At 40.1% G+C, this 72,089-nt stretch overlaps 1 protein-coding gene across 1 annotated transcript; it reads left to right on the top strand.

The window, feature by feature from the left end:
- Positions 1-18,078: 18,078 nt before the first annotated feature.
- LOC142436080 (DNA replication complex GINS protein PSF1-like) lies at positions 18,079-52,130 on the top strand (the record flags this gene model as incomplete). The annotated part of the gene is made up of 5 exons (XM_075540000.1): positions 18,079-18,177; positions 19,181-19,271; positions 27,810-27,926; positions 36,318-36,392; positions 51,681-52,130. Coding segments are annotated over 5 exons (451 nt in total), but the record flags the coding sequence as incomplete, so codon positions are not given.
- Between the last annotated feature and the right edge of the window lie 19,959 nt (positions 52,131-72,089).

The raw sequence follows: 72,089 nt of genomic DNA, 5'->3' as shown, positions 1-72,089 counted from the left end.
CCCTCCCCCTTCCCTAGCTCTCCCTTTCTATTATCCCCTGGAACCGTCGGTCCCATTTTCTTCTCAGGATTGTAGGATTTGAATTTTTCTAATATGGTTATAAAGTTCTTTCCTGTTGTTTTGTTTATATAGTGGATAACATTGATTGTTTTTCTAATATGTAACCATCATTGCACCCTTGTTATGAATTCATGTTGGTCATGATGATTTACTTTACTGAGATATTTATTGTTGGCTTTATTAGGTAGGGTTTTGTTGAGATATTTTTACATTTATGTTCATAAGGGATATTGCTGTATTATTTTCTTTCCTGGCTATGTTTCTGTCTGATTTGGGTATAATGATTTTACAAGTTTCATAAAATGAATTTGGGGACTTTCCATTTTTATTATGTCCTACAATGGTTTGAATAAAATTGGTGTCAACTCTTCTTTGAATGTATTGGGAGTTTTTAATTGCATGACTCGTTTCTCTTTTCAATATGTATGTTTACTTTTCCTGCTTCAGTGTGTTCGTGTATGATAGATGGTGGTGTTGTTGCTGTTATTGGAAGGTGCTGTGGAGTTATTCCAACTCAGTGTTCCTATGGACAATAGAGCAAAACCCTGCCCCATACTGTGCAGTCCTCACTATTGTTCTTATCTTTGAGCCCAGTGATGCAGCTACTGTGTCAATCCATCTTGTTGAAGGTTTTCCTCGGTTCTAAAACCCGGTACTTTTATCATGCGTGGGACACGTCTCCAAGGTCTGTCTCCCTGGACAACATGTCCAAAGTACATTAAACCAAGTCTCGTCATTTTCTGCTACAGAGCCTTCTGGATGCACTTTTTCTAAGACAATTTTTGTTTTCAGTTCCTCTTTTTAAGTAACTTATTTTTCCTCAATTGCTGTCAGGATTCCTGTCATTTGTAACTTTCATCATGATATGTCATGATTATTTTATTTCAGTCAGCCCTGCTTTTGGTTTGTTTAGCTTCATGAGTACATTTGTTACCATGTCATGATATATTAAGGAAGTTTCCTTCTCTCTGCTCTTTTGATTGTTTTGTTTGTTTCTTCCTGTTTTTTTGTCCAATCACACATAATGTACTTGATGTTGTCCCACAGAATTCTGTGATTTTCTCTAGATTTTCTTGTCTATTTTAAAAATTATTCCTTTACCAAATTAGGTTGAGAGATTTTCTTTAATCTCACTGATGAACTCTCTCTGATTCAATTCTAGTCCATTTGCTCTTTTTTAAAATTAAAAGATCATACTACTGGGGACTCAGTTAGTTTATTGTGCCAACCTGGCCGATAAACACATGTGGGGTTAATTGAAGGGCAGAGGGATAAATGGCTCAGTGAGCCTCACCTTTCTAGTTCTCGGGTCTCTTGCTTTGTGGTCACACCAGGGTGCAACTGCTTTCGCAGTTCCCTGCTTCAGCTTGCAAGACAGACTTCCTGCAAGACATCCCCAGGGAGAAGCCACATGAACGTACCCCGATGCAGCCCTGGGTGCGGGAGCACCCACGTGGAGACCCCTGCCAGCGCTGAGATGCTTACATATTCATTGACTCAGCTTTCCTCTGCAGTCGACATCATTGTGTCTGTTTTGTGAGATGGAGCAGGACTTTGTGGACTGTTATTGGACTAATGGGTTAATGTTGGACTTGTGGGCTTGGGCAGCACTGGGTTGGGATATTTTCTTGATGCGCACTTAACCTTTACATACAACTCTCTCTTATACACAAGTTGCTGTAGATTTACTTCTCCAAAGTACCTAGACTAATAAAGGGGCTCTTAGAGCTCTTATAACAATCAATACATCAATTGTATCAAGCATATTTGTACATATGTTGCCAAGATTATTTTCTAAACATTTACTTTCTATTTGAGCCCTTACTATTAGACGCCAGGGACTCTCAAGGGGCAGGATTGTACTAGGAGGCCAAGAGGTGCAGTCCTTATGCCCTTGTGATGATACTGGCCTTGCTGTGCCCCAGGGTCAGTTAGCCCCTAGGGCAAGGCAGGGCATGAAGTGAGACCAGTGTTAAGAGCTCCGCTGGTGTAGGCAGTCCCCAAAGGAGAGAGGGCCACCGTTGATCCCAAACCCTAGCGAGGTGATCTCCTGGCTGTCTTTTCAGGCAAGTGGGGGAGATATGTCAGTTACGTGGGCGCTGACAGAAAATGAACCAGCCATGTGATGGACATGGGGCTTAGAGGAGCCAGCAGAGAGCAGGCTGCCACGGTCAGGCCTTATCAGGGGTTTAGAGGCCAGGGTCAAAATATCAGTCCCTCTTTTTCCCCTCCCTCCCCACCCCACCTTGACCCCTTGATAAATTATAAATTATTATTATTTTCATATCTTAACCAACCACTCTCTCCCGTCACCCTTGGTTTCTGTTGATCGTCCCCCTGGGGTGGGGGTGTGGTTATGTGTCAATCATTGGAGTCACCTTTCTCCTGCCCTCCTGGTATCACTACTTCCATTGTTATTCCTTGATTCAGTGTGTGTCTCGAGCTCTTATCTGTATCTGTGTACATGTTCTGGTCTAGCCCGCAGTGAAAGGCAGGACTGGAGTCATGGTAGTGGGGGGTGAGGAACCTCAAGGAACCAGAGGAATATTGTATATTTCATTGGTGTTATACTGCATCCTAGTTGACTCATCCCTTGTGACCCTTTTGCAAGGAGATGTTCCATTATCTACAGATGGATTTGGGGGGGGGGTGTGGGGTGTGTGTGTGTGTGTGTTTTGGGTCTTCTGATGCCTGTTACCTGATCCCATCTCATGATCACACAGGCTGGTGTGCTTCTTCCATGTGGGTTTGTTTATCAGCTAGACAGCTGCTTGTTTAACCTCAAGCCTTTTAGATCCCAGATGCTATATCTTTTGATAGAAGAGGTACCATCAGCTTTCATTTTTTTTTTTATTATTAGCATGGTGTGTTTTATTTTTGCAGTACTTTCACATATCCTGCTCCAATTAGTGATACTTATTTTCCCCAGAGATAAAGAAAACAAGGGAATGGGTTATTAAGCTAAACTGAAATAAGGTATGAATAGCAAACTAGTAAATGTACAAGTAATTTTCTCACATAACACTTGATCACTAGAGTATGAATAGCAGCTTCTCCAACTCTGACACCAAGCGATTACATTTAACGCGATGGAAAGTTAATGTCCAAGCCTGGGTGAGCAGCATCTGACACTTGTCAGAGCCAGTCTTAGTTTTCTGTTGTTGTTGTGGTCGGGTGCTGTCGAACCAGCTCCACCTCACAGTGACCCTCTAGACAAGAGAGCACACCCCATCCAGTCCTGAACCATCCCCAGTATCGCTCTATTTTTGCATCATTGTTGCAGGCAATCCATCAGCTTTCTTTACCACATTTGCTTGTGCACCCATTTTGTCTTCACCGATCATGCCAGGAGGGTGAGCATCACAACATGCCAGGTTCTTAGAACAAAGTATTCTTGTATTGAAGGCAGGCCCTGAGCAGAGACCTAACGTCCATCTACTACACCAATGTCTTGCCATATATGATGTACATAGACCAATACCTCTATTTTTATGAATTAATGTATTTACATAGGTACACACTTATGCTTATACCTCTATCTATAGCTTTGCTTCCTAGATCTTTCCTGTTTCTTTTTACCTTTCTTCTACCTCACCATCACACTCACCCTTCTTCCACCTTAGTAGTTCTTCTCAGCTAAATTGCTGTTACCCCAACACCACCAGGATCTCTATGTCCTCCTCATTGTTGATTTTAATTCCTTAGTTATTCCCGTCTTTGGCGTTGTTTGCTTACCACTCCCTTCCCCTGCCTCCTTCTACTCGCAAAGTCCTTTGCTCTTCTAATGCGTTATCTGTTTCTCTCATCTTAGTATTAATCTTCTGAATTTCTCTTTGCTGTGGTGTACGGTTTCTAGTTTCAATTGATGTGTTATTTTAGTGCTTTCCTGAATTACTCTAGTGTGTGTGTGTGTGTTCAGTTTTTCTTTAGCTTCGCAATCTTTCCTTTCTCCCGGTTCATTGATAGTATAAAAGTATAATTTTTAATAGTTTATCAGGTAATTTCAATGCCTTTTCTTCCTGAAAAAAGGTCTTCTAGCTCTATATTGGTCATGTGCTTCAGCTGTTCTGTCTTGTTTCTTCATATAAACTTAAATTGTCTTTGCCACTGAGATGTTGTAGTATTAGTGTTTTTGTGTTTAATTGATCTTAGTATCTTGAGACTGCAGACACTCCACCTATCTACTGGTTGTTGTAAAGGATAATTTGAGAATGTGTGTAGTACTGTTTGTTGTTATTATAGCACAGTTAGCAATGGTTTGTTTGGTGGTCTCACTTACGTAAAGATGATCAGGTGGTACAGGAGTATGTAGTGTCTGTCACTGTATAGGTATGACTACAGTCATAGAGGTGGCTAGGCCTGCGATTGCTGTCCACTGTCAGGTAGAACAGGAAGGGACAAAAAAAATTGCCAACGAAGAAATAATTTTTGAAAAAGAAACCAGCAAGAGACAGCGGACAAACAAGAGCAAGTGAAAGGAATTTAATAACTAGAAGTGTGTGTGTGTGTGTGTGTGTGTGTGTCAAAAACCAAGGTAGAGAAAAATAAAAGAGAAGCTAATCAAAACATAAAAAAGGAAAGGAAGGGAACTGGAAAAGTAAATTAAAATGGAAAGAATAGAAGTAGAAGCAGAAATAAAGAAGAAAGCAGAGTGCAGACGTGATTAAAATAAATAAAAGGAAGTGAAGGAAAAGGAAAAACAAAGAGAAAACTTGGGGTGAGGACCTTTTTGTATAGGTCACAGCCTCTAGGGGGTTGAATATTGATTCCAGATGGAGCTTGGCAGGCCTATCTGTTTTCTGTGGTCCACGCACCTGATCCAGTAGGGCGTTTTTACAGCTTAGGTGATAGCTGAGGGGATTCTTTCTGGTAGAGAAGCAGCTGGGTCAGAATGGCTAATCATGGGGGAACTTTCCACGTGTCCAAGAGCAGCGAGGGATCCAGCAGTGTATTTTTTGCTAGTGCTTTGAGGAGAATCTCAAGCATTTCTGGGCATGGGGGTGATAATCCATCTCTAGGCATGGGGATGTTAAACCATGAGGGCATAGCTTTGTCTTCAAGCAGAAATGGACTTACAAGGATATCTCTGTCTGGTGTATGGGTGAAGGTAGGGGCTGGCAATTGTGATATCAGGAGGGTGTGGGAAACAAGTGAGGATCCTTTCTTAGTGCCAGCTACCAATGTGCCAGGCTTCTGTCTGGATGGAATGCGTCAGGCTAGCTGACAATTCACCTGTCTGTTCTTGCACCACTTTTGTTTCCCTTCATCTTCTAGTTAGTTTTTAGTCCACTTTTCTATAATTTCTTCTGAAGCTCAAGGTTCCAAGATTACCTAGTTTTACTAGATCTCTTGTATCTTTGTTGTAAGTTGTCTGTATAGTTATTCATTATACCTGATGTCCTTAATTCATAAGGTGAGCATCACGGCATGCCAGTTCAATAGAACAAAGTGTTCTTGCAATTGAGGGAGAAAAGAAGTGGAGGTCCAATGTCCATCTGCTACCTTAATTCTAAACCTATCAATATTAACAAGGGTTTAGGAGGGAGGGGGTAGGGAGGGAGATAGAAAAACGAGGAGCTGATACCAAGGGCTCAATTAGAAAGGAAATGTGTTGAGAATGATGAGGTCAACAAATGCACAAATGTCCTAAACACAATGGAATGATGTATTGATTGTGATAAGGGTTGTACAAGCCCCCAATAAAATGATTTAAAAAAAAGGGGGGCGACTGATTACAAGGATTTACATATAACCCCCTCCATGGAGTTGCACAACAGAAAAGTGGATGAAGGGAGATGTGGGCACTGTAAGACATGACAAAATAATTGATAAATGATCAAGGTTCCATGAAGCAGGGGAAAAAGTGAGGAGCTGATATAAAGGGAGTAAGGAGAAAGCAAATGTTTTGAGAATGATGGCAAAAATGTACAAATGAGCGTGACACAATGTATGTACATATGGATAGTTATATGAGCCCTCAATAGAATGATTTTTATTTTTAAAAAAGGGAAAAGAGGAAGTTTCGGGGGGTGTGGGTGGTACATCTATTCCAAGCTATGCTGCTCCCTAAACTATGTGCTCAGATTAGTATTGGAAAATTCGTCTCACCTCATGGATAAAGTCAAATGGAACCCCAAGGACTCTTTCCAGAGGGCCGCGTTCCACCGGAAGAAGGCACCGGTCACCGCCTCCCCACTTCCGGTCATATTTCTCTACCGCGTATGGAATTGTCCCTTTGCAACCACCGTAGCCACGCAACCTGCGTCCTTGCCTTCCCATTGGTTGGGGATTTTTTCGCCAAAGCGCAGGCGATTTCCTAGACCTGCGCTAATAAGCGCGGCGCGAACTAGGCTGCAGGGAACCCGCAGACTCTTCGGTCAAGTGGGCGGCCGACAAGGCGGTCCCGGTACCAGGTCTACCCGCCATGTTCTGTGAAAAGGCGACGGAGGTGGTCCGCGAACTGCACCACACGCCAGAAGGGCAGCTGCCCGCCTTTAATATGACGGGCTGGACGGCAGAGGGCGGGATGGAGGTCCGGGGAGCTTGGCTGAAAGGGGCTGGAGGGTGAGCGGGATCTCCCCTGGGCTGCTCTTTTCGCGGTTTGCTTCAGATTCCCCTGAGGGTGTGAGCCAAGTTCCGGAAGGGAAAGTAACAGCATAACAAAAGGTTACTGTGGGAGAAAGAAGGAAGTTACTGTACAACTCAGCAATTGCGCTTCCTCAAAGTCTACTTCCTTCCGTTTTGCTTGATTTTTAGCTTTGTTGCTTTTCCTTTGCTTAGCCAATACGAACTAAAGTAAATTTGAATCCACCTCCATTCTGCCGAAGAAAGCTGGAAGCTTTCTGTTCTTTTAAAGATTGACAGCCTCAGAAACCCACAGAACCAGTCGTTTTTATTGGATCTAGCGTTTTATGCGCGTTAGTGTGCGCGCACGCACTCAGTGAGCAAAATGTGATGATGAAGTAGGCCTCTGGTGCCAGACTGAGATTCATACTCTGTTCGATCACTGTGGACTCAGGCTTTCTGTGCGTCCAGTGTTCTCACCAACAAAAATGGGCATGATGATGGTACAGAGCTCTTGGTGTAGTGAGGAACTGTACCTGACACACCCAGGGCTGAGTCCCTGTATGCTGTTTCTACAAGAAATAATAATAGTGCTAACAGTCGTATTGTTACTATTATGATTATTTGTCCACTACAATACCATGGAAGTAGGAATGATGTTCAGCACTTAGCTTGCAATTGTCTCTCCTCATCATTGTGTGAGATCTGAGCTGTCTCCCCCCACCTCAAACATGTGAGTGGAGAATTGAAGTTAGGAGATTTGTCAGTGGTGATATAGCCAGTAAAGAGCAGAGCTAGAGCTTGAACCCTGGAAGTCTGGCTCAAGAGCCTGTACGTTTAAGCATCGTAGTAAACAATCATAGGGCAGCAACTAGATAGATGTCAGTGAGAGGACCAAGAAACACAAGTGAATAGAATGCAATGTGGTAAGTGAAACTGGTGTTGCGTAGATGGGAGCATAAAGAGAAATGCTACTGGGGGGTTGGGAGTGGGTGTTCGAGCCTTGTATGAAGTATTAGCCCTCACACAGGCAGGTGATAAACAATGGCTTAAGACTCATGATCACAACTGGAAAGATTATGTATGGAGATGTCAATGGTGGGTTCTAGGATTAGAAAAACTTCGGCATTATTCCACAGGCATTTGGAATCAGGTAGAGGTTTTCAGGTAGGGGTGTGGCGCGATGTTTTTATATTTTGGAGTACTTATTGGCAGTAAAATGAGGCCTGGAGTTATGCATTGGGCTGCTAGCCTAATGGTCAGCAATTCAAACACACCAGCCATTCTAAGGGAGAAAGATAGCCGCTTCTGTAAAGATTTACAGCTGTGTAAACCATAGGGAGCAATTTTCTCCGTCCTATAGGGTCATTTAATCAAAATGTACTTAATGGAAGTGGTTTTGGTTATTGGCAATATGGAAAATGCATCAGAAGAGAAGAACTAATGGAGGCAGAGAGATGAGCTAGTGGTGAGAAATGTGGATGATTGAAACTCAATTCTACAGATATTGATAAATGAGTTTTTTAAGTGATTGAAGACTAGCAGGACTTGTAACTTTTAGAATTGTGGAGATGAAATGGGTAATAAATGACATCAAGAGTAAACAAGGCTATTCATCATCATCAAATATTTTCAACATATAATTGGCTACAGGGTTGGTTGAACCCAAGACTGTATTTTGGCTGAAAGAATATGTGATGTCACTTCTTTTCAAATGGTCAACTATCTTATTAATATTTATGAATTTTAGAATTAAAACATTTTATTTGTCTAAGTGAAAAATTTCTATCTTAAGGTAGATGGTAGGAAAAATTCCTTTGGCCTTTCTTTTCTTGCAGTACAAACCAAAACTGTGTCTTTGGGGGAAAAAATTGGGAGAAATATTTTAAAACTTGTATTTGTTGTTTTTGCAGTGAAAATGTGTACTTTCATGCTCGATTAAGCCTTTATTTTTGATATAGGTACATAAATAGCCAGAATTTATGCAATGGCTATGGATTTTAAATAAATTATATATATAAATTGAGGATAAATGTAGTACAGATAGACTTAGGGGATTAATTGAATGCATTGGGGAATCCATGGATATATATCAAAAGCAGTTTATATATTCCAGGAGGATGGATTCAGACAAATTCTGGAGGAGATGAAGGCTTTATATGAACAAAACCAATCCGATGTGTAAGTTTTCATAAGATTTTTTTTAAGTTATCAGAGTTAAGAATTAATTAGAAATAATATTAGCTAGTTGATTTTGCATCATATTTGGGTTTTTTTTAATCTCTGTGCACCTGATTATATTCTAACTATATAATTTAGCCCAGCTCTAAAGGACTTAATATTGCTTATTGTTATATCTGCATTTTGGGTGCTTTAATGCATATTTGTTGGTTGATTGATATGACGGAATTAGGATAGACCCAAATTGAGATACAAGTGAATAAAAGCACTAACAAAGTGGAATACATACATTTTACTTTTTAAAAAAATTAATAGATGTTTTAATGCATTGAGTAAAGAGAGTAGACAATATATAGTAGGCAGTATAGACAATAGACAACATGATAGCTACATGTTGGGCTGCTGACTGCAAGATCAGCTGTTTGGAACCATCAGCTACTCTGAGGAGGAAAGATGAAGCTTTCTACTCCTATAAAGTGACAGTCTTAAAAATCCAGAGGGGCAGTTCTACCCTGTCCTATGGGCAGAACTGCTTTGGGTGGAAATCAACTCACTGGCAGAGTTTGGTTTGAGTATCGGCGCAGTAGAGATTATTCATAGTTGGAGTGGAGTTTATACAGAACTAGTGCTGCAGAAAGCTCAAAAGGTTTCTAGATTTACAGATAGTAAAAGTTCAGCCTGGGATTTGGCACAGTGACGAATTTGAGCTGTAAGACAAAGTAATAGTGCCCTGTGATTTGGTCAAAAAACAAACCAAGCTCACTGCCATTGAGTCAATGCCGACTCATAGTGACTCTATGGGACAGGATAGACTGCCTGTGTGGGTTTCTGAGCCTTTTTTAAAACAGTTTTATTGGTACTTAATCCACATATATCACACAATTCAATAGTTCAGTCATATCAAGAAGACTTACATAATCATTAACACAATCAATTCTTTAGAGATAAAATTACAAATAATGAGTAAGAAAGAAAAGACCACCTTGTCTTAGAACAAGCAAGAAATGCTCTCACCTAAACAGCAGTTGTCAACCTGTTGGTTACGACCCGTTGGCGGTCAAACAACCCTTTCACAGGAGTCACCTAAGACCTGAAAACACATTTCCAATGGTCTTAGGAACCAAGACACTGTTCCTCTAGCTGTCTCTAGGCAGGGCTGCCCATATGCAGATATGCCCACATACGAGTAACTGGCGTGAAAACTGTTACCCATGCTACACTATGCTTTACAACAAAATTAATTTCATTTGTAGTTAGAAATTAGTCTTTCACAATAGAAAATGTTTTTGTGATTAATCACTCTGCTTTAATTGTGTTCAAATTGTAACAATGAAAATACTTCCTGCTTATCAGGTTTTACATGACGATTCATAACAGTAGCAAAATTACAGTTATGAAGTAGCAACAAAAATAATTTTATGGTTGGGGGGGTCACCACAATATGAGGGACTGTAGTAAATGTATATTAGGAAGGTTGAAAACCACTGACCAAGAACAAGTTCAGGTTAGAAGGGAGGTCATCTGACCATGTATCCAGTTCATTCCAGCATAATCACACTTACAATGATCTCTATCTGATAGAAAAGCTGTTCGAGACACTTTCCTGTGACTAGAGGGGATCTGCTGGTGGCTTAATCTGACTAGATACTCTGCAGATGGGTTTGGGGCCCCCCTATCTTCTATAGCATTCTATAAATTGGGTCTTCGAAATTTGGGCTCTGATACTTTTCCCTTTGTCATTTTTGAATTTTGTTTTGCGTGCCTTTGGGTCACGCAAGCTGGTGTGCTTCTTCTTTGTGGACATAGTTCACTCCTCGTTTAGATGACTACTTGTTTGAATTTAAGACTCCACACACTATTCCGATTGATAGTGAGCACCATTTGTTTTCTTCACCACACTTAGCTATAGCACCCTTATCTTCAGTGATCATTACATGAGGTGGGCAAGGCCATGTTATCCAAACTAACTGTCTTTGGATTGGGACTAAAGTTAAATTGGGGCCAGAATCCATCTGCTTGTCCCTGGGATATGCATAGCTCGGGTTTACTTTGACAGCCATACTATGACAAATTAATACCCTGTAAGACCAACTACCCCACCAACAGCAGCAAAACAACTAGCAGACAACTAAAGAGAAACACAAACAAAACAAGCAAATGAAAGGCAGGGAAAAAACCCATAGAAACAGAAAAGTAACACATTGTCAATCATTGCCCCTGGAGTATAAGATGATTGCACTGGCAACACCATCAAGTTTTCCGATGACACATCATTCTGCTGTAGGTTTGAGGAGTCTGCAAGTACAGTTCTAACTTGAGCCGAAACCCATGAGTTGTTGCTCCACACAGTTAGATCTCATATTCAGTTGAATTCTGTTTACCCTAAGCAGGGGGGATCGATGCCAGGGGAAACATCCTGGATCAATTCTTCCAAGTTTAAATCCCTGCCCAACAGATCAAAGCCAGTCATATCACTGAGAGGGGAGCATCAAGGTACTAAATATATGGTGATTCTGAGTCCCTTTTGATGGACTCCAACCAAATGGGGTTCCCCCCAAGGTCCAATGACCATCACTTCCACAGGTCCAGGGCAGCCACTCTGCTTCCTCTTCTATCTAAGCACCCCAGTCCTCAGTCCAAGGGTACAGGCACCTTTGAGGCCAGGCTCAGTTCATTCTGCTGGGCCTCTGTGTTAAGCGCTTGTGTAGCCCGAGTGATGCCATGCTGACCACAAGGTTTACCGTACCACAAGGTCAGCATCCAGTGACATCTTGGTGTTTAGTCCATGGCATGTTTTATTGAGCTTTGGCTAGAGACATATTTGTAGTGTTTACCCAGGAACATAAAATCTGTCCCTATAGGTTCCCTACAATCATTGTTTAGCACACCTTCCCAATGTGAGGATATTTCTCCCCAATCACCTACCATGCTCGCCAACAGAACTATCAGTGATGTTCCTCTCCCCTGGCCTAAACTTGATTTCCTGGCAAGGTTCTTTCATTTCTGTGGGGATTTGCCCCAGCCTTGTCTTGGTGTAGACCCTCAGGTGGATGGTCTTATCCCATATCCCACCTCTTTGTGGAGTGACCCACTTTGCAGGATATTTTTGGTTTAAGGATTATTTTAGGACTTGGGTTTTTCCAGTTTACGTGGCTCTAGAAAGTCTAGAGTTCTTGGTAATTTGAAATTCAATTTTGAATTTTTCCCTTTTGATCAGCATTCGTTTATAGATTCTTTAATCAAAAAGTTCACACTATCAATAGAATTGCCATGTGCCCCTGGGGGTGATTGATAATGTTCTCTAATATAAAATTACAATGATGTCTCTTAAGATTAACCAGAGATGTACGTAAACCATAGATAACATGAATGGGATTTAGACTTGCATTTAATTCTAGCCCAATATGAGAATTAGTTCTTGTGACTTGGCCCTTTTTGATGCTCACTGAAGATATGGATGCTATAGCAAAGTGTAGTAAAGAAATTTAGATGGTATGATTTTTAGAAAGAATGGCGCATGGGGGTCTTATTTTTCAACAAGCAGCCTTCTGAGTGAAATATCACCTAAGTCCACATGGAAGAAGCACATCAGCCTTTGTGACCAGAGGAGTGTGAATAATTAAAACTCAAATATGAAGGAGGGAATAGTATTAGAGCTTAAATTGTGAACACCTGATTTGCAGAAGGATATGGATGACAGTGGAAATCCAAAATCATTTGCAAGTTCCACACAAGTGGTTTAAGATTCCGGTGAATCCTCTCTGACTCAGTTGAAGGATGTCAGTAGTCTTGCTATCAGACAGAGAGTGTTATAGAGATGATTACAATAAAGCATGATATCATTTGACCTCTGTTTTGACCCATTTTACTTCAGTAAAAACAAAGTGCAGGGGAAATATGTATGGATAAAGCTCTGTGAGTCCTCTCTGAGCATAGACAAGTGTTGTGGTTAGCCTTGCTGTTATGCAGAGTGCATTGGAAAGTGGATTATTGCAGATGCAATTCCTTTAAAATTTAGCACCATAGCCATTGATCTCCTTTTTGACCCATTTTAAATTGATTTTAGTTTTTTATATTTTCTATCTTTTCAGTTGGGATACTTTTGTTTTACTTTGTTATTTTTAGTAGGTTTTTTGCTGTTTTTAAATGTTTTAGTGTATATGAAATCTAGGGTAGGTATATCTATTGAGACAATATCTAGATTAATGGTTCCTGAGTTGTGGCCGGGGCGGTTTGAAGGAAGTGAGTACAATAATAACAGTGAGTACAAGAAGGAAGAAAATGTTCTAAATTCGATTGTGGTAATGATTGTACAACTCTTCTTAATATGATTGAACCATTTAATTATATAATTTGCGATGGACTTTTTAACAGTTTATTGGTATATAATTCACATATCGTTGTAGAATCATCACCATAATCAGGTTTAGATATTTTCTTCATTCTTGGACTCATTGTTATTAGCTCCCCATTTCCTCCCCACCTCCCCTGCCCTGCCCCAAGGAACCATGAATCCAGTTACTGCCTCTGATTCACCTATCTTGGATTTTATATACAGAAAAACAGTGAAAACAATAAAAACAACACTAACAAGACTATGAAAGTAAAACAAAAACCTCAGTCAAAAGAAAGCTACAAGTATCTTAAGAACTAGAACACATTTAGATGGCTCATAAGGGAGAGCAAATGGTGGGGTGCTGAGTTTGAACCTAACCGCATCCGCAGGAATCCACTGCGCTCTGCATGCTAGCGAGGCCCTCCACCCCTCGTCCATGGTCACAGTGAGGCTCCAAGGGTTTGCTTCATGAGTGTTTTCCCTTCACTTTTTTTTTTAATTGAAACAGCTTTAAAATGGGTCCAAAGGAAAATCAAATAAGATATACTGCATTTTGATCTATGTCTGACATATTGATTTACAGTGTCTGATAATAGAGCTCTTCACATCCCTCAGCTATAACGAGAGGGAATTCACAAGAGGCTTGATCTCTTTGTGGACCCTCTAAATGGATTTTGGGCTTCCACTGACAACCATAGCCTTCTACAAACCAATTGTTCACAATTTAAGCTTTGATATCATTCCAGCCTTTAGATTTGGATTATGTTCACACAGGCTGATGGGCTCCTTCCATGTGACACCCCACTTAGATGGCTGCTTGTTTGAAAACAAACCTTTAAAATCCCCAATACTATTTTTTCTAATAGCTGGGCACCATCTAGGTTCTTCACCACATTTTGCTGTAGACTCATATCTTCAGTGATTTCTTCATGAGGGCAACCACCAAGCAGGACCATGTCATAAGAACTAGCTGTTCTTAGATTGGGACTAGAATTAAGTACAAGCCTAAAATCCACTCATGGTTTATAAATGACTCTGGTTCACCTAAGAGACATCATTGTCATTTTATGTTACAGAACAATATCAATTATCATCCCCTTGCTGACTCATGACAACTTCATAGGGCAGGGTAGAACTGTCCTGTGAGTCTCCCAGCCTGCACATCATCACAGGAGTAAAAAGCCTCATCCTTCCCCCACAGACTTGGCTGGTGACTTTAAACTGCTGATGTTTCACTTAGGAGTCTAATGTGTAGCCGGTACACTTTGATGGTGTCATTAGTTTAGCCAATGTTACAGAATTTAGAACATTGTCGAGAAAGGGAAATTATACAAGTATGGGCCAGCTGTGAACTGCAATACATGAATTGTTGACTTGTGTAAATTAAACCTTTAAGTGACTGAGCACTATTTACAGAAACAACAGGAGTTGGTGATAGGGCAAACGTTCCAATAATATTTACAACAGCAGAGCCACACCTGCCATAAAAAGCAAAGAAGCATTAAAACAGACTGGTAGTTCTGGGCCACTGTTCTTGGTGGCAAGAGATTGAAACCAAGTCCCGTGCTGTGGTTGACTTCTTTCACTAGTTTAATGACATCGAGTCCCATCCATATTGTAGATTGTGCCAATTCTTCATTTCTACGATTGGCTGAGTAACAACATCAGCAGCAGCAGTAGTGTGTACACGTATATATCACATTTTCCTATTCATGGGCATTAGGTGGTTCTTATCTTCACCCATTGCAAATAGTATAGCAAGGAATGTTGGTGTACAAGTCTGTTTGCATGTCTTTTCAAATCTGGGTGTAGTAGATCAGATTTTTGTTGAGCTGCGACACTACTACCTACATTAGCGATACCATTTTACATTCCTACCAGCAATGGATACAGGAAATTTTTTTTTTTTTTGGTAGTGAGTTTGGTTAGGTTTATTTATTTTATTAAATCATTTTATTGGGGGCTTGTATAACTAACTCTTTGCACAATCCATAAATCCATCTATTATGTCAAGCACATTTGTTGCCATCATCATTCTCAAAACATTTTCTTTCTTCTTGAGTCTTTGGTATCCGCTCATTTTTTACCCTTCTTCTCCCTCCCTCCCTACCTCACAAAACTTTGATAATTTATAAAAATTTTTTTCATGTCTTACACTGTCCAATATCTCCCTTCACCCACTTTTCTGTTTTCCACCCCCAGGGAGGGGGTTATATGTGGATCATTGGTTCCTCTTTTCTCCCCCACCTTCCCCTTACCCTCCTGGTATTGCTGCACTCATTGATCCTGAAGGGTTTATCTGCCCTGGATTCCCTGTGTTTCCGGCTCTTATCTGTATCAGTGTACAGCCTCTGGTCTACCCGGATTTGTAAGGTAGAATTGAGATCATGATAATTGGGGGAGGAAGCATTAAAGAACTAGAGGAAAGTTGCGTGTTTCATCAGTGTTATACTGCACACTGACTGGCTCGTCTCCTCCCTGTGACCCTGCTGTAAAGGGATGTCTACTTGCCTACAGATGGACTTTGAGTCTCCACTCCGCACTCCCCCTCATTCACAATGATGATTTTTTTTGTTCTTTGATGACTGGTACCTGTTCCTATAGATACCTCGTGATCACACAGGTTAGTGTGCTTCATCCATGTGGGTCTCTATCTTCAAGCCTTTAAGATCCCAGAGGCCATATCTTTTGATAGCTGGTACCATCAGCTTTCTTTTTCACATTTGCTTATGCACCTGTTTTGTCTTCAGCAATCATGTAGGGAAGGTGAGCATCATGGAATGCCAATTTAATAGAACAAAGTGTTCTTGCATTGAGGGAGTATTTGAGTAGAGTCCCAATGTCCTTTAATACTAAACCTATAAATACATGCACATTAGATCTACTTCTCCATCATCATATATAAATATTGGCATGTACACACCTGTATTTAGACCTTTAAATACTCTTTGACTCCTAATTCTTTCCTCTATTTCCTTTTGCTTTCTTCTTGTCCCACTATCATGCTCAGTCTTCATTTGGATTTCAGTAATTCCTCTAGGTTATACTGCTCTTGATCAAGCCCTACCAGGCCTCCTGCACCCTCCTGGCCATTGATTTTGAATCACTTATTGTTCCCTTGTCCCTAGGTTTGTTAACACCCACTTCCTTTCCCCCCACCCCCGCCTCCCCTGCTCCCATATCTCCCCAGAACCAGCAGTCCGTTGTTTTCTCCTTCAGATTGTTTATCCCGCCTATTTTTTCTAGATAGAATTGCAGAGATAATAATATGCACAAAAAACAAGACAGAGCAAAACGAAGCAACAAAAGAAAACCAAAAAAAGACAAAAAAAAAAAAAAAAAGAAAAGCCTGTAAATAGTTCAAGGTCTGTTTGTTGACCTTTAGGAGTGTTTTCCAGTTGAGTCTGATGGGGTGGCACACTCTGGCCCCAAAGTCTATTTTTTGTACTCCCTCAAGACTTCTTTGCTCTGCTTCCTTTGCTGTTCTGTTGCATGGCTCTTAGTGTTTTGCCTCAGTGTGATGGGGTCAGATTGGGCACAGTTCCCACACTGTGTTTCCAGTGTTGTCCCCTGGTAGCACTATGGGTCAGTGAGGTACATCGTGTCTCATAGTGGACTGGCCATATGGTCCTCTCTGTGCTTTGACTTCTCTGAGTAGAAATATCGTCCTCAGGGCTTGGTGGGCCAGGATGTGTTCCACTTTGAACTACTTTCTTGTATTCATAACACTTGTAAATTCTTGTTTTAAAAATTTGTCCCCCATCTTCCTGATGTCCTTCTGAGAAAACAATCACTGTAAGCAATGTCTGGTTAAATTATATATCAAAAGAAATCTTTTTATTTACCCACCTATAAATGTGATTTTTGTTTAGGACATTTGATGTATGTTTTTAAGTACTTGGTATTAGGTGTATTTGTGCTTAGTTTGTACAATGTAGACCATAATCTGGTACCCATAGAGTGACAGCAGATAGAAAAACCTAACAGCACAGGGTGTGCATTTTTCCTGTTTTCAGGGCCTAGTGCATTATGTGGAACAAAGCATGGTGGACCCTTTTTATATTCATCTAATTGCTTTAAAATGCTAAAGTAGATACTTACTCCTTTTGTTCTTCTGGTTTTAAAATGTGATCCATATCAAGTGTCTAAGAAGATGTGCATTTTATAGGGTGAAACTACTTCCTCTGTATATGAAAAAACCCTAAAGTATAGTAAAAAATATAGATGGGGAAATAGCAAATATTTGTTGAATGAATAAACTGCTGACTCCATGTCCAGCTACAGTAGTGTGGTGAGGATTCGGAAGTGCTCCTAGAAGCGGAGTGCTCATACAATAGAAACATCATGTAAGACCACCTTCTTCGGGCCATGATGTCAGGTTTTCTCTTACCTCAGTGAACAAATAGGACACTTGTCTTTTGAAATAATAGAAAGCAATCAGTGTGCAAAACTGTACAATACCAAATGGTTAAAGGAGATTAAATTAGTATAGTATCATTGCATTGACAAGTTAGTTAACTTGGCTTTTTCTTACTTTAATCTTGTAATGTGTAAATAAAAGTTCTGAAGTAGAAGCAGCACAATTTGCTTAGGTAAACTGTTACGTACAAATAGGTAAAAATGTGTACGTGTATCAGTCCTTTGAAAAATATCATGGAAAAATTAATTTTTTTGGTTCTGTAGTGCCAGGAACTGGATTTAATGGTTTCTTGTGGGGATTGTAGGGGTGGTTGGTGGGAAACAGGAAGCTAATAACAATGAGTACAAGAAATAAGAAAATGTTCTAAAATTGATTGTAGTGGTAATTGTACAGTTTTTTGTACAATTCTTAATAACTATTGAATTGTTTGATGTGAATTGTTACATGTCAATAAAACTTAAAAATTTTTGTTGTTCTGCAGTGTATTTATCCATTTTCTCTTTAATTCTCTTCCTAGTAATGAAGCAAAATCAGACGGAAGAAGCAATTTGATACCAACCATCAAATTTCGGCACTGTTCTTTGTTAAGAAATCGACGCTGCACTATTGCGTACTTGTAAGCTGCTGTGATTTTACTTGTAGTAGCAGGAAACAAAGAAGAGTTTTCCATGGGGTTTCTCAATTAAGTTTCTGGTTGATAGCAACAGATCTCAGATTTATTTATCTCTGTGGTTATGCATGGAGCCCTGGTAGCATGGTTACTTGTTGGGCTGTGATCTACATGGTCCACAGTTCAAAACCACTAGTAGTTCCGAGGGGAAAAGGCCGTGTTTCTATTCCTGTAAATAATTACAATCTTGGAAACCCACAGGGGTTTGCTATGAGTCAGCATTGGCTTGATGGAAGTGAGAGTGTTTTCAGTGTTTATGCGCTGGACTGTTAACCAGAAACAGCATTTCAAAACCACCAGCTGTTCTGCGGGGAAAAGATGAGGCTTTCTACTCTTAAAAAAGAGTTACAATCTCGGAAACTCACTGGTGCGCTTCTATCCTGTCCTTACAGTGTCAGTATGAGTCAAACAACTCCATGTGGCAGTGAGTTATTTCTTTTAAGTTTGATTTAATGTAAGCATTTTAATTTCGTTTTTCCAGTTTAAAATTTGTATTGTAAAAGATTGCACTATTCTTGAAAGCAGAGAGAATAATATAGTGAAGCTCCTGGAGTTGTCTTATAAATTTAACAATACATTTTCCATAATTTATGACATATGTATGTTAGGCTACTTAAAACTAAGTACTAAACATCAGATAACATTTTACCACTATATACTTTAGGATACATCTCTAAGAAATAAGGGCCTTTCTGATCTTTTTCCACATTACTGCTGTGTCACCATCACAGTTACGACAATGAACAGTGCTAGGGGCATCAGCCCAGTTCCTATTCCCGATTTCTGGTAGTCCCAAAGATGTCTTCTTAGAGTAGATCTATTTGCATCAGAATCTTAAAAAAAAAAAATCCACAAATGACAGTTTAGTTGATAAGATCCTTGAGTCCTTACTGATAGAACAGTGTCTGATTTCCTGCTTGTTTCTATGCTAATACTCTCAATGTCCTAGGTATGACCGGTTACTGCGGATTCGTGCACTTAGGTGGGAATATGGCAGTGTGTTGCCTAATCCTTTACGATTTCACATGTCTGCTGAAGAAGTAAGTTAGCACTTTTTCAAGTTAATGATTTTGGGAAAATACTGAGATCCTGGCTTTTTTTTTCTACAATGATGTTTACTAGTATTTCTCTGTTTTATGTAAATTTTCTATATTTTGTTTGTGAGAATGTGTAGAGGTAAATATAAACTACTAACTCAGCAGTTTGTATATATAATTTATTGACACATACTTTTTGAATTAAGCAACCATTCTTACCATACTTTTCTGAGTTATTCCTCACTAGCATAAGCTTACTACTCCAAGATTCCTAGCTAATCTTTTGAGTTGCTATCATTTGATCCATGATTTGATCACCTTTTCAGCAATAAGTTTTCAGCGTTTTTTAAGCAGTTAGTACTTACTGCGATAGGCATGGGAAGTATAAAACCAAACTCATTACTCTCAAGTCGATTGTGACTAAAACTGCCTCAGAGGTTTATAAGGCTATACATTATTTTTGTTTTGAACTGTCTTATTTGGCACATAATCCATATACACTATCAATCTTTATGGAAACCAACTGCCATATTTTTCTCTTACAGAGTAGCTAAGTGGATTCAAATTGCCAACCTTTCCATTAATAGTGACAAATGTGGCAACTGCCACTGGGGTACCCTCCTGGAAGGGAGTAGTAGTAAGTAATTCTAGTGCTACAGGGAAAACTGACAAACAATAAAAAAAGGAGTTTCTTTTATTTATTAGTGATTCATCAGTGGAGTTGAAAAGCCAACATTATTCTTAGGAGATATGTAGTTTTCTAGTCAGCATGAATAAATATTCAGAATAAGATGAGTATTTGTCACTGAAGGTAGGGTGCTAGACCAGTATTTCAAGATAGAACATTAGAGTCAGAACACTTGGTTTCAACTCCTGACACTGCTTTCTAATCTTGGGCAAGTAACCTCATTGCTCTGTGTTCACTCCTTTATTTACAAAATGGGGTCATAGTGTGTCCTACTACAGCCTTGGTTCTCAACCTTCCTAATGCCACGACCCTTGAATAGAGTTCCTCATGTTGTGGTGATCCCCAATCTTAAAATCATTTTTGTTGCTACTTCATAACTGTAATTTTGCTACTGTTGTGAATTATAATGTAAACATCTGATATGTAGGATATATTTTTAGTTTACAAATTGAACATATTTAAAGCATAGTGATTAATCACAAAAATAGGTAATTATATCTTGTGAAATACTGATTTCTAATTATAAATAAATGAAATTTTGTCTTGAAGCATGGTGTAGCATGAGTAACAGTCTTAATATAACAATAGTGAACTACATTGCTACATTTTGCGACAGTGTGCGTAAAAAGCCAGAAGGTTGAGATAGTTTCTTTCTCACTAGATCAGAAATTCTCCAGACAGTCTTTGCAAGAGCACAAGATCATCTTCCACAACAAATCTACTTCTTTATTTAGACTTGATAACAAACAAGCTGGAAAATCCTGTTTCACAAAGATAAGTTGTTGGAAATGGAAGAAAAAGGTACAACACAGTCTCCGACAGAACAGGACCTGACTGCAAACACTTGATCCAGAATTTTGTAACTGGCATTGTAGAGAAATCAGTTCTCGCTGCATCGCTGTTAGTTCAATAAACGTCTCTTGTGCTATCTCAGGAACATCTTCAACTTTGACTGCAAATGGGCTTCTGGCAAGTGCAAATGAGGTGTCGGGTAGATTTGGAAAGTACGATGAAATTTCATCTGCAAGCATATGCAAGTGTTCTTTCACAGAAATTGTAATCCTTTTGTCTGGTTCAGTGTCATGTTCTTCAAAGAAAACAGATAGGGTAGGCATGTAAATTTTATTTTCTTTTTATTATTTTTTTGGTAAATTTTATTTTCATCCAATTTTTTCCCCCAAAGCTGATGTTTCCTTTGGAATGATCAGATATTTTCAGATAAATCAAGGCATGTTGCATTTTGTCCTTGCAGTAATAAATTGTAACTCATTCAAGATGGCAATCAAACTATTTTCTGTATCTCACTTTTATCGCTGCAAAATGCTTTGAACTGCGGTCATGTTTTCTGATAAAAAACGTTTTGAGTTCATCACCATGCTCAAAAACACCTTTTAAAACTTTTCCTCTGGACAACCGTCTCACTTCAGTTGCGAAAGCAGTAGACTGTTTAAAGTGCTCGCCTTTACAAAATTGACAGAATTTATGATGCTTCTCATTACTTCTTGTAACTCTTTTGGCCGTGTATTTGTTGCTAATATTTTCTGATGAGTTATACAGTGAGTTCCGGTGACTTTCGGTGACTCAGTACCAAACGTTGAAATTCAGATTGACATCCTAGCATAGTGGAGCATCATCTGCAAACACCACAAACCTTTTCCCAAGAGATCTTATGCTCTTTCAGAATGAACCAACTATCAAATACATCACGTGTAGTAGTTGCCATTTTAAGAGGTTTGCAAAAAAAGAAACTCATATTTAAAGTCGCCATCATTAATATGCCTCAGGTAAACAGTAACTGTGAACAGTTTGCAACGTCTGTAGATTCATCACGCTGGATGCTAAATATTGGAAGTGGAGCAGATTTACTTTCCTGGATTATCTGATCAAGAATATCAGCAGCCTTGTCTGCTATTCTTCTGCAGGCAGTGTCATTTGATAAGAAAATTGCGCTCAATTTTGTAACAAATTCATCTCTGATCATAACTCGAACAATTTACTGGCCCCTGGCAACAGTGAATCCTCAGCAATGGTGTAGGGTTTCATAGCGCTGGTGATTCTGAGTGCCACCAAATATGAAACTTCAATGACTACTACGTTTTGTTTGTGGTACTTGCCACCAGTGTCAAGTCTGGCTTTCTTGAGTTTATCATCAGCTTTGCTTTTAAAATAGTTGGTATCCTTGCCAGCAAAGCTCGGATATTTGCTATCAAAATGGCATATTAGTTTGTTCAGCTTCATAGATTCAACTAATAGAACTTCACAACAAGTAAGACATTGTAGTTTCTCAGTTCCTGCTGTCATTGAAGTAAAACCATACCATAAAAAATCCTCACTATCTTTTCTTAACGTTCTTCTACATGATCCATTGTCATGGGATGGTTGGCTAATGAAAATAATATATAACCATAGCTTTAATAATACAAAAGATGGCTCTCCCTCCTCCACCACTGCCACCTCCTCCTGCTGTTCCTGCAGCTGCCTGTGTGCTCGTTTGGTGCGGACCTGGTACCTCTTTTGAGAAGACTTCAGCATTCACCCTGGCCAACAAAAAACTCAAGGGAGGAGTCAAGACTGAGAACAATGATCAGATTAACTTGAAGGTGGTAGGGCAGGATGGTTCTGTGGTGCAGTTTAAGATTCAGAGGCACACCCACTTAGTAAGCTAATGGAAGCCTATTGTGAACAGGGTTTGTCAATGAGTCAGATCTGATTTGATTCGACAGACAGCCAATCAATGAAACAGACACACCTGCACAGTTGGAAATGGAGGATGAAGATACAATTGATGTGTTCCAGCAGCAGACAGGAGGCATCTTCTAAGGGAGCCTGCTCCTTTCCTCCAGAACTCTCTTCCAGCCGACCAAGAATCCATTCTCGATTAGAAAACCACAGTTTGATTCCACCACCTCCTGACAACTACAGTATAGTTTTCTCTTTATTTCATTTCCCCTTCCTCATTCCTTTATTGTACACAAAGTAACTGGTGCATGTACACAAGCATATTAAATTTTTCCCTTTGTTTATTTATTCGTTTACTAAATCACCAATGGTATGTTTTGATCAACATCAGGTGGAGATGGGATGGGGAAAACACTGGTTCTGTGAAAGCTCCCCTTCTCCATCAGTGGCTTGCTCATTCAGCTTCTCTCTTTGTATTTCAGTAGGTTATTTTGCTCTCACTGTTTAACAAAAACAAAAAAATTGACATGAAAAAAATCCTTGCATGCCTTGTTCGATTGAAGAATTTTTATGTTTTTCATTTATCATTGTAAAACCAAGGACAGTTTTATAACATTTTTGTATGTAGCTATTACATGTAGGGCAATCTGTCTTTAAGTAGGCGTAAATTACACTCAATGAAGCCTAGATAGTTTTCCCTTCAAGTCAAGCGTCTTTTTTAAATTTCTTATTTAAAAAAAAATAGTACTAAAGATGATACATGGCACAATTTAGTCAATACAGTTTATTAAAATTTCCTATGATTTAACATTCTCTATGTTGTGTTTTTACATACCTGTTACTATCACAAGGAGCAGTATTCACATCAACCACAGCTGAATATAAAAAGACCAATCAGCATCCAGATAAAGTTCCCATGGTACAGATATCGATATTTTGCAGTAGTTTATGATTTTACCCAGAAATAATAATTCATGAAGTGTCATTTACCACCAATACTGCTGCTTTTAACACAGCAGCTGCTCTCTACGCATGTGTGACTTGTCCACATAAACACATTGTGGTGCCAACCCTGTCACATCCACCTTTATTTGTACAAGTTGAATGTGATGGGGTTGTCTGATTATGTCATTACACTGCGTACTCGTATGTGGGCAGACCCTCCTGGAGATGGATAGAGGAGCAGTGACTTGGTTCCTAAGACCATTGGAAATACATGTTTTCCAATGGTCTTAAGTGACTCCTGTGAAAGGGTCCTTTGACCCCAAAAGAGGTCGTAACCCACAGGTTGAGAACTGCTGTATTAACAGGGTTGTTACAGGATGATTAAGGCTGCCCATTTGGAACATAGCATAGAACGGAATGTGATCAATGCTGTTATTGTGTGAGTTTGGTATAGTATATCACTTATGAAAGAAAGTGTTAGTCTGGGTTGACTAGAGGAACAGTCATACACTCATGTGTATAAGAACTTTATATAAAAGAGCAATTATATATTGAGAAAACATCTCAGCCCAGTTCAGATCAAGTTCCTAAGTCCGATATTAGCCTATATGTTCGGTACTAGTCGATAAATTCCTCTTTAGATTCACAGTATATGTAATGATGCCAAATGCAGGAATATCGCAGGCCAGTGGGTAGAAGGTCTTGTGGATCCAGTGGCAGTGTATGCATTTCAGTGTTGGCACGGGTCTCCTCCAGCTCTCTGACTGTCTCAGCGCAGAAAAGGAAGGTAGAGAGACTGGGTTTGATCTCCATTGAGCTACTTATTTCTGTCATGCCTCAAAATGAGGTCATCAAGCTGCAATTATATTGACAGGCTGACAGGATATAATGTAATTGCCACGGCATGTATTCAGTAAATTTGCCATGAGTTTTATAAACAATTTACTTGCTAACTGCATTTAAAAAATTTAACTTGAGTTTAATTGACATAATTCATATACCACACAACCCAGTGGTTTAAATATATTAAAAAGAGCTGTGCAGTTATGATCTCCATCAATTTTAGAACATTTTCTTCAGTCTTAAACTCACCATTTGCCCCAGCCTGCCCTGTCCTAACCCAAAGAAACTTAATCCATTTATAGTCTTCACAGTAACTAAGTCCTATCCTAGATTTTACTTAAAGAAAATCATATGCGTATGGATTGTGATAAGAGTTGTATGAGCCCCTAATAAAATGTAAAACACAAAATTAAAAAAAACACCTAACTATCCTAAGTCATCATGGCAAAATATTGAATGCTCAATAAACCACTGAAAACTCCAAAAAAAAAGAAAGAAAATCATATGCAAAAAAAACAGCCCTCAATCCAAAAGAAAATATAAAAACTAGAACAAATTTAAAAGGGACCAAAAGAGAGAAAAACAATAACGTTAAAAATTATCTGTGTTAACCTACTTTCCAATGCACTCAGTGTATAACAAGACTATTTCCATTCTTTGTTCATGGTCTAAGGAGATTCACTGGAGGCTTAATCTGTGTGGGAACTGTGCAAATGGAGTTTTTGGGCTTCCACTGTCATCCGCAGTCTGCTCAGGTTTTAATCTCTAATACCATTGCCTCCTCTGATCTTGGATTGCTAAGTACATTTCCATGCTTTATTTTTATTCTGTTCATGTTCTGGAGAAAGAAACAAAGTACCTCAGCTTCTTGAGGGAACTACTAAATAATTACGTTACCAGTTAATTTTTCAGGTTCTTTTTCCATGGTCTTTGTGCCGGAATCTTACATTAAGTGGACTTGAGGGGTGCCTCTTTATTATGGTGAAATGAACAGAACATGTTCTTTCTCTAATAACAATAGCTATAGTATTTTTTTAAAAACATAGAGTGTTTAAGAGTAATAGTTCTTGTAGGATTTTATCTTAAAATTTAAGTAACCAATAGATGAGGATTTTATTTTAAACATAAATACATGAACTTGTCGTGCATAAACTTTTTTAGTTTAGTACAAGGTAGTCATGACAAGGCACACAAGTAAGACTTCAAGATGCTGATTTTAGAACCAGAAAATTATAATTAAGAATTATAATGTTAGTCTTGAGATTAGATTTCCATATTTTAGACTTCATTTTGACCTTGAGTTCAATGGAAATCCCTTATAGCTGGGGTCCAAATTCGGTGTTAATAGAGTCTCTACAAGGTCTAGTCTATGGAGAGAATCACTGCCTCTGCCTTTTCCTTCTCACAGCATAAACCGAAATTCAGTTTCTATATGTGAACATTTCACTTTGAACTCACCGATAAGGGATAGGTGATGCCATCTTTAACAAAGATTAGTGTATTATTTTTTTCCATGAAGGTAGACAAATAGTAGTTTACAAGTTAGAGACTCCAAGACACTTTAGAGAGAGATAATCTTATGTCATAATTTCTTTTTTAAAAATCATTTTATTGGGGCTCATACAACTATTATCACAATCCATACATACATACATTAATTGTGTAAAACACCCACTGCCATTGACTTTTAACAATCCTTAAGGATGAGCAAAGTAGAACTGGCTCTTTAGGTTTCTGAAGCTGTATTTCTTTATAGGAGCAGAAATCCCCTTTCTCCCTAGGTGTAACTGGTTGAGTCAAACTGTTGACCTTGGCTTTAGCCAACACATAACCCAATACTAACCAACATAGTAGTGGTGGGTGCCTTCTCGTCAGTTCCGCCTCATAGTGGCCCTGTCTAGATCAGCATGAAGTACTACTGGACTCTGCATCCTCACAATTGTTATGTTTGAACCCATTGTTGAGTTACCGTATCAATTCATCTCCTTGAGTTGTTTTTGATTTTCCCACTGACTTTGCACTGTACCAAGTATTGTGTCGTTTTCTAAGGACTGGTCTCCTGAAAACGTGCCCAAAACTTGTGAGACAAGTCTTGCCATACTCATCTCTAAGGATCAGTCTGGCTGTGATCTTCCGAGACAGATTTGTTTGTTCAGTTAGCAGTCCATGGTACTTTCGGTGTTCTTTGCCAACATGCTAATTCAAAGGCATCTATTCTTTGGTCTTTATTAATTGTTGTCCAACTTTCATATGCTTATGAGGCAATGGAAAATCCCATGGCTAAGGTCAATGGAAAATCCCATGGCATTGCTCAGTCCTCAAAGTGTGACATCCTTGCTCTTCATCACTTTAAAGTAGAATTTCAGAAATCCAAAATATGTTTAGTGAAAGAAATTTGTCACAAAATAATAAATACTGTGTGGATCTATTTAAAGTACAAATAATGAACAGCACTAAACTAGTGTTTTAGGGATGCATTCTTGGGTGATAATGTAAAATTTTCAGAATGGAACAAAATGATAAGTCTCCATTTTGGGGCTGAGGATGTGTTACTCCTTGACCAGGCTGTTTCTTAATAATGTCATTAACCTGTACATCTTTGTTTTGCCTACCTTTCTGTAATTATACATAAATAAGATTCTGAGGAGATTGCAACTAATGTCACAAAACAAAATATATATAAATTATTGTATAAAACATGAGTTTTCTCTGTAAACTTTCACCCTAACCATAATAGACTTTAAAAAATAACAAATGCCTTTTATTATTATTTCCTTCCCCCAGCCCTTTGGCAACTCTTAATCTACTTTTTTACATTTATAGAATTCCGATGACTGACTTTCCTACAAATGCAGTCGTAAAATAATGTGACCTCTTGCGCCACTTTACATGTGATAAAGGTTTACCCTTGTCAGATACAACTTAGAACTGAATTCCAAAGTAAGCCTCACTATCTTCTATTGTGTGCACTCCTCATTTTGCTTGTCCTTCCTTCTCTTTGGGGACATTTGCATTGTCTGCTCAAGCATGTTGTTCCATTCTTATAAAAAGAGTCCGTGCAGTATTTAAAGCGACCATAACTGAATCATGTGTTTTTCGTAGTGTTGTTTCTGGTTGAATGGTTTTTTTAGATCTGTGCTTAGGTCTACTGGTTTGTAAGCTATGTGATAACAAGAATTTTGTCTGTTTTGGTTGAATGCTCCATCCTAAGTGCACAGACAGTTCCTGACTCGTAGAAGACAACCATTAATGTTCGCTATATAAATACAGGAATGCCACACTCATGATCTACATGGGCGTATGTGCTGTTTGAAGTCACGATTACACAATGTTGGCAAGCTTGTTTTCTTTGTCACTTGGTAAAAAGACCATTTTTCTGTTTTCAGATAGAATGGTTCAATTGTTATAAGAAGTCCCTTGCTACTTACATGAGGTCATTGGGAGGAAATGAAGGTTTGGACATAACACAGGATATGAAGCCTCCCCAAAGCTTATATATTGAAGTAAGTTTTACCTCTTGAGAATGGATTTTATTGAATGTGTGGATTATGCTCCTATTATGTAAGAAGGAGATATGAATATAGTTTTGTTAGGTGCCACCAAGTCCTATTCATAGTAACTAGATGTACAACAGAATGAAACACTGCCTTGCCCCGCACCCTCTTCTCAAACATTGCTGTTTGAGCCCATTATTGCAGTCATGGTGTCAATGTGTACCACTGAGAGGCTTCCTCTTTTTGACCATCCAGGGACTTGCCATCCAGATGACATATACACGGAGTCGGCCTCTTTAAGGGGCACTCCCGCTGTAGCTCTTCCAGCATAGCTTTGTTTGCTCTTCTGGCTGTTGATGTTTTGTCAGTGCTTTTCTGCGATATCATAATTCATAGTTATCAATTCACCTCTGTCTTATTCATTGTTCACCTTTCATATACATATTAGGTGATTAAAAAATAGCATGGCTGGGGTCAGATAAACCGAGGACTAGTTTTCATAGTTTTACTGAGATAAAAGGACCCCTGGTGGTACAGTGGTTACACATTGGGTTGCGATCAGCATGGTCCGCAGTTCAAAACCCACAAAAACTCTGTCCCTTGACTCCACCCCTTGAGGGATAAGATGGGGTTCCTGCCAGGTCTAGGGCCAGGTGTGTGGATTTCTCACCCAATGGGGGGGTTAAATTAAACCTCTCAAGTCTACTTTGAGATTGGTGCGGGAAGTGCTAGGCTTCTCTTTCCCCCTTGCCCCCTAATTGTGTTGTTTTGCTAACACATTTCCTGCTTGGGGGTGGCAAGGTGAGGAATGTTGAGCAAGGGCTGGTGGAACTGTAGAACAAAGCAAAAGTTAAGCTTGGCTAGTGACTGTCTGCACCAAGCTGACTCTGCAAAGCTGTTCTTCACCAGAGGACAGCAAGCCAAGAGGCTTGGTCAGCTGGGTTAGCTCAGGGACCAGAAAAAATTGGCTATGCCAGGCAGGAGGGACGCTTCCCCAGCGTGTGGACAGCCTATAACAAAGAGGGGAATCTGTTAGTAGTTGCTACTGCTCTCTCAGTTTAAGAAGCTTGGATGTACTTCATATTGAGATTCTCTTCCATGAAGTTTAGGATATCGCTCCTAGTGGACCTTCTCTATAATTGCTGAGAGTTGTCCGAGTTTGTTGTCTGACAGTCATTTTGCTGACTCTGCTGCTCTTTAACACTTTAAAGAAGTCTTTTGCAGCATTTATCTCATGGCTTGATTTCTTCACTAATTCCATGAATGTTGATTATGCATTGAAATAAATGAAATCCGTGTCAATTTATTTTTTTCTCTTTTTATCATTGTGTTTATTGGCCCGAGCATGAGGCTTTTTTTTTCCATTGAGCCATAATCCCTACAGAAAGCTTTAGTCTCAGTTCTTCATTAATGTGTTGAATCCTCTTAGCTTTCCATAAGCAAAGTTGTATCATATGCATATCACAAGGTCTCTGCTTTTACACTGGACATTTTAATACTTTCATATTGAAAGTTACTACCACTAAGGAAGTACTTACCAAGGAGCTTCAAATGTTTCTGGGACTTTTTTCAGTTTTTAAATTCCATATTTGCACACACTTGAAGTCCCTGTCATATAGTTGTCATTTTGTTACTTGTTAAGTGGGTTATCCTCTCTTTGCTCCTCATTTCTTCCAGTAGTACCACGTACTTTGGCGCTTAGTTAATTTTTGGATTTTGAACCATCTTTATTATCCTCTTTTGTATACTTTTGAATATTGAATAAAGTAGACCAAAGAAAAATGTTTGCATTCAACTTAGGTGTTGGCTAAATATGTTAGGTAGCCAGAATAGGGGCCATAAAGGGGGAGTGTTAGTCTGGGTAGACAAGAGAAACAAATTCATAGAAACTCATGTTTATAAGAAAGAGGTTTATATAGAAGAACAACTGAATATTGCGAAAACGTCCCAGCCCAGTCCAGGTCAAGTCCGTGAGCCCAATATTAGCCCATATGTCTGATACCAATCTGTAAAGGCCTCGTCAGACTCACGAAACATGCAATGACTCCGGTTGCAGGACGATCTTGAACCAGCGAGTAGAAAGTTTTTGGATCCAGTAGCATTGTAAACATCTCAGCGCTGGCAGGGTTCTTCTCTATGTAGCTTCTCTGGCTCCAGAGGTCTGTTGCATCAGGGTAGGTCCGTGTGGCTTTCCCAGCTACCAGGACGTAGTGCCATGTGTCTTGCCAGTAGAGCATCTCCAAGGAAGTGAGCTGAGAGAGAGAAGCGTCTCCTGTTTAAGGAGGAAATACTGGAGTTCCCAGAATTCTCAGGCGAAGGCAATGCCCACACAGAGGCCTCACTGGCTATCCTGATTGACCAACTAGACTCCACCACTTCACTCTTAATCCTCTCAAGTCCCAAATTGACATCAGATTACATAAGCACCACAAGGGGGTTGTCTCCGCAGTAACTGCATAAGGCTAAAGCAAAAGGATTGGAAGAAATCAGGCATCCATTAAATTTTGGAACAATCAAACTGAGCATGCTCAGACAAGAGCTCCCTCCGCCCCGAGGGGAGGTCCACCAGGGCACACAGGTTAGGCTCAGTTACATTACCTCACACAGGTGGGCCTAAACTCAAGCCAGTGGAACCAACCAATACCTTCAACCATGCTTCCCCCAGCCGTTGTGGAGAGGAGGGAATAAAGACCCTGCCTTGACTTCCTTCCATTCCAGCATTCTCCACAAGTGGGGGGTGGGAGCCCTTTTGGCCCCTGGGATTTCCTGGTTCCACGTGCTGGGTTATGTGTTCCTGTTCTTTCTATGTGTTTTTTTCCCATTCAGCAGTGAACCCATGTGCAGTTCTGCGGATCCTTGTATGCTTTCTTAAAACAATGTGTATTTTTTGAGGCTGTAATACCTGAAACTTCCCTTTTCCCCATAAAATCACTTGGATTACAAACCTGCTTCTGCTGTGTGAATTCTTTCAGGTACCTGAATCCAGGAACCTAACACCTTTTTCTCTATATTGCTTCATCTTGCAATCTACTCTCCTTGTATTTCAATCTAAAGGAATGTCTCAACATTCCCTCAGGTTTTATTTGTTTTCTTGAATTTTATCCTCATTTATAAAGGAAAGTTTTGCTGGCTATAGGAATCTTGGATGGCTGTTCATTTCTTTCATTATTTTAAATATGTGACTCTATTACCTCCTGGTTTCCAGGGTTTCTATATATGTAAATTGGTACTTCATTTTATTTGATATTGTCAAGATTTTATCTTTTTTTTAAAGAGTTTGATGATAAGATATTTTGGTGTGGATCTCTCAGGCTTTCTTCTGATTTGGAAATTCTTAAGTGTCATTGATATGTACATTCTTGTCCTTTGTCAAGTTTTGGTAATGTTCTGCTGTTGTCTATTAAGTTTTATTTAGTTACCCTTTGCCCTCTTCTGGGACTTCCATAATATTTGCATTGATTTGCTTGATGGTGTTCCTTGGGATCATGTTTCTTTACTTTTGTTCCTCAGACTCAATAAGCTGTTCTGTTCTTCTGCCAACTCAAATATCCTGTTGAGTTATCCAGTAACGTTGTTTCTCTTATTTGTTAGTGCTAGTAATTGGATTGGCTTCTTTAAATGTAGGAAGACATATCAGAGGGCCGTATTTGACTTTCTCTGGCTTCACTGTTTCCATGAGGCAGAGTTCAGACATGCCTCCATCCTTCATCCTTCAATATCTATTCTGACACCACCCACTCCTCCCTCACACACTGCCTTTCTGTCGGGTTCAATTATCGGTCCCAGTTGGCCTCACAGAACTCACAGACAATATTCACAATTTAGTGGGCTTATTAAGGAAGGTAACTAGTTACCACAAGTCAGCATCAGGAAACAGTAAGTGTACCTCTCCTGTCATCCAGCAGTCATGTCAGTCTTTAGTCCTTAGCCTCTCAGTCACATAGTCCCTTTGCCTCTTTGGGCCAGAAAGGCAGCCCACTGCTCTGCCTCAAAGTATCATAGTCTCAGTATTGCTCCTCTGTTTTATGTCATGGACGCCTTGCCTCAGCTCTGGTCTTGGCCTAGTCCCTCTGTTCTGTCCCATGGTCTCTGTGATGCAGCCTTTGATGCCTCCATCTCAGTCTCTACCACTTCAGACAAAGATCTCAAGTATGTCCCACTAGGGCCTCTTACACCTTGATGGTCCAGCATTTCTCTGTGTTCCTGCTTCTGAGATGGCTTTTCCACATAACCATCCCTCCAAAATGGGATTTTAACCATAGCCATATAGGCTAGAATTGATAATACAATGCATAAGAGATGATGGCTAGATGGGCCTTATTCATTGACTACATCTCTTCATCTCTTTCTTAGGATCCCTGCTGGCATTGTAGGATAGGCATTGATTGGACTGCTAACCATAAGGTTCCAGAACCAAACTCTCTGGTATGGAGTCAATGCTGATTCCTAGGGATCCCCTATGGGTTTCTGAGTAGAAAGCCCAGGCTTTCTCCTACTGGTACTGGTAGTTTTGAACTGTCGACCATGCAGATTGCAACCCAGTGATTAACTGCTGTACCACCAGGGTTCTGAAGTTCTTACGGTTCAAATTTACCAACTGTTGCTCAGGGGAAAGATGAGACTCTTAGTTTCTGTAAGGATTTACAGCCTTGGAAAACCAATATAGGGTCATTGTGAGTTAGAATCAACTAGAGGGCGGTGATAGAATCTCTTTATAGATATTTTAATTTATGTATATATATATTGCTAACCCAGTTTTCTTTTGTTCTTTGGGCCTGTTTTTTTTCCTAATTGTTTTATTAGGGGCTCATAGAACTCTTATCACAATCCATATATATACGTACATCAATTGTATAAAGCACATCTGTACATTCTTTGCCCTAATCATTTTTTTTACATTTTATTAGGGGCTCATACAATTATTATCACAATCCACACATATACATACATCAATTGTGTAAAGCACATTCCTACATTCTTTGCCCTAATCATTTTGAAAGCATTTCCTCTCCACTTAAGCCCTTTGCATTAGGTCCTCTTTTTTTCCCCCCTCCCTCCCTTGCCCCCCCTCCCTCATGAGCCCTTGATAATTTATAGATTGTTATTTTGTCATATCTTTCCCTATCCGGAGTCTCCCTTACCCCCCGCCCCCCCACCCTTCTCTGCCGTCCGTCTCCCAGAGAGGAGGTCACATGTCGATCCTTGTAATCAGTTCCCCCTTTCCAACCCACTCACCCTCCACTCTCCCAGCATTGCCCCTCATACCATTGGTCCTGAAGTTATCATCCACCCTGGATTCCCTGTGCTTTCAGCTCCCATATGCACCAGTGTAGAATTAGGATCATGGTAGTTGGGGGGAGGAAGCATCCCGGATCCGGGGGAAAGCTGTGTTCTTTTTTTTTTTCTTTCTTTTTTTACATTTCATTAGTGGCTCATACAACTCTTATCACAATCCACACATATACATACATCAATTGTATAAAGCACATCCCTACATTCTTTGCCCTAATCACTCTCAAAGCATTTGCTCTTCACTTTACCTTTGCATCAGGTCCTCTTTTTTTTCTCCCCTCCCTCATGTGCCCTTGGTAATTTATACATTGTTATTTTGTCATATCTTTCACTATCCGGAGTCTCCTTTACCCCCCCCCCCACCCTTCTCTGCCGTCTGTCTCCCAGAGAGGAGGTCACATGTGGATCCTTGTAATCAGTTCCCCCTTTCCAACCCACTCACCCTCCACTCTCCCAGCATTGCCCCTCATACCAATGGTCCTGAAGTTATCATCCACCCTGGATTCCCTGTGCCTCCAGCTCCCATATGCACCAGTGTACAACCTCTGCCCTATCCAGTCCTGCAAGGTAGAATTCGGATCATGGTAGTTGGGGGAGGAAGCATCCAGGATCTGGGGGAAAGCTGTGTTCTTCATCGGTACTGCATCACACCCTGACTGACCCATCTCCTCTCCTAAACCCCTCTATGAGGGGATCTCCAGTGGCCGACAAATGGGCTTTGAGTCTCCACGCTGCACTTACCCCTTCATTCACTATGGTGTGTGTGTGTGTGTGTGTGTGTGTGTGTGTGTGTGTGTGTGTGTGTGTGTAAAATTAAAAACTTTTATACAATAGCCTATACTCCAGGATAAAGTGTAGCTATCTGCTTTATACTCCTCCTGGATCATTGCAGTATCCCCACTTTGGGAAACACTGCTATAGAGGGACAGGAGTATAGAAATACTTATAGTGCCCTCTCTGCAACAAACTTTGATTCACAGTTTTAAGGTAATAGTGTTGTGTGAGCTGAACTATATTAAGCTTATATTTTATAGGTCAAAAATGATTGGATGTTGGCACTTTAATTTCAAGCATCTTAATGTAATCTAACATTCCATCTTCCATAAATTTTGTTTTATTTTTAAAATACTAAATGAAAATTAATTGATTGCTAAGTTACTGTGTAAGCAAAATGAAAGAGCATGAAACTGAATCTTTTAAATGTATTTTTAAGTATTCCTGAGAAACAAGAGATTGGAAGACTTGATTTCCTTTGAAAAACAGTTTGTTCACTCCCTCAATGCATGAATATCTCCTTTTATTAAATTGGAACTCTATGATGCTCACTCTCCCGACACAACGTCTGGAGCCAAAGTGGGTGAACAAGTAAATATGGTGAAGAAAGCTGATGGTGCCCGGCTATCAAAAGAGATAGTGACTGGGGTCTTAAAGGCTTGAAGATAAACAAGCGGCCATCTAGCTCAGAAGCAACAAAGTCCACATGGAAGAACACACCAGCCTGTGTGATCGAGTGGTCCCGAAGGGATCAGTTACCAGGCATCAAAGAACAAAATATCATATCATTGACTGCACACCTCCATGATAGGATCGCTGAAGACAAATGGGTGCATAAGCAAATGTGGTGAAGAAAGCTGATGGTGCCTGGCTATCAAAAGAGATAGTGTCTGGGGTCTTAAAGGCTTGAAGGTGAAAAAGCGGCCATCTAGCTCAGAAGCAAAAAAGCCCACATGGAATAAGCACACCGGCCAGTGCGATCGCGAGGTGCCAAGGGACCAGGTATAAGGCATCATGCAAAAAAAAAAAGATATGTGTGTATGTATGTGTACATGTGTGTATATGTATATATGTATATGTATATATGTATATATATACCATATTAAATGAAGGGGGAAGTGCAGAGTGGAGACCCAAGGCCCAAGTGTCGGCCAATGGAGATCCCCTCATAGAGGGGTTTAGGAGAGGAGATGGGTTAATTAGGGTGCGAGGTAGTACCGATGAAGAACACAACTTTCCTCCAGATCCTGGATGCTTCCTCCCCCCAACTACCATGATACGAATTCTACCTTGCAGGGCTGGATAGGGCAGAGGCTGTACACTGGTACATATGAGGGCTGGAGGTACAGGGAATCCAAGGTGGATGATACCTTCAGGACCAAGGGTGTGAGGGATGATGCTGGGAGAGTGGAGGGTGAGTGGGTTGGAAAGGGGGTACTGATTACAAGGATCCACATGTGACCTCTTCCCTGGGAGAGGGACAGCAGCGAAGGGGGGTAAGGGAGACTCCGGATAGGGCAAGATATGACAAAATAACGATGTATAAATTTCCAAGTGCACACGAGGGAGGGGGGAAAGGGGAGGGAGGGGGAAAAAATAAAAAAGAGGACCTGATGCAAGGGGCTTAAGTGGAGAGCAAATGCCTTGAGAATGATTGGGGCAGGGAATGTATGGATGTGCTTTATACAATTGATGTATGTATATGTATGGATTGTGATAAGAGTTGTATGAGTCCCTAATAAAATGTAAAAAAGGAAAAGAGAAAAATATGATTAGGGCAAAGACTGTACAGATGTGCTTTATACAATTGATGTATGTATATGTATGAACTGTGATAAGAATTGTATGAGCCCCAGTAAATTGTTAAAAAGAAAAACAGTTTGTTTTTAGATGTATGTTCTTTTATCCTGATGGATTATGGGAAGGATCTGGTCAATCTAGTTGAGGTAAAATGCTCTTTTCTTTCTTGTTTGCCACTGTTATGTCCCTCATTTTTATTCCTTCTGATTAATATAGTGCATTGTTTGAGAGGAAAACGTCCAACTATGTAGTCTCCTTTTATCTAAATCCCTGGTTTCCTTATTGGTAATACCATCCATGTATACATTTGCAAAGCTTATTTTTCCCTTCCCGGTGACGTAGGAAATTGAGATCTTTAGGTTTAGGACCACAGTAAATATCTGGGAATTGTAAGGGTCCTAAGTACACAGAGGAGGACAGACACATAAAATACAGTACTTTTACTGTTCGGGCATTTATATAATCCCACTTCATGTTATGATCACTGCATATTTTAAAAGGTAATTTGGATAAAATATCTGATTTTCTTTTCAGGTACGGTGTCTAAGAGACTATGGAGAATTTGAAGTTGATGATGGTACCTCTGTGATACTAAGAAAAAACAGCCAGGTATTTATTGTCTTAAGAATGTATACTTTGAACTTCAATAAAAGTATTGAATGAAGAAAATGTTCGAATCAATAGTAAAATAATTACCTTGTGATGACAATTTATAGCACAGGCATTATGTTTAATATAGATCACCTTGTTTTGTACTTTTTGTAAATGTTAAGACTTACAAATATTGAATATACAATGGACTGCAAAAAGTGGGAAAATTCCATTCTGTGATTCCATTTATCTACCATGTGTTCTAAGCAATGTACTAGTAAAATTTTTATCTATTAATTACAAACAGATATAATTTTTATGAGTATATTACTTGGGCTTTGTTTGTTGTTTTTTCATTCTCTTTTGTTTTGTTTTTTCTATAGCACCTATATCTTTAGTGACTTCTTTAAGCATTAAAGAGGGCCACATCCTAAGAACTCATAGTTCTTAGATTGGGGCTAGATTTAAATGGGAGCACAAAATCCATTCACATATCTGTGGTTTATATATGTCTCTGGTTCACTTTAGAAACAACATTATCATTTTATGATAACGAAAACTTTTCAAACCATCTTCCTGGGACATAAGGTAACGATAGTGTGATTCATTTAGCTAATGATACAGAATTTAAAACACGGTTGAGAAAAGCATATAGAAGTATAGGCTGGTTTCAGACATCAATTCATGCTCGAATTGTTGACTTATATAGATTAAATTCAAGTTTCTGAACAATTTATTAAAAAATCTTTTCTGGGGGGACTCATACAGCTCTTATTACAATTCATCCATACATACATTGTGTCAAGCACATTTGTACATTTGTTGCCATATAATTTTCAAAACATTTTCTTTCTACTTGAGCCCTTGGTATCAGCTCCTCATTTTCACCCTCCTTCCCCCACCCTCCCTCACGAACCCTTGATTATTTATAAATTATTATTATTTTGGCATATCTCACACTGTCCAACGTCTCCCTTCACCCACTTTTCTGTTGTCTGTCCCCCATGGAGGAGTTTATATGTAGATCTTTATAATCCCTTGCCCCTTTCTACCCTACCTTCCCTCCACCCTCCCGGTATCGCCACTCTCACTACTAGTCCTCAGAGGGTCATCTGTCCTGGATTGCCTCTGTTTCTAGTTCCTGTCTGTACCAGTGTACATCCTCTGGTCTACCCGTATTTGTAAGGTAGAATTGGGATCATGATAGTGGGAGGGAGGAAGCATTAAAGAACTAGAGGAAAGCTGTATGTTTTATCTTTACTATACTATACCCTGACTGGTTTGTCTCCTCCCCAAGGCCCTTCTGTAAGGGTATGTCCAGTTGCCTATAGATGGGTTTTGTGTCCCCATTTCGCACTCCCACTCATCACAGTGATAGGACTTTTTGTTTTTTGATGCCTGATACCTGATCCCATTGACACCTCGTGATCACACAGGCTGGGCTGGACACTATTTACACAAATAATTAGGGTTGATGTTGGAACAAAACTTTCAACAAAATTCATTCCAAAAGGTAGCAACATGCATACCTGACTAATACATGTCATAACAAAATAAGAAGAGCATTAAAGTAGTAAATATTTGGTATTCCTGGATCACCATTCATTAGGCACCCTGAAGGCCAGAGAGTCAAACCAAAGTCCAATAACTGCCAATTCCATAACTTGGGATAGCAGTCATCATCTTCTCACACTGATGAATTTCAGTCTTAAATCAAAGGGCTCCTGATGAGTTTGAATGAAAGCCCAGTTTACAAACTCCAGTGAATGTAGCTTCCACAAGGATTCTTTCTGGTGTGGCCTATGAAAGATATTGTGTGCCTCCAAAGAACAATATTAAGTCCACGAGTCTGTAGCACACACCCTGGATTACCAAGAGCTGGATAGAAAGTAGGTCCAAAAGGTCCAATTAAGTGGGCCTCTACTCAAGTACTCCCTCAACGCAAGAACACTTTGTTCTAGTCACCTGGCATTCTGTGATAACCTTCCCGCCAGAATTGCTGAAGACAAATGGGTGCATAAGCAAATGTAATGAAGAAAGGTGATGGTGTCCAGCAATGCAAAGATATAGCATCTGGGGTCTTACAGGCTTGAAGATGAACAAGTGACTCTCTCTAAGAAGCAACAAAGCCCACATGGAAGAAGCACACCAGCTTGTGTGATAAAGAGGTGTCGAAGGGATCAGGTATCTGGCATCAAAGACCCAGAACAAAAAGCCTTATTGATGTGATTGAGGGGGAGGGTGGACTGGAGACCCCAAACCCATTTGTAGACAGCTGTGAGAGTAGTGGTAACAAGAGGGGGCACTGATCACAATGTAACCCCTCCTTGGGCATGGGCAGTAGAAAAGAGGGTAAAGAGAGACCTCGGACAGTGTAAGACATGAAAAATTAATAACAATTTATGAATTATTAAGAGTTCGTGAAGAAGGGAAGAGGGAAAAATGAGGAGCCCATGCCAAGGGCTCAAGTAGAATGAAATTGTTTTGAAAATGATGATGGCAACAATGAACAAATGTGCTAGACACAATGGATGGATGCATAGATTGTGATAAGAGCTGTATGAGCCCCCAAGAAAATGATTTTGATCAGAATTGTGTTCTATCTATAGATTTATTGCTTTCAGTAATATTCACATTTTGATTTTTCTGTAGTTTCCTTTGTACAGGTCTTTTGTTTCTTTGGTTAAGTTTATTCCCAGGTATTCATCTTTTGTATGGATATTATAAATGATATTGTTTTCTCTTTTTTATTTTTTTTCTTGATGTTTTTATTTTGGAGCTCTTCAATAGCATATTAAAATTGATTTCTGCTTATTAATCTTGTATGCCATTACTTTAACAGATTCGTTAGTACTTTCCAACAATCTTTCTGTGGAGTCCTTGGGGCTCTCACTATGTAAAATCATACTATCTGCAAATAGTGACACCTTGACCTATTTTTTGCCCAATTATATTCCTTTTATTTTAAAATTTTTTTGCTGTCTGTCTGGCTAAGATGTTTATTGTAGTACAATGTTGAATAAGAATATTGATGAGGGACACTCTTATCTACTTCCTGTTTTCATTTTTTCTAAATGATCGTGATCAGGTTTTGAGGATTATGCTCATTTCATAGAATGCGTGTGGGAGTTTGCTGTCAGTTTCTATATTTTGGAATAGTCTGCACAGAATTAGTTATGGCTCTTCCCTGAATACTTGCTAGCATTCTCCTGTGAAGGCAACATACATACTTCTTTAGAATCTTTCTTGGTTGGAAGTCTCTTGGTGACCTCTAATTCTTCTTTTGCTCTACATGTATCTTTTTATTTCATTTGGATCTTTTGTGATGGCACCCTTTTCATCTCAAATTCTAGATATTTGCATCTTTCTTTTCCTTTGTTAAGTTTTCTAGCAGTTTGTCGATTTTGTTAATCTTTTCATAACCAACTTTTTGTCTTGTTGATTTCCCCCCCATTTTTCAGTTCATTTATTTCTGCTTCAATTTTTATTAGTTCTTTCCCTTTATTGTTGAAGGACTTAGGTGGTTTCCCTCTTTCTACTTCTTGGAAGTGTTTTATTAGTATTGGTTTTGGATTTCTCTCATATTTCGTGTGTGTATTGATTGCTATAAATTGACTTCAGATAACTGCATTTGTTGTATCCGAGTTTTTGGTATGATGTGTTATAGGTTTGCTTGTTTTAAGGAGTTTCTTAATTTCTCGTTTTCGTTTACTCTAGTGTCCAGTCATTTTGAAATGGTATGTTGTTCAGTCTCCATGTGTTTGTCTTTTTGTTCCTTTTCTTTCTGTTGTAGATTTCCAGTTTTATAACATTGTGATCTGAGAAAATGAATTGTTGAATTCAAAATTCCTTTATTTTTTCCTCCTCAGGAAATAACCTTTATTTCTCCCTTGTATTTGAGGGATATTTTTGTTCAGTATAATATTCTTGGCTGGCTTCCTTCCGCCCCACCACCCCTTCCACCCGTCACAATTGTATATATGTCATTCCATTGTCTTCTTGCCTGCAGGTCTTTTGCTGACAAGTCTGAATTTATCCTTTTCAACTTTCCTTTGTAGATGACTTTTCCTTTTTCTCTAGCTGCCCTCAGATTCTCTCCTTTTCTTTATGTCTTGATGTTTTCTCTTTGGTTGTCCATTCTTCTCAGCTTGTTGAATAGTATGTTGAAATTTTCTTCCATGGTTTCTTGTACTATTCTCTGTAGATTTTTTTTTTTTTGGTGGTGTTCTTTTCCCAGCATTTCTTTTCTTTTTTCTTTTCTTAGATGGGTTCTTATGATAGTGTCCTACAGGATTTATTTGGATGCTTCCGGGTTTTTTTGTTGATTGCTTCTCTTGTCTACTGTCGTGAGGGTAATTGTCTTCAAGCTCATTTATTTTATTTTCCTTTTCCATTTTATTCCTCTAGCCTTTTACTATGTTGCCTAATTCAGTTATCTCATTGCTTATCTTCTAGAATCCTTTGGTTTAAGGATGTTAGTTTCTCAATTTCTTCTGTTTTTCTCATGAACATTCCCCAGATCTCTTGACCTAAGCATCATTCTTCTGAATTCTGTTACTGGTGGTTCACAATCACATCTTCAGACTATTCCATTGGTTTGAGTGCTACTTGGTTGTTCATGTTTGTTTTTCTTGAATTTGGAAGCTTTCTGTGCTTGACTGCTGTTTCTTCAGCATTGTGGTGTGTGAGCTGCTGGTCATACAGAGGTAGAGTTTGTCTAGTGACACAGGTGAGTTCTAATAGGAGCTGGAAAACATACAGTGGTGAAATGAAAAGAAGGGGAAAGGTGCCTAAGTGGGGATAGTGGCTGGGAAAAATAGAATAAAATAAAAGTAATGATAAGAATAAAGTAATGATAGTAATAAGTGACTGTGAATAAGCCAACAGACTTGCAAAAATAATGGGAAAATATTTTCAGAGGGGTAATCACAATAAGGAGCTCTGGTCACATAATGGTTATGTATTGAGTTGTAATCCGAAAGGTCAACATTTTAAAACCACCAGCTGCTCCGCCAAAAAAAGGAGACTTTCTATTCCCATAAACAGTTACAGTCTCAGAAACTCACCGGACAGTTTTACCCTGTCCTATAGGATCACTGTGAGTTGACACTTGCGGGCAGAGAGTTAATCTCAATTAATAGGTTTCATGGAAAGATATTTAATGAGAGAACAGCAAGAAAATAGAAAGATAATTGATAGAAGTACAAGGATCAAAAAAAAAAAAAACTTGGGTATGGTTGTGGGTACCAGATTCTGCTATTGTGGCAATGTGAATGAATGTGAGCATATCTGTGCACGTAGGAGGTCCTGGAAAGCCCATGCTAGAGTGGGTATGCTGGGATACACAGACCTGTCTCTTCCTGGGAGGAATGTGGATTCTCAGGAGGGTGGAGTCACTCCAGAAGAGGAAGTAGGAGATCAAAAAAGAGAGAGAGAGTATTAAAATAGAACAAAAGTACAAAATCCAAAATTATATATAATAAAGCTACCTTGTGGGTGGGGATTCCTGCTCTTTTAGTAGTCTGTGTGTACATGTATGCGGTATCACGGCGCTGGCACACGGGATGGAATGCCTTGTAGAACAAAGCAGGAAAAGAGGAGGAAGATGGGGAAATGGTACAAAGCGTACCTTGGGTACTGAGCATGTGTGTACCAAGCTGCCCAAGTGATCTGCTAGCTATCTGTGTCCCTAGAGGCCAGGGAGGTAGAGGGTTGGCTGGCTGACTGTCTTTTCTCAGGGGCCACGAAGAATCACGATGCTTGTAGAAGCAACTCATGTTGCTGCTCATCCGTAAAGGGGAGTCTGTCAGCAGGCCTTGCTGCTTTCCACTTTGAGAAACTTGGGTCAACTTGGCTTTTAAGTTGAATTTCTTGCTACCAGGAAGTGCAGAATCTCTCTCATAGTGGAAACTCTTTGGTAGTTGCTGAGCACATCTTCCCGGGCTTGTTATATGGTGGCCATCTTACCCCATTTTCTGTCTTTTTCTACTTGAGGTATTATAGTAGTATAGATGTATTTTTTTTCTCACAACAACAACCTTACATTATTTATTGTTAAACTTGATTAGGAAGTAAAAAAACAAGGAATAAACCAGATTATTTGCCGATTGAAGTTCAATTCATCAGATGGGGACAAAAATCTTAATTCATGATATGAGCCTGGGAAAATGCGGCCATGCGTGCCATCCTTCAGGGGGCTCCTTACAGACCCAGCTTGGTTCTTCTCCAATGTCTTCTCTTGGAGTTGTACCTGATTTTATTACCGGTTTTCATTCGAATCCATTGGGGAATGGGCAGATTCTGCTTCTGTTTCTTGGCCAGGAATCTCTTGATCCTGAAATTCTTATGAGATGACATGGTGAAGTCGGAGCACCACCACACTCGGGGTGGCAGAGAGACGGAGAGGTAGATGTATTTTTTAATATCATTTTACTAGGGGCTCTTACACCTCTTATAGCAACCCATATATCAATTGTATCAAGCACATTTGTACATATGTTGTCACCATTATTTTCAAAACATTTTCTAATTGAGGCCTTGGTATCAGCTCCTGTTTTATTTCCCTCCTTCCCTCCCTCACCCTCATGACTCCTTGTTAAATTATAAATTATTATTATTTTCATATTTTACACTGTCTGCAGTCTCCCTTTACTCTGTTGCTTGTCCCCTGCAGGTGGGGAGTGGCTTATATGTCGATCATTGTGACTGGTTTTCCTTTTCTCCCTTTCCTCTCCCATCTTCCCCTTCCCCTCATGGTATTGCTACTCCCATTACTGTTCCTGAGGGATTTATCTGTCCTGGATTCCGTGTACCAAGAGCTCTGATATGTACTAGGGTACATGTTCCTGTCAAGCCAGATTTGTAAGCTAGAACTGGGGTCAGGATAGTGGGGTGCCAAGGTCAATTAAAGAGCTAGAGTAGTGTGTATTTTGTTGGTGCTAAACTTCACCCTGACTGACTTGACCCTTCTGTGAAGAGATGTCCAATTGTTTACAAATGGGCCTTGGGTCTCCACTTCAAACCCCCCCCCCCAATTCATATCTATATGATGGTTTGTTTTGGGTCATCTGATACCTGATCCTGTTGACACCTTGTGATCACACAGGCTGTGTGCTTCTTTCATGTGGGTTTTATTGCTTCCCTGCTAGATGGCCGCTTGTTTAACTTCAAGCCTTTAAGACCCCAAACACTGTATCTTTTCATAGCTAGGCACCATCAGCTTTCTTCACCACATTTGCTAATGCACCCATTTGAATTTAGCTATCATGTCAGGAAGGTGAGCATCACAGAATGCCAGGTTATTAGAAGGAAGTGTTCTTGCGTTGCGGGAGGACTTGAATAGAGAACCAATATTCATCTGCAACCTTAATATTAAACATAAATATATGAACATAGACCCATATCCCTATCATTATATAAGTATATTTTTATATATGTGTGTATATTTACACCTCTATAAATGTCTTTTGCCTCCAACAAACGATCCTTGAACTAACTACAAGTTTTCTTTCTTGATGTGTTTTGTTTTGTTCTTTGTCAGTGATTTGTTGTTGTTTTGTTGTCTGGTTGTATACTGTTGCTTTGTTTTCCTCTGTCTTATTTTCGTGCATGTTATTGTCTCCACAGGTCTGTCTAAATAAGACAGGCTGGATGAACTATCTGGAGGAAAAACAATGGACCGACAGTTCCGGGGGGGGCTTGGGATAGGGGAAGTGGGGGGGTAAGGAAGTGGTGTTAACAAACCCAGGGACAAGGGAACAACATGGGACCCAAAATGGTAGTGAGGAGGGAGTGGCAGGCCTGGTAGGGAATGATCAAGGGTAAGGTTACATAAAGAAGAGGTATAGCTGTAACCCAGGTGGGGATGGAGCTTGGTAGTAGGGCAGGAGGAAAGTCAAGGGAGATGGAGGAAAGAGCTAGGAGTCAAAGGGCATTTATAGAGGTCTAGACAAAGACATGTACATGCAAATATATATATGAGGATGGGGAAATAGATCTATGTTTCTGTATTTATAGGTTTAGTTTTAAGGTGGCAGAAGGACCTTGGACCTCTACTCAAGCACTCCCTCAATGCATGAATACTTTCTTTTATTAAGTTGGCACTCTACGATGCTCACCCTCCCTACACAACTGCTGAAGCCAAAGTGCGTGAACAAGTAAATGTAGTGAAGAAAGCTGATGGTGCCCGGCTATCAAACGAGATAGTGTCTGGGGTCTTAAAGGCTTGAAGGTGAACAAGCGGCCATCTAACTCAGAAGGCACAAAGCCCACATGGAAGAACACACCAGCCTGTGTGATCGCGTGGTCCTGAAGGGATCAGTTATCAGGTATCAAAGAACAAAAAAATCATATCATTGGGTGCACACCTCCATGATACGATCACCAATGACAAACGGGTGCATAAGCAAATGTGGCGAAGAAAGCTGATGGTACCCGGCCATCAAAAGAGATAGTGTCTGGGGTCTTAAAGGCTTGAAGGTGAACAAGCGGCCATCTAGCTCAGAAGCAATAAAGCCCACATGGAAGAAGCACACCAGCCTGTGCAATCACGAGGTGCCAAAGGCATCATGCAAAAAAAAAAAAAATATATATATATATATATATACCGTAGTGAATGAAGGGGGAAGTGCAGAGTGGAGACCCAAAGCCCATTTGTCAACCACTGGAGATCCCCTCATAGAGGGGTTTAGGAGAGGAGATGGGTCAGTCAGGGTGCGATGTAGTACCGATGAAGAACACAGCTTTCCCCCAGATCCTGGATACTTCCTTCCCCCAACTACCATGATCCGAATTCTACCTTGCAGGACTGGATAGGGCAGAGGTTGTATGTACACTGGTGCATATGGGAGCTGGAGACACAGGGAATCCAGGGTGGATGATACCTTCAGGACCAGGGGTCTGAGGGGTGATACTAGGAGAGTGAGGGTGAGTGGGTTGGAAAGGGGGAACCGATTACAAGGATCCACATGTGACCTCCTCCCTGGGAGATGGACGGCAGAGAAAGGGAGGAAGGGAGCCTCCGGATAGGGAAAGATATGACAAAATAACAATCTATAAATTATCAAAGGCTCATGAGGGAGGGGGGACCGGGGAGGGAGGGGGAAAAAAAGAGGACCTGATGCAAAGGGCTTAAGTGGAGAGCAAATGCTTTGAAAATGATTAGGGCAAAGAATGTAGGGGTGTGCTTTATACAATTTATGTATGTATTTGTATGGATTGTGATAAGAGTTGTATGAGCCCCTAATAAAATGTAAAAAAAAATGTCTTTTGCCTCCTTTCCTCCTCTATTTCCCTTTACTTTCCTCCTGTCCCACTATCATGTTTGACCTTCATTTGGCTCTCAGTAATTCCTCTTTCAGCTACATTGCACTTGATCTAACCCCACCAGGCATTCTACACCTTCCTCTCCATCAATTTTAGATCTCTTGTTGTTCCCTGTCCGTGGGTCTGTTGGCTCCCCTCCCCCTTCCCTAGCTCTCCCTTTCTATTATCCCCTGGAACCGTCGGTCCCATTTTCTTCTCAGGATTGTAGGATTTGAATTTTTCTAATATGGTTATAAAGTTCTTTCCTGTTGTTTTGTTTATATAGTGGATAACATTGATTGTTTTTCTAATATGTAACCATCATTGCACCCTTGTTATGAATTCATGTTGGTCATGATGATTTACTTTACTGAGATATTTATTGTTGGCTTTATTAGGTAGGGTTTTGTTGAGATATTTTTACATTTATGTTCATAAGGGATATTGCTGTATTATTTTCTTTCCTGGCTATGTTTCTGTCTGATTTGGGTATAATGATTTTACAAGTTTCATAAAATGAATTTGGGGACTTTCCATTTTTATTATGTCCTACAATGGTTTGAATAAAATTGGTGTCAACTCTTCTTTGAATGTATTGGGAGTTTTTAATTGCATGACTTGTTTCTCTTTTCAATATGTATGTTTACTTTTCCTGCTTCAGTGTGTTCGTGTATGATAGATGGTGGTGTTGTTGCTGTTATTGGAAGGTGCTGTGGAGTTATTCCAACTCAGTGTTCCTATGGACAATAGAGCAAAACCCTGCCCCATACTGTGCAGTCCTCACTATTGTTCTTATCTTTGAGCCCAGTGATGCAGCTACTGTGTCAATCCATCTTGTTGAAGGTTTTCCTCGGTTCTAAAACCCGGTACTTTTATCATGCGTGGGACACGTCTCCAAGGTCTGTCTCCCTGGACAACATGTCCAAAGTACATTAAACCAAGTCTCGTCATTTTCTGCTACAGAGCCTTCTGGATGCACTTTTTCTAAGACAATTTTTGTTTTCAGTTCCTCTTTTTAAGTAACTTATTTTTCCTCAATTGCTGTCAGGATTCCTGTCATTTGTAACTTTCATCATGATATGTCATGATTATTTTATTTCAGTCAGCCCTGCTTTTGGTTTGTTTAGCTTCATGAGTACATTTGTTACCATGTCATGATATATTAAGGAAGTTTCCTTCTCTCTGCTCTTTTGATTGTTTTGTTTGTTTCTTCCTGTTTTTTTGTCCAATCACACATAATGTACTTGATGTTGTCCCACAGAATTCTGTGATTTTCTCTAGATTTTCTTGTCTATTTTAAAAATTATTCCTTTACCAAATTAGGTTGAGAGATTTTCTTTAATCTCACTGATGAACTCTCTCTGATTCAATTCTAGTCCATTTGCTCTTTTTTAAAATTAAAAGATCATACTACTGGGGACTCAGTTAGTTTATTGTGCCAACCTGGCCGATAAACACATGTGGGGTTAATTGAAGGGCAGAGGGATAAATGGCTCAGTGAGCCTCACCTTTCTAGTTCTCGGGTCTCTTGCTTTGTGGTCACACCAGGGTGCAACTGCTTTCGCAGTTCCCTGCTTCAGCTTGCAAGACAGACTTCCTGCAAGACATCCCCAGGGAGAAGCCACATGAACGTACCCCGATGCAGCCCTGGGTGCTGGAGCACCCACGTGGAGACCCCTGCCAGCGCTGAGATGCTTACATATTCATTGACTCAGCTTTCCTCTGCAGTCGACATCATTGTGTCTGTTTTGTGAGATGGAGCAGGACTTTGTGGACTGTTATTGGACTAATGGGTTAATGTTGGACTTGTGGGCTTGGGCAGCACTGGGTTGGGATATTTTCTTGATGCGCACTTAACCTTTACATACAACTCTCTCTTATACACAAGTTGCTGTAGATTTACTTCTCCAAAGTACCTAGACTAATAAAGGGGCTCTTAGAGCTCTTATAACAATCAATACATCAATTGTATCAAGCATATTTGTACATATGTTGCCAAGATTATTTTCTAAACATTTACTTTCTATTTGAGCCCTTACTATTAGACGCCAGGGACTCTCAAGGGGCAGGATTGTACTAGGAGGCCAAGAGGTGCAGTCCTTATGCCCTTGTGATGATACTGGCCTTGCTGTGCCCCAGGGTCAGTTAGCCCCTAGGGCAAGGCAGGGCATGAAGTGAGACCAGTGTTAAGAGCTCCGCTGGTGTAGGCAGTCCCCAAAGGAGAGAGGGCCACCGTTGATCCCAAACCCTAGCGAGGTGATCTCCTGGCTGTCTTTTCAGGCAAGTGGGGGAGATATGTCAGTTACGTGGGCGCTGACAGAAAATGAACCAGCCATGTGATGGACATGGGGCTTAGAGGAGCCAGCAGAGAGCAGGCTGCCACGGTCAGGCCTTATCAGGGGTTTAGAGGCCAGGGTCAAAATATCAGTCCCTCTTTTTCCCCTCCCTCCCCACCCCACCTTGACCCCTTGATAAATTATAAATTATTATTATTTTCATATCTTAACCAACCACTCTCTCCCGTCACCCTTGGTTTCTGTTGATCGTCCCCCTGGGGTGGGGGTGTGGTTATGTGTCAATCATTGGAGTCACCTTTCTCCTGCCCTCCTGGTATCACTACTTCCATTGTTATTCCTTGATTCAGTGTGTGTCTCGAGCTCTTATCTGTATCTGTGTACATGTTCTGGTCTAGCCCGCAGTGAAAGGCAGGACTGGAGTCATGGTAGTGGGGGGTGAGGAACCTCAAGGAACCAGAGGAATATTGTATATTTCATTGGTGTTATACTGCATCCTAGTTGACTCATCCCTTGTGACCCTTTTGCAAGGAGATGTTCCATTATCTACAGATGGATTTGGGGGGGGGGTGTGGGGTGTGTGTGTGTGTGTGTTTTGGGTCTTCTGATGCCTGTTACCTGATCCCATCTCATGATCACACAGGCTGGTGTGCTTCTTCCATGTGGGTTTGTTTATCAGCTAGACAGCTGCTTGTTTAACCTCAAGCCTTTTAGATCCCAGATGCTATATCTTTTGATAGAAGAGGTACCATCAGCTTTCATTTTTTTTTTTATTATTAGCATGGTGTGTTTTATTTTTGCAGTACTTTCACATATCCTGCTCCAATTAGTGATACTTATTTTCCCCAGAGATAAAGAAAACAAGGGAATGGGTTATTAAGCTAAACTGAAATAAGGTATGAATAGCAAACTAGTAAATGTACAAGTAATTTTCTCACATAACACTTGATCACTAGAGTATGAATAGCAGCTTCTCCAACTCTGACACCAAGCGATTACATTTAACGCGATGGAAAGTTAATGTCCAAGCCTGGGTGAGCAGCATCTGACACTTGTCAGAGCCAGTCTTAGTTTTCTGTTGTTGTTGTGGTCGGGTGCTGTCGAACCAGCTCCACCTCACAGTGACCCTCTAGACAAGAGAGCACACCCCATCCAGTCCTGAACCATCCCCAGTATCGCTCTATTTTTGCATCATTGTTGCAGGCAATCCATCAGCTTTCTTTACCACATTTGCTTGTGCACCCATTTTGTCTTCACCGATCATGCCAGGAGGGTGAGCATCACAACATGCCAGGTTCTTAGAACAAAGTATTCTTGTATTGAAGGCAGGCCCTGAGCAGAGACCTAACGTCCATCTACTACACCAATGTCTTGCCATATATGATGTACATAGACCAATACCTCTATTTTTATGAATTAATGTATTTACATAGGTACACACTTATGCTTATACCTCTATCTATAGCTTTGCTTCCTAGATCTTTCCTGTTTCTTTTTACCTTTCTTCTACCTCACCATCACACTCACCCTTCTTCCACCTTAGTAGTTCTTCTCAGCTAAATTGCTGTTACCCCAACACCACCAGGATCTCTATGTCCTCCTCATTGTTGATTTTAATTCCTTAGTTATTCCCGTCTTTGGCGTTGTTTGCTTACCACTCCCTTCCCCTGCCTCCTTCTACTCGCAAAGTCCTTTGCTCTTCTAATGCGTTATCTGTTTCTCTCATCTTAGTATTAATCTTCTGAATTTCTCTTTGCTGTGGTGTACGGTTTCTAGTTTCAATTGATGTGTTATTTTAGTGCTTTCCTGAATTACTCTAGTGTGTGTGTGTGTGTTCAGTTTTTCTTTAGCTTCGCAATCTTTCCTTTCTCCCGGTTCATTGATAGTATAAAAGTATAATTTTTAATAGTTTATCAGGTAATTTCAATGCCTTTTCTTCCTGAAAAAAGGTCTTCTAGCTCTATATTGGTCATGTGCTTCAGCTGTTCTGTCTTGTTTCTTCATATAAACTTAAATTGTCTTTGCCACTGAGATGTTGTAGTATTAGTGTTTTTGTGTTTAATTGATCTTAGTATCTTGAGACTGCAGACACTCCACCTATCTACTGGTTGTTGTAAAGGATAATTTGAGAATGTGTGTAGTACTGTTTGTTGTTATTATAGCACAGTTAGCAATGGTTTGTTTGGTGGTCTCACTTACGTAAAGATGATCAGGTGGTACAGGAGTATGTAGTGTCTGTCACTGTATAGGTATGACTACAGTCATAGAGGTGGCTAGGCCTGCGATTGCTGTCCACTGTCAGGTAGAACAGGAAGGGACAAAAAAAATTGCCAACGAAGAAATAATTTTTGAAAAAGAAACCAGCAAGAGACAGCGGACAAACAAGAGCAAGTGAAAGGAATTTAATAACTAGAAGTGTGTGTGTGTGTGTGTGTGTGTGTGTGTGTGTGTGTGTGTCAAAAACCAAGGTAGAGAAAAATAAAAGAGAAGCTAATCAAAACATAAAAAAGGAAAGGAAGGGAACTGGAAAAGTAAATTAAAATGGAAAGAATAGAAGTAGAAGCAGAAATAAAGAAGAAAGCAGAGTGCAGACGTGATTAAAATAAATAAAAGGAAGTGAAGGAAAAGGAAAAACAAAGAGAAAACTTGGGGTGAGGACCTTTTTGTATAGGTCACAGCCTCTAGGGGGTTGAATATTGATTCCAGATGGAGCTTGGCAGGCCTATCTGTTTTCTGTGGTCCACGCACCTGATCCAGTAGGGCGTTTTTACAGCTTAGGTGATAGCTGAGGGGATTCTTTCTGGTAGAGAAGCAGCTGGGTCAGAATGGCTAATCATGGGGGAACTTTCCACGTGTCCAAGAGCAGCGAGGGATCCAGCAGTGTATTTTTTGCTAGTGCTTTGAGGAGAATCTCAAGCATTTCTGGGCATGGGGGTGATAATCCATCTCTAGGCATGGGGATGTTAAACCATGAGGGCATAGCTTTGTCTTCAAGCAGAAATGGACTTACAAGGATATCTCTGTCTGGTGTATGGGTGAAGGTAGGGGCTGGCAATTGTGATATCAGGAGGGTGTGGGAAACAAGTGAGGATCCTTTCTTAGTGCCAGCTACCAATGTGCCAGGCTTCTGTCTGGATGGAATGCGTCAGGCTAGCTGACAATTCACCTGTCTGTTCTTGCACCACTTTTGTTTCCCTTCATCTTCTAGTTAGTTTTCAGTCCACTTTTCTATAATTTCTTCTGAAGCTCAAGGTTCCAAGATTACCTAGTTTTACTAGATCTCTTGTATCTTTGTTGTAAGTTGTCTGTATAGTTATTCATTATACCTGATGTCCTTAATTCATAAGTTCTTCTTTTTTTAAAAAAAATATATACTAGTTACACTCCTGGAAAATTCAGGGTTTATTAAAGTTGGGCAAAAAACCACTTCTGTGTTTACAAGTTTCTTATTGAATTTAATTTAAACTATACAATTCATTTAAGTAATTCTGATTAAAATACCAATAGCTTTAACAAAATTTGAATAAAGCAATAAATATAGTAAAGTTAACTTAATTCCTTATTAACTACTTGTTGCTGTTGAGTTGATTATGATCTATCACCGTTGGAATTTTAAAATAAGCTATTAGTTTGTTTTTTATTGATGTAAAATATAATCCAAGAGGTTATTTTCCAATAATTTCTTTTCTGTGTCCCTTTTTTCCCTCAGCATTTTTTACCTCGTTGGAAGTGTGAACAGTTAATCAGACAAGGAATTCTGGAACATGTGCTGTCATAGCTTCACATTTAGACAGAGTGCAGCTCTTGGAGACATCTGTACATCTTTCCATCTACCTGACACCACTGTTTAATTGTTAAAATTACAGGCATTCTTTATGTAAAACCAGAATTACTTGACTACATAGTTTTAGTGCTCATTTCTAAGAATTTATTAGAATCCTAAGAATTCTCATCCTTGCAGTAATCTCTATCCATATATATAACATTTTATATTAGTGGTTTGTTAATTACCTTTGAGTCTTTTTCCTCTTTTCCCCCCAAACACAGTTGCATTTGGCTGTACAAGAAGAAGGCAGACCCTCATGGGTCTTACATTCGGCAGGGATGCTGTAGCATTCCTGGTGAAGCCAAGAAGCCCAAGATTCTTGAATATTTATTAATGTTTCACACAAGCAAGTTACGATGATGTGTAAGACCTCTTGCTATATTTAATGTGTAACCACAATTGTTTATCATCTGATTTGCGAAGGCAGACAGTAATGGCTAGCCTGGCACATGACTATCAATAAACTTGTGCATCAGCAACAACTAAATGCCATAAGCAAGGTAGCTTAAAACAAAGGGAAGTTTATTCTCGGTTCTGGAGGCCAGAAATCTGAAGGCAAGTGTTGACAGCACCTTGTTCTCTCTCTGAAATAAGGGAGGTCCGTATATCGTTTTTCTCAGCTTTTGGGAACTGCCAGCAATTCTTAGAGTTGCTTAGCTTGTAGTCAATCATTCATTATCTATTTAATTGTGTTTTTGGATTCAAATGCCTTTTAAAGATACCAATCACCATTTTGAAATAACAGTGAAAGCAAATAATAATTTATAAGTGTATGTATATATATAGGTAGATATGAGTTGAACCGGTGGTCTGTGGGAGTATACCTGTGTGGCAGGGACTATTTTGATATACTTATTTGTACTGTAAATATGTCAATGTGTCCACGTATGTGATAGAGCATACAGGGTACAAAGTTATGAAAACTTATTCATATCCAAAAACACCTTCAAGTTCTGAGGCACTGGACTGGAAGGGTAAAGACCATAGTTTGGAGACTGTCTAGGGCAATTGGTGTAACAGTCTTTAAACCGAATGTTTTGCATTTTATTTGGATGAGTAGCAGTTACAGGGAGTCTTATAAGCTTGCGTGGTGACCAGTTAAGTTCCAACTGTTAGTCTCTTTCCATTTGGAAAAGAGTTGAAATCAAAGACCCAAACAATTAGGTTAAAGAACTATTGGACCACATGAACTCCTACCTCCTGAGGGGTACCAACTCCCACAATCAAACGGGTCCAGTTGTGTAATTGAGGGGTAAAAGTAAAGAGACAACAGACAAAATAAAGTATACAATTGCTCACCTTCAGGACGGCCATGATCTCAACAGCCAGGTCCACACACAGAGAGAAAATGTATCATATTTCTAATCATGCTGTATATACATTTTGAGGACATTCAAGCCCCCTAGTGACAGGTAACCATATGCGTAACAGGAAGGGGCTGTACAATAGGTTTATGCGTGACAGGAAGGGGACGAGCTAGGAATGCACACACAATAGGAAGGGGGAAACACTGGGGATACACCTGTGACAAGATACCCTCTAAGCAGCTGACCTCCAAGTGTACAGTCATTTACCATGTGTCATAATAAGGTTGTGACAACCTGTGGAAAACCTTTCTGTATCCCACAACCTCTCTAACCTTAAGACGAGGAGAACTGGAAGGTTCCTGGCTACCACTCTAGTAAAAATCGAAGATCCTGAACAGAGTAGGAGAGAAAAGACCAGCTTCACTGGTCTGATAAAGACAGGTAGAGAATCCCCTCTCCCCCTAAGACTATAACCCTTAAACATCCGTCAAACCTGAAAATGAACCTATTCCCAGAGATCATTTTTATGCCATACTGGACAGACCTGTAAAATAGTAACACTTGTGAGGACTCATGAGAACAAAGTATACTGACAATCATATGAGAAGAAATGTTGCTAAAAGCCAAGTTCAGAAGGCAGGAAGAGGGTGAAATGGGAACCCAAAAAGGATGTTTAAGGGATTACAACTAATGTCACAAAAGAAACAAATTAAGAATTGTTGAATGCAAAACTAATTCTGTAAACAGGTACAATGATGAAGTGTTCTTTAATTAAATAAAAACTTAGTATTAGATTGTTGTTGCTGTGCATGTTGGGTGCTGTTTAAGATTTTCAACTCAGCAACCCCATAAGTGTTTGTTGGGGCTGTAGTTTTGGTCATCTCTACTATATTTTAAATTATGAAATGATGAAATGTTAAGTAAGTGAGTAAAGCTTTTCCAAAAAGTCATGTGGAAATAGAACTAAAAGATAATCAAGAAGGACTTCTGCCAAGATTAAATAGACACCGAGAGATTGAGACAGAGTCACAGAACAGAGGCAGGGTTCAGACAAAAATGAGTGAAAGAGAAAGATTTTATTGAGGGAAAAGAACTCCCAGATGGATTCCACAACCCAACAAGAATAGGTTAAGGAAGTCGCGCATGGTGCTAGGGTGGCAGGATATATACATATTATATGAGCTTAAAGGCCTATGGGCCGGTAAGGGGAAGGGAGGTTCTTTGTACTGCGGCTGCAAGTTTCGGAGCAGGAGATGACCTGTCCATAAATCATCTTGTTCTCAGCAAACTTGCTTCCTGGCACGCTGGGGGGGAGTCTGTGTTCTGCCCGGGGGTAAGCTTTGTGACATGCTGGAGGCAGCTGCTTTGAAGTTCAGCAGGTCATTTGTCTTCTTGAGAGGCTGGTGCAAGGGGCTGCCTGGTCCGGACCTGGCCCAAACAGACACACTACCAAGATCCTGTACAAGAAATATGTGAAAGACCAAATAAAACACGAATGAAAATCCAGGGACCCTCAGTTTTAAAGGAGAGGATAGAGAGATTATTTGAATGCTGACTACAAGAAGCTGAATAAAATCTAAATATGAAGACACGAGACTAGTAAATTCTCAACTGACATTACAGCACATCCATTATGAAATTTGTGTTTAATGTGAAATCATCACTATAATCAACATTGGAAGATTTTCTTCTTGTACCCATTGCTGTTGAACATTATGAAGTTTTGTGAACAGGGTTTGATCAGAACAATGAGCTGACAACTGCCCCATATCAATAGCTGGCAGCCCAGGTGCCCAGCCCTCCCCCTCCCCCCACCCATTTACCATAGGAGTTCTACCTACAGGTGGGGGCCACTTTTTGACTAATGATAGTGGCCAACATCTTCTAAATCTGTTCTCAACTGCACTCCGCAGTGAACAGAGAATTATAGTCATTCCCGTTCTGTGTCACACCCATAAGGAGACAGGTGCTTAGCACCTAACAACATATAATCACCAATTAAGTACAAATAGTACCATTACAGTACACTGAAGAATTCAATTTCATTTCACCCAAAGAAACAATTCACCAAAATAAAGATCTAGAAACCCTTTCTAAGGAAGAAATGTCATGGGAACTTCCTAATAGTTAATAATTGGGCATTTTACATAGAGAATATTGCAAGGCCAACAAAACGTTGGGAAAATTCAGGGACGACTACAATAACAAAATAAATGAAACATTAGAAATTATACCAACACAGCAAATTAAAATCCAAAAGATTACAGAAGTAGGTAGCATTGAAGGTAAGTCAATGAAATGTAATCAAGAAGAAACATTCATCAAGAGAAGACAAAGCTCATTAAGCTGATCATTTTTAGGTGCTATTTAGTTGGTTCCTCATAGCAACCCAGTGTACAAAAGAGCAAAATACTACCGTCCTGTGCCTCTTCACAATTAGGTTTGAACTTGTAACCATTTTATCAGTCCATTGTGAGAATCTTTTTTACTACCCTATTTTAACAAGTCTGATGTCCAACATCTTGAGACAATATGTTCAAAGTATGTGAAATGAAATCTTGTCATCTTTACCATTAAGGATCATTCTAGCTGTATTTGTTCTAGAATATTTGTTCTGCCTGTCCCTGGTCTTCTCACTGTTCTTCATCAATACCATGATTCAAATGTATCCATTCTTCTCTGGTCTTAATGCCCAAATGCCACACTCTCTTGGGTCAGACAGGTCTCAGTCTCAAAGTGACTCCCTTGCTCTTCAACACTAAAATGTCTTGTGCAGCAGATTTGTCCAGTGCAATACTGTTTGTTTTCTTGACTGCTCCTTCCATGGGCATTGCTTGTCAATCCAAGCAGAATGACATTTTAGATAATATTAGTCTTTACCATAATGTTGACTACTGATTATAAGGGTTTTGGTTTCCTTTGCATTGAGTTGTATTCCATACTGAAGATTGCAACCCTTGATCTTCATCAGCAAGTGTTTCAGGTCCTCACCTGTAGCAGTTGAGGTGTCATCTGTATATTGTAAGTTGTTAATAAACACTCTCTCCAATCCTGGGCCTGTCTTCATATGTTCTTAGATTATTATTTCACCATATATTTTGATTAAATATGGCGAAAGAAAGCAGCTCTGACATGAATATTAGCTGCTTTTAAACAGCCCCATATTGTTCTATTCCAATGAATGCCTCAAATACCACTTGGTTTGTACAGGGATGATCAAGGGTTGAGGAATTCCCATTTTTCCAAATGTGATCAATAGTTATGATCTATGTACCCTGTTACCTTTACAACGCAAGTAGCAACAGTTGTTATCTTTGTTCATCCAAGATCCATCTCATATAATCAATGATAAATCCTTTGTTCCACATCCTCTCCTGAATCTGACTTGAATTTCTGGCAGCACTCTGTTGATTGTAACCATTGATGAATTTTTTTCAGCAAAAGTTGATTTAACAGATATTAATATAAGAAGTTTGATAACTTCTGCAGTCTGTTGTGTCACCTTTCTTTGACGTAGGCACAGATTTTCAGTTGGCCTTGTAACCTTGTGCCAAATTTCTTAGGCATAGACGAGCCTGTATATTACTTCGCTGAAGAAACATTTCCATTGACCAATTGCAGGAACTTTATTTTTTGCGAATGCCTTTGATAGGGCTTGGACTTCTTCCTTCAATACCATTGGTTTGTGATCAGAAGTTACCTCTTAAAATAGCTGAATGTACTTTTCAGTACAGTGAGTGTTCTTCCCATCATCTTTGGGTACTTCCTGCTTTGTTCAATATTTTGCCCATAGGAATCCTTAATGTTTAACTCAATGCTTGGATTTTTTTTTTTCAGTCCTTCAGCATGAGATATGTTGAGTGTGTTCTTCCTTTTTGGTTTTCTAACTTCAAGTCTGCATATTTGATACTTTGTCTCATTAATCTGCCCTTTGTGATTTTCTGTGAACTTCATTTCTTAAATTTATTACAGTTGATCTATGATCAACTGCAAGTTTTAGGGTCTCTTCTGATATCTGCTTTGTTTTCTTTTTATTGGCATATTGCTTTCTTATTATATAACCTTGTCATTTATTTCATCCCACAGCATATCAGTTGTCATCAGTGTTGTTAATATTTAATGCTGTTCTTGATGTGTCTATAAAATTGAGGTGGGATATATGCAAGGTCATATTGGGGCTTTTGTGGGCATGTTTTAATTTTCAACATCAACCTGAACTTTTATGTGAGCAATTGATGTTCTGTTTCACAGTCAGCCTTTTGGCTGCTATTACTGAGCTTCTCTGTCATCTCTTCCCATGGAGGTAGTCAGTATGAGACCTATCTATACATTCTGTATGCTGTCTATCCAAGTACACATTATGTTGTTGAAAAAGGTATTGCATTTAAGTCCATCTCAGAAAATTCTATCATGCAATCAGCAACTTTTGTTTCTCTGAAGCCATAGTTTCAAACTATTGTCCCTCTTTGTTCCAGCTCTCATTCCAATTATCAATAATGCATCTTGATTATATTTGTGATCAGTTCAGACTGAAGTTGGTAGAATTCAATTTCTTTATTCTTAAATTAGAATAATAGTCATACTAATTGGGCTTCCTTGTAGGTATATAGATATTTTCATATTACAGAAAGCATTGTACTTTAAGTTTTGAAATTCTCTTTAATCCACATTCACACAATTCAATAGTTCAGTCATATCAAGAAGAATTGTACAATCATTACCACAATTTCAGGATATTTTCTCTATACCCCCCCACTCCCATGGTTAAATCATCTTTAAATTGAGTTGTGTAATCACCTTGAGTCCTAGTACTCACTCCCCCTCCCACCTTCATTGTTTACTCCCGAAATAGCCTCACCCTCCCCAATCCCTGCTCACCCACCCCTATATCTCCTAGAAACCCTTTCATCAGTTAACTATATTTATCCACTCCTGTGCTTCAACTGGTAAATCCAACAGAAATAATAACAAAAAATAAAATGATATGGATAAGACAATAATATATAAAGACAAATAAAAAGCACCACCATCATTTTTTTTTTCCCTAACCCACCACCATCAATATTTTAAAGGCCAGGGAAGAAGTTTTTATCATGGAGTAAGCAAGAGATCCTTACACCTAGAACAAATTCAGGATGGATCTAGAAGGTCAATTGATCAAATCCCAAGTTTGATCCAGCATAATCAGGATGACAATGATTTTTGTTTGGTAGTAAGTATTTCAGACCTTTGCCTGTAACTAGAGATCTGCCAGTGGCTTAATTTGTCTTGATATTCTGCAGATGGATTTTGGGCTCCCACTGTCCTCCATAGCCTTCCACAAATTGGGTGTTCATAATTTTAGGTCTGATATTACTTCTTTCATCATATTTGAGTTTATTGTCATCTTTGACTCATACGAGCTGGTTTTCTTCCATGTTGGCTTAGTGGACTCCTTACTTAGATGGCTTTTTATTTGAATACACACCTTAAAACCACAAACACGATTCCACTTGAGAGCCAGGCACCATCTGCTTTCTCACCACAATGCGTAGGACACTCTTCAGTGATCTTTTCATGTGAGTGAGTATTGAGCAGGGCCATGTTTTCAGAACTGACTATTCTTGGGCTGGAGCTAGAGTTCATTTGGGGCCCATAATCTAGCTGCTTCTCCCGGGGATATTCATGACTCAGGTTTACTGTGGTGGTTGTGTGTGTTAGTCCAGGTAGAGAGATCCAGGGAGACACTCGTGTATAAAAAAGAACTTTATATAAAAGAGCAACTGTATATTGAGAAAACATCCCTGCCCAGTCCAGATCAAGTCCATAAGTCTGATATTAGTCCATATGTCCAATACCAGTCTATAAATTCCTCTTCAGACTCAAGCAACACATGCAATGATGTTGAATGAGGAAAATCACAGGCCAGTGGGTGAAAAATCCGGATCCAGTGGTGGTGGAAGCATCTGAGCGATGTCATGGGTCTCCATATGACTCCTCCATCTCCAGGGCCCTGGCTCCATCAGTGTAGCTCCCAGTGGCTTGTCAACAGGAATGTCTCACAGGGAGGCAAACAGAGTGAATCAGATACAGAAAACCTTAAGAGTAGAAACAACATTGTCAGAGATGGTGCCAGAAGATGAGCCTTCAGTCCAGAAGACACTCAGTATGACTCCAGGAGAACTGCCTTCACAAAGTAGAGTCTATTGTGATGTGGGTGGAATACACCCTACATGAGTAAAGCCTTCAGGACCTTCATTTACTGATGGGACATGACTCAAAAGGAGAAGAGATAGCTGAAAACACCAATTACCATATATGCTTGAGTGTAAGCCACGTTTTTTGTTTTTTAATTTTAACAATTTATTAGGGGCTCATACAATTCTTATCACAGTTCATACATATACATAAATCAATTGTATAAAGCACATCTGTACAGTCTTTGCCCTAATCATTTTTTCTCCTCTTTTCTTTTTTTACATTTTATTAGGGACTCATACAACTCTTATCACCATCCATACATATACATACATCAATTGTATAAAGCACATCCATACATTCCCTGCCCCAATCATTCTCAAGGCATTTGCTCTCCACTTAAGCCCCTTGCATCAGGTCCTCTTTTTTTTCCCCCTCCCTCCCCTTTCTCCCCTCCCTCATGTGCCCTTGCTAATTTATACATCGTTATTTTGTCATATCTTGCCCTATCCGGAGTCTCCCTTCCCCCCTTCTCTGCTGTCCCTCTCCCAGGGAAGAGGTCACATGTGGATCCTTGTAATCAGTTCCCCCTTTCCAACCCACTCACCCTCCACTCTCCCAGCATCGTCCCTCACACCCTTGGTCCTGAAGGTATCATCCACCCTGGATTCCCTGTACCTCCAGCCCTCATATGTACCAGTGTACAGCCTCTGTCCTATCCAGGCCTGCAAGTTAGAATTTGGATCATGGTAGTTGGGGGGGGGGGGAAGCATCCAGGATCTGGGGGAAAGCTGTGTTCTTCATCGGTACTACCTCGCACCCTAATTAACCCATCTCCTCTCCTAAACACCTCTATGAGGGGATCTACATTGGCCGACACTTGGGCCTTGGGTCTCCACTCTGCACTTCCCCCTTCATTTAATATGGTATATATATACATATACACATATATACACATACATACACACACTTATATCGTTGTTTGTGTTTTTTTGCATGATGCCTTATACCTGGTCCCTTGGCACCTCGTGATCGCACTGGCCGGTGTGCTTCTTCCATGTGGGTAAGCCACGTTTTTCAGCACATTTTAATGTAATTTTTGTGGTAAAATTAGGTGCTTCGGCAGATATTCAAGTCATATACTTGAGTATATACAGTAATGGAACTTAGAATGTAGGGATTTAGGAAAATTGAGAGTTGTAAAAAATGAAATGGAAGACAGAAATAGATATTCGTGGTGTTAGTGAACCAAAATGGACTAGCATTGGCCATTCTGAATCTAAATGTAGCTTGCTGAGAATGATAGATTCAAGAGGAATAGTGTTTCATGCATTGTCAAAAAGGACATTTCAAGATCTAGAGTATAATGCTGTCTGTGATGCAAAATCTATCCTCATATAAGGAAATCCAAACAATTGTGATTATTCAAATTTACATACCAACCATTCAAGCTAGTGATACAGAAATTGAAAATTTCTACCTATGTACCTATGTCTCCATTCTGTAATTTATCAAACATGGGAATACTGCATAGTTTAAAATCATGAAAGGTGTTAGTCAGGTTTATACTGTCTTACCATACTTACTCAATCTGTATGATTAGCTCGATTATATGAAGAATGTGACACCAGAATTGGAGGAAGGCATATTAACAAACTGCAATATGCGGATGTCACAACCTTGCTTGCTGAAAATGAAGAGAAATGGAAGCACTTGCTGATGAAGGTCAAGGATTGCAGCCTTCAGTATGGGCTACTACTCTATAAGGTAAACCAAAATACAACTGGACCAGTAGGTAACAGCATGATAAATGGAGAAAAGTTTGAAGTTGTCAAGGATTTTGTCTTGATTGGATCCACAATCAATGCTCATGGATGCAGCAGTCAAAGAGATCAGAAGACATGTATTTGGGTAACTGAATATTTTGAGTACCAAGTTGCACCTGACCATGCCGTGGCATATTTTTTTCTTTTTTAAAATTTTATTAGGGACTCATACAACTCTTATCACCATCCATACATATACATACATCAATTGTATAAAGCACATCCATACATTCCCTGCCCCAATCATTCTCAAGGCATTTGCTCTCCACTTAAGCCCCTTGCATCAGGTCCTCTTTTTTTTTCCCCCTCCCTCCCCAATCTCCCCTCCCTCATGTGCCCTTGCTAATTTATACATCGTTATTTTGTCATATCTTGCCCTATCCGGAGTCTCCCTTCCCCCCTTCTCTGCTGTCCCTCTCCCAGGGAAGAGGTCACATGTGGATCCTTGTAATCAGTTCCCCCTTTCCAACCCACTCACCCTCCACTCTCCCAGCATCGTCCCTCACACCCTTGGTCCTGAAGGTATCATCCACCCTGGATTCCCTGTACCTCCAGCCCTCATATGTACCAGTGTACAGCCTCTGTCCTATCCAGGCCTGCAAGTTAGAATTTGGATCATGGTAGTTGGGGGGGGGGGAAGCACCCAGGATCTGGGGGAAAGCTGTGTTCTTCATCGGTACTACCTCGCACCCTAATTAACCCATCTCCTCTCCTAAACACCTCTATGAGGGGATCTCCATTGGCCGACACTTGGGCCTTGGGTCTCCACTCTGCACTTCCCCCTTCATTTAATATGGTATATATATACATATACATATACACATATATACACATACATACACACACTTATATCGTTGTTTGTTTTTTTTTGCATGATGCCTTATACCTGGTCCCTTGGCACCTCGTGATCGCACTGGCCGGTGTGCTTCTTCCATGTGGGTAAGCCACGTTTTTCAGCACATTTTAATGTAATTTTTGTGGTAAAATTAGGTGCTTCGGCAGATATTCAAGTCATATACTTGAGTATATACAGTAATGGAACTTAGAATGTAGGGATTTAGGAAAATTGAGAGTTGTAAAAAATGAAATGGAAGACAGAAATAGATATTCGTGGTGTTAGTGAACCAAAATGGACTAGCATTGGCCATTCTGAATCTAAATGTAGCTTGCTGAGAATGATAGATTCAAGAGGAATAGTGTTTCATGCATTGTCAAAAAGGACATTTCAAGATCTAGAGTATAATGCTGTCTGTGATGCAAAATCTATCCTCATATAAGGAAATCCAAACAATTGTGATTATTCAAATTTACATACCAACCATTCAAGCTAGTGATACAGAAATTGAAAATTTCTACCTATGTACCTATGTCTCCATTCTGTAATTTATCAAACATGGGAATACTGCATAGTTTAAAATCATGAAAGGTGTTAGTCAGGTTTATACTGTCTTACCATACTTACTCAATCTGTATGATTAGCTCGATTATATGAAGAACGTGACACCAGAATTGGAGGAAGGCATATTAACAAACTGCAATATGCGGATGTCACAACCTTGCTTGCTGAAAATGAAGAGAAATGGAAGCACTTGCTGATGAAGGTCAAGGATTGCAGCCTTCAGTATGGGCTACTACTCTATAAGGTAAACCAAAATACAACTGGACCAGTAGGTAACAGCATGATAAATGGAGAAAAGTTTGAAGTTGTCAAGGATTTTGTCTTGATTGGATCCACAATCAATGCTCATGGATGCAGCAGTCAAAGAGATCAGAAGACATGTATTTGGGTAACTGAATATTTTGAGTACCAAGTTGCACCTGACCATGCCGTGGCATATTTTTTTCTTTTTTAAAATTTTATTAGGGACTCATACAACTCTTATCACCATCCATACATATACATACATCAATTGTATAAAGCACATCCATACATTCCCTGCCCCAATCATTCTCAAGGCATTTGCTCTCCACTTAAGCCCCTTGCATCAGGTCCTAATTTTTTTTCACCCTCCCTCCCCTTTCTCCCCTCCCTCATGTGCCCTTGGTAATTTATACATCGTTATTTTGTCATATCTTGCCCTATCAGGAGTCTCCCTTACCCCCTTCTCTGCTGTCCCTCTCCCAGGGAAGAGGTCACATGTGGATCCTTGTAATCAGTTCCCCCTTTCCAACCCACTCACCCTCCACTCTCCCAGCATCGTCCCTCACACCCTTGGTCCTGAAGGTATCATCCACCCTGGATTCCCTGTACCTCCAGCCCTCATATGTACCAGTGTACAGCCTCTGTCCTATCCAGGCCTGCAAGTTAGAATTTGGATCATGGTAGTTGGGGGGGGGGGGGAAGCATCCAGGATCTGGGGGAAAGCTGTGTTCTTCATCGGTACTACCTCGCACCCTAATTAACCAATCTCCTCTCCTAAACCCCTCTATGAGGGGATCTCCATTGGCCGACACTTGGGCCTTGGGTCTCCACTCTGCACTTCCCCCTTCATTTAATATGGCATATATATACATATATACACATATATATACACATATATACACATACATACACACACTTACATCTTTTTTTTGCTTTTTTTTTTAAATTTTTTTATTTTAACAATTTATTGGGGCTGATACAATTCTTTTCACAGTTCATACATATACATACATCAATTGTATAAAGCACATCTGTACAGTCTTTGCCCTAATCATTTTTTTCTCTTTTCTTCTTTTACATTTTATTAGGGACTCAAGCAACTCTTACCACAATCCATACATATACATACATCAATTGTATAAAGCACATCCATACATTCCCTGCCCCAATCATTCTCAAGGCATTTGCTCTCCACTTAAGCCCCTTGCATCAGGTCCTCTTTTTTCCATCCCCCTCCCTCCCCTTTCCCCCCTCCCTCTTATGCCCTTGGTAATTTATACCTCGTTATTTTGTCATATCTTGCCCTATCCAGAGTCTCCCTTCCCCCCTTCTCTGCTGTCCCTCTCCCAGGGAAGAGGTCACATGTGGATCCTTGTAATCAGTTCCCCCTTTCCAACCCACTCACCCTCCACTCTCCCAGCATCGTCCCTCACACCCTTGGTCCTGAAGGTATCATCCACCCTGGATTCCCTGTACCTCCAACCCTCATATGTACCCGTGTACAGCCTCTGTCCTATCCAGCCCTGCAAGGTAGAATTCGGATCATGGTAGTTGGGGGGAGGAAGCATCCAGGATCTGGGGGAAAGCTGTGTTCTTCTATACTACCTCACACCCTAATTAACCCATCTCCTCTCCTAAACCCCTCTATGAGGGGATCTCCATTGGTCGACACTTGGGCCTTGGGTCTCCACTCTGCACTTCCCCCTTCATTTATTATGATATATATATATACATATATACATACATATATACATATACACATATATACACATACATACACACACTTATATCTTTTTTTTTTTTTTGCATGATGCCTTATACCTGGTCCCTTGGGCACCTCGGGATCGCACTGGCCGATGTGCTTCTTCCATGTGGGCTTATTTGCTTCTGAGCTAGATGGCCGCTTGTTCACCTTCAAGCCTTTAAGACCCCAGACACTATCTCTTTTGATAGCCGGTCACCATCAGCTTTCTTCACTACATTTACTTGTTCACCCACTTTGGCTCCAGCCGTTGTGTTGGGAGAGTGAGCATCATAGAGTTCCAATTTAATAAAAGAAGGTATTCATACATTGAGGGAGTGTTTGAGTAGAGGCCCAAGGTCCTTCCGCCACCTTAATACTTGACCTATAAATATAGACACATAGATCTATTTCCCCATCCTCCTATATATATTTGCATGTACCTGTCTTTGTCTAGACCTCCATGAATGCCCTTTGACTCCTAGCTCTTTCCTCCATCTCCCTTGACCTTCCTCCTGCCCATCTACCATGCTTCATCGCCACCTGGGCTAGAGTATACCTCTTCTCTAATCAACCTTACCCTTGATCATTTCCCACCAGGCCTGCCACTCCCCCTTCTCTACCATTTTGGGTCCCATGTTTTTCCCTTGTCCCTGGGTTTGTTAACACCACTTCCTTATACCCCTCTACCCCCCCACCCCATGTCCCCCCGGAACTGTCGGTCCCATTGTTTTTCCTCCAGATAGTTCATCCAGCCTGTCCTATTCAGACAGACCTGTGGAGACACTAACATGCACGAAAACAAGACAGAGGAAAACAAAGCAACAATATACAACCAGGCAACAAAACAACAAAAACAAACCACTGACAAAGAACAGAACAAAACAGTTCACAAGAGAAAAGCTTGTAGTTAGTTCAGGGATCGTTTGCTGGCCCTTAGGAGCGTTTTCCAGTCCAGTCTTTTGGGGGCCATGGCATTTTTAATCATCTCATTCACATGTAAAAATTGGACATTGATTAAGGAAGATCAATGTAGAATCGATGTATTTGAATTATGGTGCTTGTGAAAAATATTGGAAGTAATTGGACTGCCAAAAAACAACAACAAATCTGTCTTGGAAGAAGTACAGCCGGAAAGCTCCTTAGATACAAGGATGGCAAGATGTTGGACATTGGTCAGGTTTTCAGGAGAGACCAGTCCCTGAAAGAATGCTTGTTACAGAAAAGGCACAGCAAAAAAGATGGATTGACATGACTGAAATCATAGGCTCAAAGAGAAAACGTGTGTAAGGATGACACAAGAAACAAGCACTGTTTCCTTATGTTGTTGATAGGGTCACCGAGTCTGAACTGACTGGGTGGCACCTAACAAAACAAGATTGAATATATGCCATCAGTTATATCTATTTTTTATGTTCAAATAAATCTTTATTTTTTTAAATCATTTTATTGGGGGCTCATACAACTCTTATCACAATCCATAGCACATCAATTGTGTCAAGCACATTTGTACATTCGTTGCCCACATCATTCTCAAAACATTTGCTCTCCACTTAAGCCCTTGGCATCAGCTCCTCATTCCCCCCCCCACCCGTCGCTGCCCTCTCTCTCATTAACCCTTGGCAATGTATTATTTTGTAATATCTTGCACTGTCCAACATCGCCCTCCACCAACTTTTCTGTTGTCCATTCCCCAGGGAGGAGGTTATATGTACATCCTTGTAATTGGTTTCCCCTCCCCCCCCTCCTTCCACCCTCCTGGTATCCCCACTCTCACCACTGGTCCTGAAGGGATCATCTGTCCTGGATTCCCTGTTTTTCCAGTTCCTATCTGTACCAGTGTACATCCTCTCATCTAGCCAGATTTGTAAATTAGAATTGGGATCATGATAGTGGTGGGGAAGGAAGCATTAAAGAACTAGAAGAAAGTTGTAAGTTTCATTGTTGCTACAATGCACCCTGATTGGCTGTCTCGCCCCACCCCCCAACCCTTCTGTAAGGGGATGTCCAGTTGTCTACAGATGAGTCTCTCTTGGTTCCCTAATCTGCACCCCCCTCGTTCACAATGATAATATTTTTTGTTCTTTGATGGCTCCTACCTCATCCCTTTGACACCTCATAATCCCACAGGCTGGTGTGCTTCTTCCATGTGGGCTTTGTTGCTCCTCAGCTAGATGTTCGCTTGTTTACCTTGAGTCTTTAAGACCTTAGACACTATATCTTTTGCCACCATCAGTTTTCTTCACCACATTTGCTTATGCACTCATTTGTCTTCATCGATTGTGTTGGGAAGGTGAGCATCATGGAATGCCAGTTTAATAGAACACAGTGTTGCATTGAGGCAGTACTTGAATGGAGGCCCAATGTCTATCTACTACCTTAATACTAAACTTTGAGGGCCCGCCAGTCCCTTCAAACCTTGTGGATCTGTGCCTACTTATCTTTATGATGCGCCTCCTGTGACCCAGCAGTGTTGAATTTCCCTCTTAGTAGCTCTCCTGGGTTGATTTCTGTGGAGTCCCTCTGGTATGTGTTACTCAGTCACCATCTTCCCTCCAAGATAGTTTTTTTAAAAAACATTTTATTAGGGGCTCATACATCCAAGATAGTTTTTATTGATTGTGTTATTAAACTTTTTTTGGTCTTCATTGCCTTTTTTCTTGACATTTTTTTTCTTTGAGAGTGGTGTATTGAAGTCTTCTGTTCTTACTGTCGATGTGTCTTGGTCCTTTTTCAATTCTATGAGGATCTGATGTATTTCAAAGGTATTTCATTGAGTGCATAGATGACTATTAAAGTTATGGTTTTCTGAGCTATTTTTCCCTTTATCATTATGTAGTATTCAATCTTTTCTCGTTATGTTGTTTACCTTGAAGTTTATCTTCTTGGAGATTAATATTGTTACCCCTGCTGAGTTTTGTTGTTGTTTGCTGGGTATGCTTTTGTTCCACCTCTGATTTTTAATGTCTTCAAGTCTCTGTTTGTGAGGTGTTTTTCTTGTAGGCAGCATATTGATGGGGCTTGCTTTCTTATCCATTCAGCTTCTCTCTGTCTCTGTACTGGTGTATTTAGTACATTAACATTCAGTGAAATTATTGACATGTATGTGTATTTGTTTCCACCATTTTGGTTTATATATGCGTGTGTTGTGTGTTTGGATGTGTATTATGTTCAGTTTCTTTGTTCTTCCTGTGTCGTTCCCTTGCTCTGGGTGTTGTTCCGTGTGTGCTGGTTTTTGTGAGGAATTGTCTTGAATGTTGGTTTCAGGTTTGTGTGTTGTTGCTGTTGGTTTTTTTGGCCACAGTACTTCATTGAGTATTTTTTGTAATGGTGGTCTTGCTTTTGGCTTTTCTTGTCTTGAAATAATTGTATTATACCACCATATTTAGTTGCTGAACCTTTGTGTGTAATTGATCTTTTTCTCTAGGTGCTTTTAGATTGTTTGTTGTTTCCGTTCTGATGTTCGACATCTTGACTACAATATGCCGTGGAGTTTGCCTTTTAGAATCTCTCCTGGCTGGGGTTCTTTTGGCTTCCTAAATAATCATCTTTTTCTCTTTTAGACATTGAGCAAAGTTCTTTGACTGGCGCTCTTGGACTATTCTCTGTGTGGATGTAACTTTGTTTGTTTCTTCCTCTTCTGGAATTCCTACAAGATGCAGGTTGTTCCTCTTAATGGTGTCCCACATTATTATCAAGCTTTTCTCAGTCTCTTTTGCATTTTTTGGTTATTTGTCCTTCCTTTAGATTGTAATCTATAGATTTGTCTTTCAGTTCACTAATTTGGGTTTCTATCTCTTCAATTCTGTATCTCTATTTCTTTTACAGCCTCCCGCTTTTCCTTTATAGCAGGGGTGTCAAACTGGCCCTGTCGGCCGCATGTAGCCCCTGAGGAGCTTTTTTTGTGGCCTGCGATGCTCTGAAATAAAATGAAAATAGAAAAAAATTGTTATGAAGAAAATAGCACTTAGGGGAGATCGAGGCAATACCGTACACACAATTCCCTCGTTAACCCTTTATCTGAAGATGAGTATACATGTGGCCCAGTGCTTTCTGGGGGGCCTGTGGATGTGTATAAATGCACTGACCTAGTTCCAGTGATGATTGGAAGCGATCTGTCTGCCACTCTCAGTGTCACATAATGTAAAGAGATCCCAATAGTGAAAAGGTGAAAAATAGCCCTCTGGGTTGTGCTGTTATGATCATACCTAGCAGCAGTGCTAGTGAACATTTTTAGAGGGAAGCCATTACAATTGTGCATCACGTTTGTCAGCTGCCCAAATCTTGGTGTTTTTTATTAGTTACCTTGTTATATTTTCCGGTCACAACATAAGACGTAGTGAAAACTAGTAGAAGGAAAGCACTGTCAAGTTAAGGGTAAAACAATAATTTTAGTTTTATAAATACATTAAATAAAATAAATATTTAAATAAAAGCTATTATAGTATTTTAATTATCCTATCCATATTCCTGAATCCTCACTTCAAAATAGAAATTGAACAAAATTTGTAAATGTGATGTGGCCCATGTGAATCTTGCCTGTTGCACCAAATGGCCCGCTTTTTAATTGAGTTTGACACCCCTGCTTTGTAATTCTGCTATTTATTGTAGTGTTTGATTTTTGTGTTTCTGTTTGTTTCTCTAATGAGGTTATAGCTTTTCTATTGTTTTATTTTTCCTTTCAGACTTCTTTCAGCTGTTGCATGAGCACAAACATCATTCTTTACATTCTTTTTCTGGGAAATCCATAACTTGTACAGTTTCAGGTATTACATTTAGGTCTGATTGCTATTTGGTTATTTGTTTCTGTTTCTCTTGTTTTGTGTGTGTGTGTGTGTGTGTGTGTGTGTGTGAGACTAATATCTTCTGTTGTTTCCTTGTCATCTTGGAGTCTATTGGGAGTGTTATGTAGGCGATGTTATTTGGAACTGGTTAACTCTATTAGGTGGTGCAGTAGAGGGCTAATGGATAGTTTGTATTAAGTGTCTGAGGGAGGTTGCTAATTTATGTGTTAAGGGAGTCATATGAAATTTGGGGAGGAAATGTTATGAGTGTTGGGAGAGTGAAAGAAGCAGTAGGTTAAAAAAGAGGGTGGAGGATCAGGTAGTGCTATATAGTAGGTTAAAGGAAGGGGTATTTGGCCCTGAAATGCCTCATTTGCAACGATGGATCAATGGGTACTAGTATTTGAGAGCAAAAACAATTTTAAATATTGTGATAGTAGTATTAGTCTTTGGTTTTATGAGTCTGAAAATGTAAGAAAAATTTTGATGATCAGTACAGTGAAACTAAAAGACAGGTTAATGATGTTATGAAGTAAAACTTTGGATATTTAGACTAAAGAAAGGAAAATGAAAGAAAAGGGGTAAGAGATGAAAGTTTTAATAATAGTAATAGGAAAAATCATACTAGCATAAGATGCAGGAGAGCTGTTAATGTATGTTTGTCCGGGACACTAAGCTTCACACAGAGCTTAGTCTCTGTTGTGGGTGCGAACTAGTAGGTAGATGGGGTGTTAGGGGTCTAGGAAATAAACCAATGAGATCGGAAGGAAAAAACGTAAAGTAATATATCATACAAATGATATATATAAACTCCCTTATATAAATTCCTTGCCTGGGCTTGTAAAACCTGTTCTGCCTGCCAAACCTGCTCCAGCTTCTTGTTTTGTGATGCAAATACTTAGTCAATGAGTCAGGTGTATGCAATCCAGGTATGTGTAACAAGTAATATGAAAATAAATCCTCAGAGTGGCCCAATTATTTAAGGTACCAGGCCTTTGGGGTGTCTTCCGATCAGGGGTTGTGCTGAGTGGTACCTCAGGAGGGGGCTGGAGCTCTTGGTGTTAATCACTTAACACCTGCTTTCAGCTGCCCTGTTCTCAGCCCTGTGAGGCTCAGTAAGCTGTGAAGTACCCACTACTAGGAGTGAGTCCTAGATGGGGGATCTCCACTGGCAGTCTTCTGGTCTTGGCAGGAAGCCAAAGAAATTTATATTTTTATTTTCCCTGGTCCCAGTCTGGTCACTTCGAATTATGATCCTTTTGCTCCATCACACCCCACTGGCACGTACTCCCCACCCCCTCAGCTAGCTTCCCAATTCAAAGACCCGGGAATCTCCCCTCAGGCGGCCGAGGAGATGCCCTAAGCGGTTCTAATTGGCTGGTGTTTCTGCTCTCTCGTTGTAGTCTATTTGTGTCTACCTATCTTTATGTTGACAATCCTGTGGTCTGGAAGTGCTATCCCTTTCAGTAACTCTTTTGCGCTGTTCTCTGCAGTGTGTGCTGCTTGGTCATCCTCCTCCTCCCAGCTGCCCCTCAATCCCCTCTGGGGTGCTGCTTATCTCCTCTTGCTGCTCTCATTGTCTTTCTTATTTGAAAGTTCATATCCCCTAGGAGGAGTCATCAGGCTGTAACCTGTTTGATAGGTGGGACTAGTGCTACAGTTTCCCACAGGGTCACGTTGACATAACATCTAACTGCCACAACAGCTAAAGGCAAACTGCTTGTGCTGCTCCTTTAAAACTGGAATTGAGAAAAACACATTTGCCCAATTAGTAGCTGCTATCAGATACTAGAAGAGATATTAATCTACTCAAGCAATAAAACCATTTCTGGGACAGTAGCTTCAATTGGAGTCACCACCTGGATAAGTTTCCAGGCACCCCCTGCCATTCTCAAAGATCCATCTGTTTTTTGCACTGACCAAATTGACAGGGACAGAAGAGGCATTTTCTGCCTGCAATATGGGAATTAACAGAAGACCTTGTGAGAACAGGTTAGTAAGCAGGTCAACCTTGAAGCTAGGCCCTAATGAATGTCCTCACACAGCAGTGCTGCTGGAGATAAATCTGACAGCACACTGATCCAGAGACAAAAGCTGAGATTGTAATTTAAAGAGCCTCAAGGGTGGTCTAAATAACTAATTAGAAAGCTAATTGTACATCTGTGGAGTGGCAAACTCCTCCCCTTTAAAACTGTCTTTTAGAAACTAGGAGTCTTCCCCTAGACAATGAATGACCCTTCTTAATTTGTGAAAGGGGCCCCCACTACATTCCGGGAGCAAAGCATATTTTATCTATGCTTAAGGTATCCTTTTCACCATGCCAGAAGGACTCACATACTTTCTTTGGAAATGATTCTATCTATGCTCTAATAAAATTGTTGCCCAGCCTGTGTGATCACAAGGTGTAGATGGGATCAGAAAGTGTTAGGGAGCTAGAGGCAGAAACCTCTACCTCTACCTGCCAAGGCCTCCCTCCACCCTTACAGACTGTGGGAAGCTGCTCCAGGCTGGATGGCATGAATAAATTCAGGCAGTTGAGACGAAGCCAGTACTCTTGGGAGGACCTCAATCTAGGCCAGGTGAGCTTAATTGAGTCAATGGAGTCAACCAGTACTGTCAACCACGCCTCCCAGTGGAGGGCCCTGAAAAGTCAGAATTGCAAGGAGATGACAAGCAATTCTCCAGGTCTCCAGACCCCATATGCTAATTGCCATACATTCCTCACTACCCCTGTAAAAACCCTCACCCCCAGCTGCTGAATGGGACTTCCCTGACCTGTCCGCCTAGGTCACGAAACCTCGGCAGGGAGCCCCAG

The sequence above is a fragment of the Tenrec ecaudatus genome, unplaced genomic scaffold, assembly GCF_050624435.1.
Source record: "Tenrec ecaudatus isolate mTenEca1 unplaced genomic scaffold, mTenEca1.hap1 Scaffold_148, whole genome shotgun sequence".
Classification (NCBI taxonomy): Eukaryota; Metazoa; Chordata; class Mammalia; order Afrosoricida; family Tenrecidae; genus Tenrec; species Tenrec ecaudatus.
Note: the sequence above shows the minus strand (reverse complement) of the source record. Positions and strands in the feature narration are given on the sequence as shown.